The sequence below is a fragment of the Bubalus bubalis genome, chromosome 9 (genome assembly GCF_019923935.1).
Source record: "Bubalus bubalis isolate 160015118507 breed Murrah chromosome 9, NDDB_SH_1, whole genome shotgun sequence".
NCBI classification, from domain to species: Eukaryota; Metazoa; Chordata; class Mammalia; order Artiodactyla; family Bovidae; genus Bubalus; species Bubalus bubalis.
In genome coordinates this window covers 85260906-85321853 of record NC_059165.1, presented here as the reverse complement: position 1 = coordinate 85321853, position 60948 = coordinate 85260906, and the positions used below count along the sequence as shown (strand labels likewise).

At 39.2% G+C, this 60948-nt stretch overlaps 1 long non-coding RNA gene across 1 annotated transcript; it reads left to right on the top strand.

Annotated features, from left to right (window-relative positions):
* The first annotated feature begins 233 nt into the window (after positions 1-233).
* On the top strand, positions 234-39079 carry LOC123335120. The gene is made up of 2 exons (XR_006553465.2): positions 234-3037; positions 37795-39079. It is a non-coding gene; the product is annotated as an uncharacterized LOC123335120 (long non-coding RNA).
* Positions 39080-60948: the final 21869 nt, after the last annotated feature.

Sequence of the window (60948 nt, the reverse complement as noted above, 5' to 3'; positions counted from 1 at the left end):
AGCTACAGAGCTAATTTGGTGGCTATGGGAATTCAGCATTCATTGATTTAAGCAAATAGTAAGCACCTACTATGTGCTTACTATGATACTACTATGATGCTGAAGCTGAAACTCCAATACTTTGGCCACCTGATGTGAAGAACTGACCCACTGGAAAAGACCCTGATGCTGGGAAAGATTGAAGGCAGGAGGAGAAGGGGACCACCCACAGAGGATGAAATGGTTGGATGGCATCATTGACTCAATGGATGTGAGTTTGAGCAAGCTCTGGGAGTCGGTGTTGGACAGGAAAGCCTGGCGTGCTGCAGTCCACAGGCGTCGCAAAGAGTCTGAGCGAGTGAGCTGAACTGAAGTAGGGGGTAGGATATATGTGTAAGATGGAGGTACCAAATTTTTCATAGGATGGCCCCGGTGAGAAGGTGACATTTGTGGAAATGAATGATGCAAACATTTGAGAAGAGTGTTCCAGGCAGAGGAGAAGCAAAGGTCGGAAGGTGAGAACATGCCCAAAATGTTGATGGAATTGCATGTAGGTGGATGTGGCTGAAGCTGTTTAAGGGTTAAGGAGAATCAAAGGAGATTTAAATCAGAATTTAGGGATTGGGGTGAAGACCAAATTGTATAGCACCTCTTTGACTTTTACTTTGAGTGGAATGGTATGTTAGTTTGGGCTGCCTTTTCACCATGTCTTCAGTGAAGACATAGGAAGAGAAAGAGAACTCTGGTGTTGCTTTTTCTATAGGGCACCATTTCTATCTGATCAGAGCTCCACCCTTATGACGCATTTTAATATTAATCACCTCCTTAACGCAGTATCTTCAATATGGTCACATGTGGGTGGCACTAGTCGTTAAAAAACCCACCTGCCAATGCAGGAGATGTAAGAGAGTTGAGTTTGATCCCTGGGTCAGGAAGATCCCCTGGAGGAGGAAATGGCAACCCACTCCAATATTCTTGCTTGGAGAATCCCATGGACAGAGGAGCCTGGTGGGTTACAGTCCATAGGGGTCGCAGAGTTGGACACGACAGAGTGACTGAGCAGTAGGCAAATGTTAGGAGATATTGCTACAATCCAGAAAGTTATATTGTGGGTTTTGGCTACTGTGTGGAGCAGTGGAAATGTGAGGAAAGTGGTCAGACTGTGTGGAGGCAATAGAATATGCTGATGGATATGGAATATTGAAGAGAGTTCAAGACTTTTGGCCTGAGCAACTAGAAAAATGGTGTTGCAATTTTCTGAGATGAAGAAGATGGTGAATGTAGCAGACTTGAGTTGGAGGAATATCAGAAGTTCAATATAACATGTCTGTTGAAGGAAACAAAGAAATGTATAGTAATAATAAATAGTAGCCACTCATATAAACGTGATTGCAAACCGAGAAGTTTTGGGACAGAGAGGAATATGGTATAATGAGAATGCAAAAGAGAGGGACCAAATTTAGGTAGGAGTGACTGTTCAGTGAGGTCTGAAGGATAATTAGAATAAAATTTTAACTGTCATGGGGGTTTCAGAAAACGGAAATATCATGAGCAAAAGCCTTCTTGGAAAGAATATGACGACTTTGGTTAAAGCACAGGGATTGAGGAACAAGTGTGATAAAAGAGGTCTATTCCAAAAGACCTATAAAACCTATAAACTGGGTTTCCAGGGAGACTGAGGGGGCAAATGATCAGGTTTATATTCACTAAAAGTCTCTAGTTACATTGCAGGCAGAAGATTCGAGAGGAGTAAGAGTAAGTATGGAAAGACAGGATACAATTTCAGTAATCTAGGCACGAGATGATAGTAATTATAGTAGCTAATATTTAGAGAATTTATGTCCTATACACTATGCTAAGCTCTACACTTATAATCTTATTCAATCCTTAAAACAACACAAGAAGAATATCATAGTATTATCCCTATTTTTACAGATGAAGAACTTGGTTAAGGAGGAGTCTAAGAAATTTGCCTGAGGTCTCTCAGTCAAGATTTAAATTCAGGGAAATTTCTCAACTAGTCAAGCTATAGGAGTATGGATTATGGGGGTTGCAGAAAAACGAGGAAGGGGAAATTTTTGAGAAATATGGTACTTAAGAAATAATGCAGAGGACTTGGAAATGGATTGAAGGAATGAGGAAAAATAGAGGGTAGCTTGAGTTTTCAAACTATTTCACCTGGAATTAGATGGCAGTGACATTAGGAAGAACATTCTAAAGCTAGGTTTGGAGATGAACTTGAGAAATCTGGTCTGGGGCATTTTGGGCTTTGAGATATCCAAGTGGAAAATTAAGGAAGTGTTTGGCCACACTGGTCTTTTGCTCAAAAAAGTTTTTACAAGAGTATAAATGTGAAGAGTTTTCTGCAAATAGATGATAATAACTGACAATGTGGGCATAAAGACAGTCACTCAGGGAGAGGGTATATAGCAACACTGTGTAATAGAATGTCGGAAATATTCTATTTCAGTGTTGCCCAATACAATGAGCCACTTGTGGTTTTTGAGCCCTTGAAATGCCTAGAGCAACTAAAGAATTGAATTTTTTGTTTTATTAACTTTAGTTTATTAAATAGTCCCATGGCCTAGTGCCTTCCATATAAAACAGCATAGATATAGAGTTTAAAAGAAGGCCCAAGGCCCAGACTTGTGTGATTCCAACATTTGATGACTAACTTAAACGAGAAGTGGCCTAAGACATGAGAAGAAAACCAGATTTTCAAAGTAGGATCAGCTGTGTTAAATGGGCCACGAGGTGGAGAACGGTTAAAGGTGAATATACATTGAATTTAGTGACGTGTTAGCCAACATGATGAGGGGGTAATGAGAGAGGGAGCAAGGGCTCCGGGAGATAGAATCAAAGTATGCATGTGAAACACGTAGAGACATTGTCGGGAGAGGTCTTCTGTACTTTGCTGTTCACAAACGTTTGTCAGATATACTGGTTGTCAATTTAGAGACTAACTTTGAGAACAGACGCGTTGTAAGGGCCATGATGGAGGAGTAACTCAGGCATTTTGCTCATCTTCCCCTTTCACCAGGAAGTCAGTCCGGCCAAGGTATGTATAAACATCTTTAGAACTATATATTGAATGTACTTAGAATTTTAGGACTAGAAGGGACTTAGGATGTTGTTCCAAGCCTCTTATTTCACAACTGCTAAAATGTCCTGGAAGGAGATAAAAATTATGTTAGACCTACAACTCTTCTTATCTTACAGCGACAGAAGATATAAGGTATAAATCCATGTAGAGCTTTTAAAGTCACCGTTTTATTTATCTTTTATCCTTTTTTTTTTTTTACAGTGAGTTTTAGTTAGCTGTGTTCACATTTTGCCTGGTTATGATTTCCCTTTTTTACTAGCTAGCAATCAACATACAGAGTAGGTCAATGGTATTTTTCTTGAGAAATAAAGTGATTATTATGGGAAAAGACTTCCTAGAGAAGCTTGTGTATGCTGTGTTACAATTTTCTTTTCTTATATAAGTCCAATCATATTCTTTTTAAAAAATATAGAATTTTTTTAAAATTGTGTTTATTTTTGGCTGTGCTGTGTTTTCATTGCTGTGTGCGGGCTTTCTCTAGTTGCTGTGAGAGGCGACTTCTCTTCGTTGTGGTGACTGGCCTCTGGTTTCAGTGGCCTGTCTTGCTGCGGAGCACTGGCTCTGGACACATGGGCTTCAGTAGCTGCAGGATGTGTATCAGTAGTTATGGCACACGAGCTTAATTGCCTCAAGGCATGTGCTGCCTTCTCAAAGCAGGGACCTAACCTGTTTCCCCTGCACTGGCATGCAGATTCCTAATCCACTGGACCACCAGGGAAGTCCAAATATGTATTAAGATTTTAAAGGCAGTGATAGAATTAAGCATCAATCAAAATCTGACTGTGCTTTTTATCTCAGTAACATTTAAATTAGTATTTGTAAATTATATCTTTCAAAAAGGGAGCCCAAGATTTTATTGAATTGAAATTTTTTGTTTTTTCTTATCCAAACAGTAAATTCCTGATAAATATATTTAAAATAAACATAATCTGCCTTTTCTCCTTCCTTACGTCCACCTACACATGTGTTTGTCATAAGACTAATCAAGGATATCACCTTCACTCAGATTTTCTGTTGAAAAGCTGTTTGTCTGCAGTGATTTACCTCGAATTCTGCAGGCAGTGAACATTTGCAAAAGAGTACAAGATTGTTATCAAATATTAATATTTCTCAAATAAATACTTTTACAAAATAGACAAGTGATTACAATAATGGTCTCCATAGCCAGACTACCTGGATTTGAGTCTCATCTTCACTAGTTACTAGTCCTGTAGCTAGTAGGATGTCTGTGCCTCAGTTTCTTCATCTGTAAAATATGGGTAATAATGGTACCTAATGCATAGAGTTATGAGGATTATGTGAATGACTATCTAGAAGGTTTTTAGGACAGTGCCTGATACATGGTAAGTCCTAATATATATAAACATTAAATATTTGAAACATATAATGTTTTATTGAAATTTAAAAAATGGTTCCAAGGCTGAACTTTTCAATTGTATCTTTTTTGGAAGATGTGTCCTACTTCAGTTTTTAAATTTTGCTTTTGTTTTGATTTTAAGAGGCTTTTAAATAATTTTTGAGTGACAGGTAAGCTGTCTTTTTCTGTTACAGATTTGGGAAATAGTACATGTAATGCCATCACACTAAAATAGCATTTACCTTTTGGTTTTTGATATTACAAGAAGATTTACTATGTATTTTGTTTTGTAATTTTTAAAACTTACAGTAACATGACCATCTCTCTGGGTATATAATTATCTCGCAACCAATTGATTCCTAATGGCGTCATCATATTACATCATTTGGATTTTCCGTAATTTACTGACTCTATAACCTCTTCTAAATGTTTAGTTTACCTCCTTCCTTTATAAATATAGCAAACAATGCTGCATTAAATATCTTTTTGTGCATTTAACTTTTTTTATAATTGGCTATTTCCTTAGGCTAAATTCCTAGAAGTGCAACTGCAGAATAGGTGTATTTTTAAAACTTTTGGCATACATTGCAAAATTGATTTTCAGGAAGGTTATACAGTTTTATTCTTCTGTTAGCATTGTATTTGCGGAGAAGGCAATGGCACCCCACTCCAGTACTCTTGCCTGGAAAATCCCATGGGTGGAGGAGCCTGGTAGGCTGCAGTCCACGGGGTCGCTAGGAGTCGAACACAACTTTCACTTTTCACTTTCATGCATTGGAGAAGGAAATGGCAACCCACTCCAGTGTTCTTGCTTGGAGAATCCCAGGGACAGGGGAGCCTGGTGGGCTGCCGTCTATGGGGTCGCACAGAGTCGGACACGACTGAAGCGACTTAGCAGCAGCAGCATTGTATTTGAGTGTCTGTCTCCCACCACCCTTGGAAATTCTGAGAAAGATCCTTCTTAATCTTTGTCACTCTCATTGTGCTAAGTTGCTTCAGTTGTGTCCAACTCTGTGACCCCATAGACTGTAGCCTGCCAGGCTCCTCTGTCCGTGGAATTCTCCAGGCAAGAATACTGGAGTAGGTTGCCATGCCCTCCTCCAGTGGATCTTCCCAAGCCAGGAATCGAACCTGCATCTCTCATGTCTTCTGCATTGGCGGGCAGGTTCTTTACCAATAAAGCCACCTGGAAAGCCCTGTCACTCTCATTTGCAAGGCTTAATTTTCAGATCATCAGTTGCTAGTGAGAGTGAACTTTTTAAAACCTACCAGTGATTTACATATCATTATTCCTGAATTGCCCATTGATACCTATAATACACAGCGGCTGTATCCTGGGAGTCTGGCTTCCACTCTGCCTTGTTTTGGTAAGAGCATACAAATGGTTTTTTTTTTTTTTTTTTTTTGGTGGGGGGTGTATGGCCTCTCTGTGCAGTTTTAGAAGGACAGAATATTAGAGGACCTGGACCACTCCAGTCAAACTCTGAGCACATGACCAAGTGTGCCTGTCAGTTTTTTCTAAGAGTTTTGAATTTTGTGTGGTGTGGTGCAAAGTCAGAAAATAAGTCCGCTGCTGTGTCTATTAGCTGCTCATACTTCACTGCCTCCTTAACTATAGACAAGTGCCTGATCTGTGGACAGCCCAAGGCTGGACTGGAGAAAAGCACCAAACAAAGGCCCTTGCCTCTACTTGGGGCTACTTTCCGGAGCACCCTGTGGAGTTGGCTGAGGCTCCAGCTGCATCCGCAGCTTGAGTTGGCTTCTCCCTCTGCCCAGTCTCACCTCATTTCCTTTCAGGTGTTATCTCCTGAAAGCAGTCACCAGGAAACCATTATCTTCCACCTCAAAATATCTCCAGGGAGCTGTCCTTTTATTCCAGTGATGTCCCTCAGAGAAGACTGTATTGTAGTTCCTCTGGAACTACTTCTCTTGTCCTTTCTGCATCCAGTTCTCTTTCCTTTCAGCTTTCCTATGTCTTCCCAGTAATTAACTCTTTTAAGTTAACCAGTGTTGGTTCCCATGGCTTGCAAACAAGAATCAGTATTAATACAACGTTCCTTGCCATTTTCCCAATGTCTTTTACTTACCGATTTTAGGCGTTTTAAAATATCACAGACACATTCCTTAAACTAAATTGGTTCTCTTCAGTTTATCAGTGGCATTGCAGTTTTGTTCAACCTAGTGTTGACGTGCAATTATTTTTAAAATCAGCTGGAGTGAAGTATCTCAATTTTTTCCTCTGTGATTTTTACCTTTTTTATAATGCTTAGAGAGAAACTTGCCATTACCAGACCATGTACATAAAATTAATATGTATATATGTTTCAGGTTAAAGTTTTATGTTTGCTCTCCTTATCACATTTACTTTTGTTTGATATAAGGCCGTGGTTTAATTTATACTGCCTATTTTTTGTTCTTACCAGTTAGCATTGCCAGGTGTGTCTAAAGTGAAACTCATATTCATTTAGTCTGTGCAGGCTCAGTTGTGTCCGACTCTCGCAACACCATGGACTGTAGCCCACCAGGCTCCTCTGTCCATGGAATTCTCGCAGCAAGAATATGGGAGTGGGTTGCCATGCCCTTCTCCAGGGGATCTTCCCAACCCAGGGATTGAACCTTTGTCTCCTACACTGTAGGCAAATGCTTTACCCTGCACCACCACAAATAATTTATTTTGGCTTTTATATTTAAAATCTACTTTAACAGTATCCTCAAATTACAGTGCAGAAATAGGATAAACATTTAGCTTTTACTCAGACAACACTCCAGAAATGTGTCTCAAGATGATCAGGTAGCTTTGCCATTCTTATCAGGAACTGTCATCTCTGGGTCAAAGACAGTTACTTGTTCTCTTGCTTTTTTCTATTCAGTGTAAAGAGGGAACAAGAGAGTGGAAAACAAGCAACTTCCTTACACACACACACACACACACCACACACACACACACACTAACACACACATACTCACATGCTTGCATCTTATTGGCCAAAATTTAGACACTTGCCTCTGTACAGCAGGTTAGAAAATGTCACCATTTACTGGGCAATCGATGTGGTCAGCTAAAAACCCATGGAGCTGGAACTCCCTGTGATGATGAGTCCTGCCAGTGGGTAGAAATCTGCATTTTGTAGGCTTGTAAAACATCCCATTAGAATAGTAATTATGTTGAACATGGAACTAAAAAATGTACCAACAAATATTAAGTGAAAATGAAATACACCACTAACATTTTGTGGGGGGTTCCCCATACAAAATGGTGGTGTATGTGAGACTCTGTGTGTGTGTGTGTGTGTATGTGTATGTGTGTGTGTGTGTAGCATAGCAATTCAAAGCTTATCTTCCTCTTACTTCACCATCACCCATCACCACCAACAGGTGTTTGGATGTGGAGCTTAAGTAGAAAAGAGATTTTCTTTTAGTTAGATGACTTTAAGCCTCTTGACATGCCTCATATACTTCTTTTGTTCAGCTGTCAGATTCCTTTTTTGCAGGGTAGGTAGATATGAACAATGACAATAGGAAGAATATATTAATAGTATTATTTAAGAGGACTTGACATTTGTGTAGTAAATTCTTCAAGAAATACTATATTCTTGAAAAGTAATGGTCTGTATAGATAGGAATAACTATTAAAGATCTAACAATGAAGAATAGTCTGAAGTTCCATCTTCTCATCTATTTTAAATATACTCGGTACTGGGGCTGATTTTTACTATGATGGTTTGGACACAGTTTGATATCCTGTTTCTCTGTACTTTATTCTGGAGTTATAAATGCCCAAATCTTAGACTTCATCCTGCAAGCCCAAAAAATGACTCCTTGGAAACTAGCATAAAATACCCTTTGGTATCATAGATAGAATATTGGTTTGTGTAAACTGTGATTTAGACGCAGAATGGTACCAGGTGCTTTGTTTAATTTTTGTAGTTTTTATTATGACATGTAACATAGATATCGGAGAGGGCAATGGCACCCCACTCCAGTACTCTTGCCTGGAAAATCCCATGGATGGAGGAGCCTGGTAGGCGGCAGTCCATGGGGTCGCGAAGACGGACACGACTGAGCAACTTCACTTTCACTTTTCACTTTCATGCATTGGAGAAGGAAATGGCAGCCCACTCCAGTGTTCTTGCCTGGAGAATCCCAGGACGGGGGTGCCTCGTGGGCTGCCGTCAATGGGGTCGCACAGAGTCAGACACGACTGAAGTGACTTAGCAGTAGCAGCAACATAGATACAAAGCAAATATCTGTACAAATCACAGCCTAGGTCACATAACACTGTCAGGTCTCCAGAAGCCCCCAAGTGTGCCCCTTCCAGCTTACAACCCTTTTGTCCCACTCCCAGATAGTTTGTGATAGTCATGCCTTGGTTTTCCTATCTGTGTATACACCCTAAGCATAGTATAAATGGACTCATACTACGTGTTTCTTTTGTATCTCGCTCCCTTTCATCCTTTGTTTGTACAGTTGATCCATGCTGATGGGTTGTGGTGCATTTATTTTCACAGCATTATAGCTTTGCCTTAAGTGACTGTATCACAACTGATGTAGCCATTCCACTGGTAATGACTATTTTGGTGGTTTCTAGGTCAGTTTCTGTTTTTGCTATTGGGAACATTTTTCTAGTGAACATCTTAGTCCATGTGTTTTGGTGAATATGTGTATATATTTCTGTAGAGTCTGTATTTAGGAGACTATTGCTCATTCAAAGGGTGTGTCCTTCATCTCCAATAGATGGTGACAAATGATACATGGCAAAGTGTTTCCCAAGTGCTTGTACAAAGAATGGTATTATTTTTAAGATTCTTTACCAAATCTTCAAATCTTTGCTCAACGAAAACAAGCTGATTATGGTATTGTATTTTACTATAAAATAAATTTTAAAATACCATCTAGAACCCATCCTTTCTCAGCCATGATTTTGAAAGGTATCTCAATATGGATAATATGTTATATAAAATATTTATTATATTATAAATTATCTAGTATTACTATACAAAATATATAATTTATCAATGATAAATTCATGTAATGTATAATATAATGTATAAATAAATATCAAATATACTATATACTATAGCATAAGTATATGATATAGGTTCATATGCATGGTAAAATAAAAGTTTAAATTAAGCAAAAGTCATAAAATGAAAAAGTCTCTACCAATTCCTCTCCCTAAAGTTCTGCCAAACTGACTGCCTAATTAACAGTTTCTTTTGTATGCTTCCTGGGAAAATGTTTGAATATATTTCCTCTTATACATACAGAGGATAATGCATATGGTATTCTTTGTTTTTGTTCACTTTATTTAATAGCATGCATGATTCCATTCTTTTAACAGCATGTATTATATAATTCTTAATTTGCAGTACTAAATAATGTTGAACTGATGGGTATATAATAATTTATTTAACCAGGCAGACTAATTGATGGGTATTTAGGTCATGTGCAGGGTTTTTTTTTTCCTTTTGGCCATGCGGTGTGGCATGAGGAATCTTAGTTCCCTGACCAGTGATTGAACTGGAGTCCCCTGAGCTGAACGCAGAGTGTTAACCTCTGGACCACCAGGGAAGTCCCCAGGTTTTTGTTATTACCAGTGATGGATCAGTAAACATATGGGAACATATGCCTTGTAATCTTTGAGAGTTTGCTCACTGGATGAAATCCTAGCTGTAGACTTACACTTCACAGTGTACAAGCATTATAAATTCTGATAGATGTTGCAAAATTGCCTTCCAAAAGTTGTATCAATTTACATGTCCATCACCTGTTATTTCCCAGCCTTGTGCATTAGCAGAATAATTTATGCTTGCTTTTCTGGTCTTTGAAAGCATAATTTGTTTTGGTGTGCATTTACTTAATTATGAGTGAAGTTAAGCACATGATTCTATTTGTTTTTCTTTCAACTGCCTGTTAATATCCTTTGCCTGTTTTTGTATTAGATAGCTGCATTTTTTTTTTTTCTCTTAGTATTGCTGAGCACAAGTTCCTGTGCCCAATACCCTGTGAGGCCAAAAAATAGAAACGTTGTCATTTGGAGTAGAGAAAGGATTATTAAGTACTCCTTTCCTGATTTGGAACCAATCTGTTGTTCCATGCAGAGTTCTAACGGTTGCTTCTTGACCTGCATACAGATTTCTCAGGAGGCAGGTCAGGTGGTCTGGTATTCCCATCTCTTGAGGAATTTTCCACACTTTGTTGTGATCCACACAAAGGCTTTGGCATAGTCAGTAAAGCAGAAGTAGATGTTTTTCTGGAACTCTCTCATTTTTTCGATGATCCAATGGATGTTGGCAATTGATCTCTGGTTCCTCTGTTGCTGCTAAGTCACTTCAGTCGTGTCTGACTCTGTGCGACCCCATAGACAGCAGCCCACCAGGATCCTCCATCCCTGGGATTCTCCAGGCAAGAATACTGGAGTGGGTTGCCATTTCCTTCTACCTTTTCTAAATCCAGCTTGAACATCTAGAAGTTCATGGGTCATGTACTGTTGAAGCCTGGCTTGGAGAATTTTGAGCATTACTTTACTAGTGTGTGAGATGAGCTATGATCAGTGCATTCTCTTGGCAAAACTTGATTAGCCTTTGCCCTGCTTCATTCTGTACTCCAGGGCCAAATTTGCCTGTTACTCCAGGTGTTTCTTGACTTCCTACTTTTGCATTCCAGTCCCCTATAACGAAAAGGACATCTTTTTAGGGTGTTAGTTCCAGAAGGTCATAGAACCTTCTTCTGTGAAGAAGCTTCATAGAACTGTTCAACTTTAGCTTCTTCAGTGTTACTGGTTGGGGCATAGACTTGGATCACCATGATATTGAATGGTTTGCCTTGGAAATGAACAGAGATCATTCTGTCGTTTTTGAGATTGCGTCCAAGTACTGGATTTTAGACTATTTTGCTGACTATTATGGCTACTCCATTTCTTCTAATGGATTCTTGCCCAGAGTAGTAGATATAATGGTCATCTGAGTTAAATTCACCCATTCCAGTCCATTTTAGTTCACTGATTCCTAAAATGTCGACGTTCACTCTTGCCATCTCCTGTTTGACCACTTCCAATTTGCCTTGATTCGTGGACCTAACATTCCAGGTTCCTATGCAATATTGCTCTTTACAGCATTGGGCCTTGCTTCTATCACTAGTCACATTCACAACTGGGTGTTGTTTTTGCTTTGGCTCCATCTCTTCATCCTTTCTGGAGTTATTTCTCCACTGATCTCCAGTAGCATATTGGGCACCTACAAACCTGGGGTGTTCATCTTTCAGTGCCATATCTTTTTGCCTTTTCATGCAGTTCATAGGGTTCTCAAGGCAAGAATACTGAAGTGGTTTGCCATTCCCTTCTTCAATGGATCACATTTTGTCAGAACTCTCCACCATGACCCGTCTGTCTTGGGTGACCCTACACGGCATGGCTCATAGTTTCATTGAGTCAGACAAGCCTGTGGTCCATGTGATAAGTTTGATTAGTTTTCTGTGATTGTGGTTTTCAGTCTGTCTGCCCTCTGATGGAGAAGGATAAGAGGCTTATGGAAGCTTCCTGGTGGGAGAGACTGACTGAGGGGGAAACTGGGTCTTGTTCTGATGCTCAGAAAATCTTTAATCCAATTTTCTGTCAATGGGTGGGGCTGTGTTCCCTCCCTGTTATTTGCTTGGGGCCAAACTATGGTGGAGGTAATGAAGATAATGGCTACCTCCTTCAAAAGGTCCCATGCATGTACTGCTATATTCAGTGCTCCCAGCCCTGCCGTGGGCCACCCACACCTCCACTGGAGACTCCTGGACACTCCCAGGCAAGTCTGAGTCAGTCTCTTGTGGGGTCACTGCGCCTTTCTCCTGGGTCCTGGTGCACACAAGGCTCTGTTTGTGCCCTCCAAGAGTCTATTTCCCAGTCCTGTGTAAGTTCTGGCAGGTCTGTGGTGGGGTTAATGGCGACCTCCTCAAAAAGGGCTTATGCCATACTCAAGTCTGCTGCACCCAGAGCCCCTGGCCCGCTGGCGGTCCACTGCTGACCCGTACCTCCACAGGAGACACTCAAACGCAGTTCTGTCTCAGTCTCTGTGGGGTCTCTGGGTCCTGGTGTGCACAAGGTTTGTTTGAGCCCTCTGAGCATCTCTGGTGGGAATGGAGTCTGATTCTAAACGTGAATTTGCCCCTCCTATCATCTTGCTGGGGCTTCTCCTTTGACCTTGGATGTGGGGTATCTCCTCACGGCAGCTCCAGCACAGCGCAGCTGCCACTGAAGCTTCCATTGAAACCTAGCTTGAAGGATTTTGAGCATGACCTTGCTAGCATGTGAAATGAGTGCAATTGTGTGGTAGTTTGAGCATTCTTTGGCATTGCCTTTCTTTGGGATTGGAATGAAAACTGACCTTTTCCAGTCCTGTGGCCACTGCTGAGTTTTCCAAATTTGCTGGGATATTGAGTACAGCACTTTCACAGCATCATCTTAGAATTTGAAGTAACTCAGCTGGAATTCCATCACCTCCACTAGGTTTGTTCATAGTGATGCTTCCTAAGACCCACTTGACTTCGCATTCCAGGATGTCTGGCTCTAGGTGGTTATCTGGGTCATCAAAATCTTTTCTGTATAGTTCTTCTCTGTATTCTTGCCACCTCTTCTTAGTATCTTCTGCTTCTTAGGTCCATACCATTTCTGTCCTTTATAGAGCCCATCTTTGTAGTAAATGTTCCCTTGGTATCTCTAATTTTCTTGAAGAGATCTCTAGTCCTTCTCATTTTATTGTTTTCTTCTATTTCTTTGTTATTGTTCCCTTAGGAAGGCTTTGTAGCCTCTCCTTGCTATTCTTTGGAACTTTGCTTTCAGATGAGTATGTCTTTCTTTTTCTCCTTTGCCTTTCACTTCACTTCTCTCCTCAGCTATTGTAAGGCCTCCTCAGACAACCATTTTGCCTTTGTGCATTTTTCTTGGGGGTGGTTTTGCTCACCACCTCCTAGACAATGTTATAAATCTCTCTATCAGATCTAATCCCTTGAATCTATTTGTAACTTTCAATGTATAATCGTAAGGGATTTGATTTAGCTCGTATCTGAACAGCCTAGTGGTTTTCTCTACTTTCTCTAAGTCTGAATTTTGCAGTAAGGAATTCATGATCTGAGCCATAGTCAGTTCAGATCTTTTTTCCTACAAATGAGAAAAAGTGGAACAAGGAAAGGCTTTTGTGTCTAGGCAGTCCCCATATGATCATGCTTGATGTCATTAGTGATTTGTAAAACTAATTATGTTAAAGAAATTACCTTTTTTGTCTATTATGTATTACAAATATTTTCCTATTCTTAAAGGCCCTAGGGTTTTCAGGATGGTCAAGGAGCCCTGGCTTCCACTTAGGTCACAAGTGTATTAGCCCCTGACAGCAGTCAGCCTATCCTTTGAAACTTTGAAGTCAGGTATTGACTTCCCCTCTCTAGCTATAAGAGTCCTAGATGGCATCTTCGGCAATGAAAATCTGTTGTGTAGTGTAGCCAAGGGTAGTTATCTTAGCTAGACCTTCTGGTTAACTTACTGCAGCTTCTGTTAATACACTTGCAGTTGTTGCTTCACCTTGCATTTGATGTTATGGAGACAGCTTCTAAGTTTCAATCCCGTGAACCAACCTCTGCTAGCTTCAAACTTTTTTTCTGCAACAGCTTGCTCACCTTTTTCAGCCTTTATGGATTTGAAGAGAGTTAGATTAGGATTAGATTAGCTCTGGATTAGGCTTTGGCTCAAGGGAATGTTATTATGACTGATTGGATCTTCTATCCAGAGCACTAAAACTTTCTACAGTCAGCAATAAGGCTGTTCTACTTCACACACAAAAAGACTTTAAAACCATGATTGGAAGTCAGGAGAGGGGAGTCATCTATTCCATGACTTCAAAAAATGGTTCTGATATTGCAAAAATGTTAACTGCATATTATATTTGGGGGGGCAGTTTTGGTTTCAAGCAATAGACTGTCAACTCAAACTGGCATGAAATAGCTTAAGCTAATTCTATAGAACATCTAATATAAACTCTAATGATGCATCCAGGGGCTTATTATCAGTCACCTACCCCTGAATCAGAAGTGGAGTCTGGCTGCTTGCTTTTCAAAAGGCAATAAAGAGGCAAGGTTGGTGGAAAGGAAAGTTTTCTTTATTTTGGAACCCAGCAACTTGCAGGGAGGGTAGACTCCTGTCCAAAGGCGGACTCCTCACCACTGGCAAGCAGCAGGCAAGAGCTTTTATAGACAGAGGGAGGGGTCTATTGCAGAAACAGCATGGTCAACCCTGATGGTCATCTTTTCTTTTGGCTATGCCATGCTGTATATTGGATTTTAGTTCCCCGACCAGGGATCCAACCCATGCCCTCTGCATTAGGAGTGTGGAATCTTTACTGGACCACCAGGGAAGTCCCTGACACTCATCTTAAAATTAGTCATCAGTGGTCTGACCCCTGTCATGTTGATTGTTTTAAGTACAATTAATCTTTAGTTCCAAAGTCAGTTTTTTCCCATGTCCTTGAGGCCAGTTCCTGGAATTGTGGCAGCTAATATCATGGCTAGTCTGGTCATCATGTAGTTAATATCTTCCACTTGGTGAGGGTTTTAGTATCCACAAAACAGCTCACAGGATATGGCTCAGAATATTTGTAGCTCTTGAGAAGGAACTAAAGATCATTAACTATGCTTAATGACTGTGCTGTGCTATGCTTAGTTGCTCAGTCGTGTCCAACTCTTTGTGACCCCGTGGACTGTACCTGGCCAGGCTCCTCTGTCCATGGAGATTCTCCAGGCAAGAATACTGGAGTGGGTTGCCATGCCCTCCTCCAGGGGATCTTTCCAATCTAGGGATCGAACCGAGGTCTCCTGCATTGCAGGCATATTCTTTACCATCTGAGCCACCAGGGAAACCCCAAAATACTGGAGTGAGTGGCCTAACCCTTTTTCCAGGGGAACTTCTCAACTCAGGAATGGAACCAGAAACTCCTGCATTGTAGGATGGTTCTTTAGCTGAGCTACCTGGGAAGCCCATGCTTAATAACTAAACTATTATAATTGAATCCTCCTGAACTGTTTCCCTCTGTCTCTTCATTTTCTCACTTCTCTGATTAAACTTACTCATTGGTTAAAGTTTGTCCACAGACAAAAGGCAGATGGAGGACATGGGAAGCAAGGACCTTGGGGTCCTTGCTCATTTTCACAACCAGCCAACAGCATAATAAGTAAATATTTACTAAAAGAAAATCAAAGTGCTTTCTCCACCTCTCTATTTTTTTCTCTTTGTATGTTAGCGTCACTTCTCTTCTATTAGTGAATGATTACTTCCATGCAGTAATAAAGATGGTATGAGTCATTCCTGATGTTGTCCTTACGGCTATAGTCACAGAAGAGGATTTCTGAAAGGGTTCAGAGTGTACCACCCTAAAATATGCCACTCTGGCATGTGGATTATTTTGAGCTGAAGGCAATTGAGAAAAAACAGACACATGGCTCCTGGTCTATACCACAAAGGGCAGAACAATTCTTAGTCATTGGACATGGGACATAACTCTAGACTCCAATCAGCCTTGGGATGGCACCAGAGGAACCTACATAACATTCCTTACCAACTGGCCCGTATCTTCCATTAGTGTTGCCCAAATCTTGGTTCTCTCTGCACCAGTGTTGAACAGAAATATGGAGACCATTACGGAGGAGAAGGAAAGAGTGGCCTTATTACTTTGCCAGTCAAAGGGGAAACACAGTAGGCTAGGGCCTCAAGAACTCTGCCCCCGTCCCTGGTGAGTAGAGAAAGGTTATAACAGACAGGAGTATGGCAGTAAGACTCTCTGCAAAGTTTCGTAAGGGTGGTGTTGCTGACAATATTAGGGTGTGTGCAGGGTCTTAGGTGGTCCAGTTTCCTCATTTTGATGAGCCTCTCTGGTTCTTTAGTCTTTTGGTTTTGTTGCTGTTCCTCCTTTGATTAGCAACTGTACTGCCATTTGGAACTGAGAGAGGGTCATGGAGGTTTAGAAATGGGGGACAAAAAGGCTGCTGCGCCCAGGAGTCCCACAGGGCCCTGCTTGGCAGCATTAGTTTCCTCCTAACATTAATACTTTCCTTTCAACAGTTTGCTCCCTTTAGAAGCTGAAAACCCTTTCCTTTGTCCTGTCATTTCTCTACAAAAAAATTTTTTTTCTTCTATTAAGGAGATATATAAGCCCCACTTTTAAACACCCCTCTGAGGTCATTTTTTCATCACTGAACTCTCCTGGAAGTATGTGCAATGCATGTGTTCACTTCTGTTTGTTTTTCTCTTGTTAATCTCTCTTTTGCCAGTTAAACTCCAGCCATTACACCTAAGGTGAGTAGAGGAAAAACACCTTTCCCTTGTTTTTGTTGTTCAGTCTCTAGGCTGAGTTTGACTCTGAGACCCCATGGACTGCAGAACACCAGGCTTCCCTGTTCTTCACTGTCTCCCAGAGAGTTTGCTCAAACTCATGTTCATTGAGTTGGTAATGGCATCAAACCATCCATCTTCTCCTCTGTCACCCCTTACTCTTCCTGCCATTGATCTTTCCCAGCATCAGGGTCTTTTCCAATCAGCTGGCTCTTCGAATCAGGTGGCCAAAGTATTGGAGCTTCAGTTTCAGGGTTGATTTCCTTTAGGATTGACTGGTTTGATTTCCTTGCAGTCCAAGGACTCTCAAGAGTCTTCTCCAGCACCATAGTTCAAAAGCATCAACTCTTCAGTGCTCAGCCTTTTCTGTGGTCCACCTCTCACATCTGTACATGACTACAGGAAAAACCATAGCTTTGACTATATGGATCTTTGTAAGCAAAGTGATGTCTCTGCTTTTTAATACTATGTCCAGTTTGTCATAGCTTTTCTTCCAAGGAGCAAATGTTTTAATTTCATGACTGCAGTCACCCTCTGCAGTGATTTTAGAGCCCAAGAAAATAAAATCTGCCATTGTTTCCATTTTCCCCCATCCATTTTCCATGAATTGATGGGATTGGAAGCCATAATCTTAGTTTTTTGAATGTTGAGTTTTAAGGCAGGTTTTTCACTTCTCTTTCATTTTCATCAAGATGCTCTTTGCTGCTTCTTCACTTTCTGCCATTTAAGTCAGCTTTTTTACTCTCCTCTTTCACCTTCATCAAGAGGCACTTTAGTTCTTCACTTTCTGCCATTTGAGTGGTGTCATCTGCATATCTGAGGTTGTTGATATTTCTCTTTACAAGCTTGATTCCAGCTTGTTATTCATCTAGCCCAGCATTTTGCACGATGTAATCTGCATAGTAGTTAAGTAAGCAGTGTGACTTAGAAAAGGCAGAGGAACCAGAGATCAAATTGCCAACATCTGTTGGATCATAGAAAAAGCAAGAGAATTCCAGAAAAAAAATCTACTTCTGCTTTATTGACTATGCCAAAGCTTTTGACTGTATGGATAACAACAAACTGTGGAAAATTCTTCAAGAGATGGGAATACCAGACCACCTGACCTGCCTCCTGAGAAATCTGCATGCAGGTCAGGAAGCAACAGTTAGAACTCAACATGGAACAACAGACTTCTTCCAGATTGGGAAAGGAATATGTCAAGGCTGTATATTGTCACCTTGTTTAACTAACTTATATGCATAGTACATCATACAAAATGGCAGGCTGGATGAAGCACAAGCTGGAATCAAGATTGCTGGGAGAAATATCAATAACCTCAGATATGCAGGTGACATCACTTTTATGGCAGAAAGTGAAGAGGAACTAAAGAGCCTCTTAATGAAAGTGAAAGAGGAGAGTGAAAAAGCTGGCTTAGAACTCAACATTCAAAAAGCTAAGATTGTGGCATCTGGTCCCATCACATCCTGGTAGATAGATGGAGAAACAATGGAAATGGTGAGAGACTTTATTTTCTTGGTCTCCAAAATCACTGCAGATGGTGACTGCAACTATGAAATTAAAAGATGTTTGCTCCTTGAGAGAAAAGCTATGAGAAACCTAGACAGCATATGAAAAAGCAGAGACATTACTTTGCCAACAAAGGTCTGTCTAGTCAAAGCTATAGTTTTTCCAGTAGTCATGTATGGATGTGAGAGTTAGACCATAAAGAAAGCTGAGTGCTGAAGAATTGATGCTTTTGAACTGTGGTGCTGGAGAAAACTCTTGAGAGTCCCTTGGACTGCAAGGATATCAAACTAGTCAATACTAAAGGAAATCAATCCTAAATATTCATTGGAAGGACTGATGCTGAAGTTGAAGCTCCAAAACTTTGGCCACCTGATGAGACGAACTGACTCATTGGAAAAGACCCTGATGCTGGGAAAGATTGAAGGCAGGAAGAGAAAGGGATGACAGAGGATGAGGTGGTTTCATGGCATCACCAACTCAATGGACATGAGTTTGAGTAAACTCCAGGAGTTGGTGATGGACAGGGAGGCCTGGCATGCTGCAGTCCATGGGGTTGCAAAGAGTAAGACATAACTGAGTGACTGAACTGAACTGAATGAAGCAGGGTGGCAATATACAGCCTTGACATATACTCCCTTTCCAATTTTGACGTTTCCCACCTACTGACATTAACTTTTTATGGAGGTCTCCGCCATGGTCTGGATCACTTTGAACTGGGTTGTATGCAGATCACTAGGACTGCTGGAGGTGGATAGGGGTAAAGTCAAACTTGCTAGGACCTCATATCAGAGGAGACTATCATTCCCCAAAGGGATGGATGCTGACAAACACACTGAACAACTGCATCATGAAATCTTTTGCATCACAACTGTCTTGGTCTTACTGACCTAAAACAAACTGCCAGTTACTTCTCCAGCAAGAAGGGCTTTATTTGGGATCAACAAAAGAATTTCAATTTGAGGTCTATGACCTTGGTATGCTTTAGTAAGTCCACAAGTACAAGGAGAGAGGAATTCTTCTAAGCGGAGAAAGAAAGTTGGAAGGGTTATTGTGAACAAAGGGTCTACTGGAGGAACTGAGAGTTGAAAGTATAGTGATTTTTTAATGGCTGAGTTGTGACAGTCTCTCATTGGCTGGGCTCCTGCCAGGCAGGAAGAGTTGGTCTCTGCTGGCTTCCTAGGGCATGAGAGCTCCCTCTTCTGGCCTCCTGACTATTTTAATTATGTTTCTATTTATTAATTTTCACAGTCTACAGTAGTGCTTTTCAATTCATGCTGAAGGTTAGAATTGCTTGTTGAGTTTTTTAAAAATAGCTATGCAGATACTCTGAAGTGAAGTGTTGGTTGCTCAGTCATGTCCAACTCTTTGCGATCCCAAGGACTTTAGCCAGCCAGGCTACCAATTCAATCAGAATTTCTTGGGTAAGAGGTGGTGATGGAGAGGAGCGAGGCAGTGATGTTGTTTTTTAAGCTCTTCAGATGATTGTAATGTGCTTTTCAGTGTAAAATTACTAGATTATTGTGTAAATCATTGAGGTAACATTCAAGGCAGAAAAATAGCAAAAGTACTTACACATCTGTAGTCTCCTGTGAGTACTATAGTTACTTGATATAAAAATTACTTTAAAAACTCATAGGTCATCATAACCTGTGATCCCAATAAGATTTAAAGAAAAAGAAGATTTCCGTTTAGTTCCCACTCCTTGTGTGCCCAGTTGCAGGCAAGAACACTGGAGCATGCTGCTGTTTCCTCCTCCAGGGGATCTTCCTGACCCAGGGAATGAACCTGCATCTCCTTTGTCTCCGGCACTGCATGCAGATTCTTTACCTGCTGAACCACCGAAGAAGCCTTTGGCACTCCTTTAGCCAGAGGTAAATATTAGACATTTATAAGTATAAGCTCTAAATCCACTTGATGAGGTTAGGTTAGCTACATTAGCACTGAAAAGCAGTCAACTGGTTCACATTCTGCTTTACACCTACAGGAAGTGGAATCATTAGCATCTCCTAGAGGAGGAATTGGCTCATGCCATTTTATCAGCAATAGAGGTGATAAGTTTTGCTCTGAATGGAATTCTCTGAAGATATAAAAGGTTCCATACTATCCCATCTGGTTCGATGCTATCTCGTTCAAAAGCCAAAGCTACCTTTCTGGAAATACAAAGGATCAGAGTTGTATTAATTCATTCAGGACTGTTATATGATAGGCTTATAAATTCAATTTAAAAAGAATAGCAATAATTTCTGAGTTCTAATATCATATTGGTAGACAGAGTCTAATATACTCATAGAAGCTAATATTGTGTTAATCCAACATGTCTTACGCTTACCCTTTCTAGCTGGTATAAATAATCATCCTCTCTTTTAATGATAGAATAACTATACTTTCATAATCATAAGCAGCAGCATGGCATATTGGAAAGTAGCTTTTAGGATCAGATATATGTGGAATTAAATTCTGCTATTTATCAACTGTATGATCTTGGGCAAGTTAACTTCCTAGTGCCTTAGTATTCTCAGTAGTACAGTAACAATAGGCTCCATCTCGCCCTGTTGTTGTTCAGTCTCAGTGGTCTCCAACTCTTTGTGACCCTGTGGATGGCAGCACGCCAGGATTCTCTGTCCTTTACTATCTCCTGGAGTTTGCTCAGACTCATGTCCACTGAGTTGGTGATGCCATCCAACCATCTCATCCTCTATTGCCCCTTCCTCCTCTTGCCCTCAATCTTTCCCAGCATCAGTCTTTTCCAATAAGTCAGTTCTTTGCATCAGGTGGCCAAAGTATTGGAGCTTCAGCTTCAGCATCAGTCCTTCCAATGAATATTCAGGACTGATTTCCTTTAGGATGGACTGGTTTGATCTCCTTGCCGACCAAGGGACTCTCAAGAGTCTTCTCCAACACCACAGTTCAAAAGCATCAATCCTTCGATGCTGTTGTAAACATTAGAAATGACAACTACGTCCTTCTTCCATTTTGCTTCAGGATTTAAAAAAATTATACAGATAAAAATAAGTAATTTTTTAAATAAAAAAGTAAAAATTACAGATAAGGAGTTTAGTCTTTGATGACCATACCCTTTCCCACCTTGCTAATGGTCACTGGAAATACCAGTGTAGTGCATAATGAGGGACTGAATATATGAATGAACAAGAGCCAGACCATGTATATCAACAGAACACTGACACACACTCTCTAGCACCCAGGCTGGTAAGTCAAACCACAAGCTCAGCAAGTTTGGTCAATGACTGCCAGTTTCCAACTCAGGACCAACCAGAGAGAGTAAAACATGCTCCCTAAACCAATCACTTAAGATACCCCTGCTTCTAGCTAGCCAGTCTCTAGCTTTCCATGCCAACAATTTCCAATCACAGAATACCCAAAGCCTTCCTGTTTCCCACTATAGCACTTCTTTTTACCACTCCCCTGCCTGTCTTTCAGCCTCTGCCAAACATTAGTGATGGTGCCTGACTCCCTCAATATAGCAAGCCCTGCATAAATATCCTTAGTAAGATTACTCTCATTTGTTTACTTCCACAGTAGTTTTCCAGTCTTTTTATTATGCCTTTACAGATGGATATTCATATGTATCCTTGGGAAATATATACCACTTTATAGATTTTTAAAATTGAACTATGGTTCATTTACAATGTTGTGTCAATCTCTGTCACACAGCAAAGTGACTCAGTTATGCACACACCCACACACACATATTTACATGTGTGTGTGTGTGTATATATATATATATTCTTTTTTATATTCCTTTCCATTATGGTTTATCCCAGGAGATTGGATACAGCTCTCTGTGTTAAAGAGTAGGACCTTGTTTATCCATTCTAAATGTAATAGTTTGCATCTACCAACCCCAAACTGTCAGTCCATCCCTCCCTTTCCTCCCAGCCCCCTTGGCAACCACAAGTCTGATCTCTATGTCTGTGAGTGCGTTTTGTAGACAGGTTCATTTGTGCCATATTTTAGATTCCACGTGTAAGTGATGTCAAATGGCATTTGTATTTCTCTTTCTGACTTACTTTACTTAGTATGATAATCTCTAACTGCATCCATGTTGCTGAAAATGCATTATTTTGTTCTTTTCATGGCTGAATAATATTCCATGGTGTATATGTGCCACATTTTCTTTATCCATTCATCTGTTGATGGGCTTTTAGTTTGCCATGTTTTGGCTATTGTGAATAGCACTGCTGTGAAAATAGGAATGCATGTATCTTTTCAAGTTAAAGTTTTGTCTGGATACATGCCCAGGAGTGGGATTGCTGGATCATATGGTAACTCTATTTTTAGTTTTCTGAGGAACCCCATACTGTTTTCCATAGTGGCTGTACCAACTTACATTCCAACCAACAGTGTAGGAGGGTTCCCTTTTCTCCACATCTTTAACATTTGCTATTTTAAGACATTTTGACTGGTGTAAGGTGGTACCGGAGAAGGCAATGGAACCCCACTCCAGTACTCTTGCCTGGAAAATCCCGTGGGCGGAGGAGCCTGGTGGGCTGCAGTCCATGGAGTCGCGAAGAGTCGGGCATGACTGAGCGACTTCACTTTCCCTTTTCACTTTCGTGCATTGGAGAAGGCAATGGCAACCCACTCCAGTGTTCTTGCCTGGAGAATCCCAGGGACAGGGGAGCCTGGTGGGCTGCTGTCTATGGGAGCGCACAGAGTCGGACACAACTGAGGCGACTTAGCAGCAGCAGCAGCAAGGTGGTACAGTTGCAGTTTTGATTTGCATTTCTCTACTAACTAGTGTTGTTGAGCATCTTTTCATGTGCCTATTGGCCATCTATATGTCTTCTTTGGATGCTTTATGGATTTTTAAAAACAGAAACTGTGTCATATTGTACATAGTGTTTTGTTACTTGATTTTTTTTTTCTTAAAAATATCCTGGAACTCTATCCATGTTCATCCCAATTGTTTTCACTGGAGGAAGGTAGTAATATTTATTCTGGCTTGTTGTAACATAGCTCTGTGGTGCTACCTGCTTCAGTGTTTTGCAGGCTACTTGCTTATCTGTGTCCATCGCAGGAACTTTCTTTCTGCCTTTGCACCTCTGAGATAATAGCATTGAAACATATACATTACCATATGTAAAATAAATAGATAAGGGGAATTTGCTGTATGATGCAGGGCTTCCTACTTCCTTTTGATTCCCATCCCCAGGTTTGTTATTGTTTAGTCACTAAGTATTTGCAACTCTGTGGACTATAGCCTGCCAGGTTTCTCTCTCTGTGGGTTTTTCCAGGCAAGAATATACTGGAGTGGCTTGCCATTTCCTTTTCCAGGGGATCTTCCTAACCCTGGGACATCCCCAGGACATCCTCCTTTAATCTTCATTCTCTGAGCCACTGTTTATCCTCTGTGATCAGGCTAGCTGCCTTTCTTTGTGGCTGTTAGTAATGGCTACCCTGGGGCAGATTCCTCATTTTGGCAAAGTTGGGGCATGTCTAGGGCCTCACAGACATTGGTCTCTGACTGCTCTAGGTCCTGTGTATTGTCCGTTCAACTCCCTCCTTGTAACGTATGACCAATGGAGTCTTGCTCTTGCTAGATTTTTTCACCTTGAGTCAGTTTTCCAATTGTATGTAAGGAATTTCTTCCTGTGAATTAAGCATACCAATTTTAGAAACTTGTGAAGGAAGTAAAATTAAGATAATTGCTTTATGTACTTTGTTTTTACCACACAGTTTGAGTACATATGCAGTCATCCAAATAATGTCCCTCCTGGTAAATACTGAAACATTCAGAATTAAGACATCAATGGTAGGGTCTTGGAAGAATTGTTTTTAAGTTTTGACTGTTTAGGCTGGTAGAGCCTTTGGACCCAATATGAATAATTAAATGAAATGATAACTAGCATATGTTCTCTGAAGCAATAATCTTGTATTTAAAATCTTGATTCCTTTAGTTCAGTGAACTTCAACAAGTTTCCTAATTTCCCTGAGCCTTAAGTTTTCTGATGTCTACGATGAAGATGAAATTACTTACATTGCAGGATTTGTCAGAGGAAAATGTTTCCTCTACCCTCCTGGGTTTGATAATTGGGGACATGTGAATTAGAGTGACAAAAGTCAGATTACTAAGGGAAAAGACAGCTTTTAATCAGCTATGTACATGGGAGCATAAGGAAAAACGAGATTTCCCCAACAATTAATAAGGATGGGGAGGGGAAGAAGAGGCTTTATGGGAACAAATGGGCTTTTAGGGGGACAAATGGAAAGTAAGGAAATTTGTGATAAAGTTTGCTGATGTGGATGCAGGTGGTCTTCTCCATCTTTTTTTCTGGGCAGTAAAGCTCCCCATGGACAGGGGATTTATGGCTACCTCTCTTCCAGAAACTTCTGCCTTTATTTCAATAAGAGAAGCTCTGAACAGGCTTCTTTCTGTATCTGTTAAATCTCAAATGTCTTGAGTTTAAAATTATCGTCTTACCAACTCCATGGGTCTGAATAGGTCTCAATAGGTTGCTGTGAGAATAACTGAGGTTAATCTGCTGAAGCTCTTTGCACAGCACTCCAAAAATATTTGCTGTTATTATTGACATTTGAAGATTAGTCTTTCTGTCTTGACGACAGCAGCAGATGTGAAATTATGGGAAGACAGAACCATTGAATAGGTCTCAGATAGTTTGCTTACTTCCTGGATAAGCATTTCTTATATAGATGTTTAGTTACGGATTCATTCATTTGTGCTCGTATTCGATTAAACTTGCAACCTACCTTTTCCAAATCAATTTCTTCTTGAGTGTTAAACTTGCCTTGGAATTAATTGCAATTGTTCTAAATAATTGGATAACTCAAAAACATCTGCTAAAATCTGTCCCTATCTTTCCTACCTTCTACCTGGTTTCCCATGGATGTTCTGGGATGTCACTCAAGGTGGAGTTTTTTGAGGGTTTTGTTTTTGACCTGTATCTTTCTCATTTCATTTGGCTTTTTGGTCCTCAGAGGAGAAACAGAAAAATGTTATCTTTGTTTTTGTAATCTTCTCATGTCATCGATTGTTTATAAATGCTTAGCATTTATAGCACCCCATGTGTTAGTTGGAAAAATGCATCTTAGAATGCATAGTATAGAATCATCTCTTTGCCATTTGATAATGTTATGAAGTTTCACACAAGGTCTCTGGAACAAAGATTCTCGTTAAGTTTAGGATAGGTTAGAAGATTTGGATATTAGGTTGTATTGCTTGAAGGAGGTATGTAATTTCTCCTCAGATTGGCTTGAAACATATAAATTGCAAATATTCTCTTCTGCTACCTAAATTCACCAAATAAATATTTGGTTCACTTTGCTTGGGAAAGCATTATGACGATAGAAATATGTTAGGTGTTCTCTATACAAATGCAATAGAGTATAAACAGGCTTATTAACTTACTTATAAATTGATAATTGCTATTTTATTTGTCAATAAAAGTTTTATTTATCATTATATTAAACAGTTGGTATAAGTATACCACAATTCCCTTGTGGCTCGCAATTCCCTTGTGAATATACACAATTCCCTTGTGGCTTAGCTGGTAAAGAATCTGCCTGCAATGTAGGAGACCTGGGTTTGATCCCTGGGTTGGGAAGATCCTCTGGAGAAGGAATAGGCTACCCACTCCAGTATTCTGGCCTGGAGAATTCCATGGACGTATAGTCTATGGGATCGCAAAGAGTCGGACACAAGTAAGAAAATTTCACTTCATTTCACTTCATAAGTATATTAATTAGAATTATTTACTAGTTTCTAAAAATAAATATTGTCTCTTATTTATGTAAATGCATTTAAATTAACTATAGTTAGTCATTTGACATGAAAGTATTATTTAGTTTTGTGTTCGTGGTTGTCAAGGAGAAAGTATTTAATGCCATTCCCTGAAGGCTAGTAAGTTTACAATTTGTTGGACCACCAGGGGGAGTGAATTCTAGAGTTAAGAGCCCCTCAGTGAGTCTATGCGTGTGTGCTCAGTCACCCAGTCGTGCTTGACTCTTTGCACCCTGTGAACTGAACCTGCCAGGCTCCTCTGTCTGTGGGATTCTCCAGGCAAGAAGACTGGATTGCCTTGCCATTTCCTCCTCTAGGGCATCTTCCCGACCCAGGGATCAAACCTGTGTTTCCTATATTTCCTGCATTGGCGGGCAGGTTCTTTACCACTAGTGCTACCTGGAAAGCCCTACATCCATTTAGTTGACTAAACAGCCTGACAAAATTCATAAGTAAAAAGCTAATTTGGCAGTGCTGGGAAATTTCATTATAAACAAATACGTTCAGCCTTTTCACTTAAATAAATCATTAACTTCTTTTAAAATCAACTATGTTTGCATTTGATTAGATCTTTTCATACTAGAAAATTAGAATTTTGTTTATGAAATGTCAGAATAAATTCAACTTTAGACTCAGTCTTTGTGGTTGTGGAATTTTTTTTTTTAATTTATTAGCAACTGTTACAAAGCAAGGGATTTAAAAAGTTCTCTTTCTTAAGTTTTCTTTCTCCTAATAAAGAGGGTAAGCCTTAAAATGTCACTTAAAAAATTGCCAATCCAAACCAGAATGTTACTTACAATAAAAAGACAATAGTTCAGGTCAATAACCATACTTATTTGGGTCAATCAGGATAGGAAGCACTAATTTTTCTAAATTACCAAGATAATTGAGGAGTTTTACATGAATTAGACTGAATTTTCCCCAGTGATTTACAATACAATTCAAATAACTTGGTAACTCTAACTCCCTAATTTTAAGATATTTTGAAAAAGTCAACTTAAAACAGAAGTGTTGAAAACTACTACTCTAATTGAAAACGACTACTAATTAGTGATTGAAGCTATTTTGCATATAATTTTCCATCTTGATGGGATCTTAAAATATTGATTACTCTTAGTTTCTTATATTATGCTATTGACCATTCATCCCATATCATATTATTTTCTCCAGCTAACCAATGGGTAGTCTGAAAACCTGTCCTGTTAACTGAACAATTTGGCCCTCTTGGGACTGGGATAAAACAGATTATTCAGAAGGCAGAGAAGTTAGGAAGAGGCCTTACTTCTCAGTGACTGATGATCCACCATCTTGGTACAGAGGATTTGATGTAAAAACTGTTCAACATGGATTCTAGGTAAAGCAGCCAGCTGACCTTGGGAGACAAACCAGAAATACCATCTGCATGGTTTGTCCCTAAATAATGGGCTTCCCTTTTGACCTGCCATTTTTACGGGAAGAAGTGATACCAAACCTCAGTAAAGGAGCCTGGCACAGGCTGGACACGATTCTTATTTCTCTTGGGGGTATTGGAGCAGAATGAGAACCAGGACCAAGGCAGAATCTCAGCTAAACAAACCAGTGCCAGGGACGTAGGACCAAGGTTGGATTCTGTTATCAGAAGCATCAGGTAGTCACACAGAACTAATTCTAATGGTACCATTATCCATCCCCTCCTGGCCTCCTGTGTCAGACCTATTTTTTTTTTTTTTGAAGTCTCGACTCAAAGGATATCCTCTATCCTTTCATACAAAATCTTGACTGCGTAGTAAAACTAATATCAATAACCTCAGCAAAAGTATAGAAAAACTATTATCAGAAAAGAAGCTAGTTTCATTTCCTTAAGGTCAAAAAGAATTTGGTTTTACAAACACGGGACTCATCGTCACTTTAAAAAAAAATACTTATCTAAAAAATATGTATTTTTTAAATACTTATGTATTTATTTGGCTGTGTCTGGTCTTAGCCTCAGCACACAGGATCTTTGTTAAGTCATGAGGGATCCCTCGTTACAGCACTCAGGCTCAGTAGTTGTGGCACAGGCTTAGTTGCTCTGCAGCCTGTGGGATCTTAGTTCCCCAATCAGGGGTCAAACCTGCACCCCCTGCACTGCAAGGCAGATTCTCAATCGCTGGACCACCAGGCAAGTCCCTCATCTCCACCTTTTGGAAGAGACTGGAAATACTTATTTTCTCTCCTGAGGGTACAAAGAGGATTTCTTTTCTCCATAGATGTATCAGAATCTTCCTTTTAATACTAGAGTAGAAGAGAAAATATTCCATATAAAAAAAGACTAATTGTTCATATCCAGCCTACGAATAACTGCTGGAAAGCAAATTTTTCTGAAGTCAAGTACTATGTAATTCCCAAACAAAAGGAAAATAATAGGCTTTGTTTTCAATCTTCTTGCATAAATATTAAAATGATAATTTTACCAGTATATTCACCTTTTATCCTATGTGAAAATGAGTCCCTGATATGATAAATCAATCTTTGTCTTATTCCTCCTGTTGAGGTGATATGAAGGAGTGTTGAGACAATGACACCATCCCCACATGTTCTTCAATAGATACTACTCTTCCGATTTTCAACAACTAGCTAAGTGTAGATTTTTCTTGCCTGTGCCACCAAATTCCATTCCTAATTAAAATCCAAAACTTACCATCTTTTGGTGAATATAGAGAAACTCTGTTTAAAGTTCCTGAATATCCCTTTATGATCAGAAGGTGTTAATGTGACTCAGCCTTCTAAATGTCTCACTTAACAGCAGACACTCTGGGGAAATGAGCTTATTAATATGTTTTGTTTTGGTTTAGTTTTTAATGAGACTCAGGAACTGCCCCTGAACAATTTTATTAGTGATAGTATGTGTCAGCCCTTGGGGTAGATACCATGGAGAGTAGGACATAATCCTGGTGACTGGAAAACATGGAGTCTACTCAAACAGAGATTCCTGCATTTGCATTTTTTTAACCTTCACTTTGTTCCCATGAGAGCATTTTAAACAGGACTCTAACACGGAAGCACTAGAGATATCTGTAACAGGTTAGCAGTTTTATATTTGAGTGGTAAGATTATAGGTACTGTACTGTTTCTGTGTTTTTTGTTTGTTTATTTTGCAGAGAGTATATGTAATTTTTTATAAGTAGAGCAGTAAACACTAGTTTTTGAAGTGATGAATATGATGTTATATAATATTCCCCCTTATCCATGGGAGGCATGGCCAATATGTTCCAAGACCCCCTGTGGAAGATACCAGGCTACTTTTCTATACATACATACATGTGATAAACTTTAATTTATAAATTAGGCAAAGTGAGAGAATATCTGAATTGTCAGCATTGTCTTGCTCTTTGGGGACCATCATTAAGTAAAATGAGAGTTAGGGTGAAGGGTGAAGATCGCTCAGTCATGTCCGACTCTTTGCGACCCCATGGACTGTAGCCTACCAGGCTCCTCTGTTCATGGGATTTTCCAGGCAATAGTACTGGAGTGGATTGCCATTTCCTTCTCCAGGGAACTTCCTGACCCAGGGATTGAACCCGGGTCTCCCACATTGTAGACAGACACTTAACCGTCTGAGCCACCAGGGAAGTCCAACATGAGAGTTACTAGAACACAAACCCTGTGAGACTGCTACCCAGAAAGTCTCTAAGTGACTACACTTAGAGTGGGATGTGCTACACAAAGGGATGATCCACATCCCAGATGCAGTGAAGAAGGATAGCTTGAGATTTCATCATGCCGCTTTGAATGGCACATGATTTAAAATGTATACATTATTTATTTCTGGAATTTACCATTTATTATTTTCAGGCAATGGTTGCCTGCAGGTAACTGGAACTGTGAGAAGCAAAGTGGTGGATAAGAGGGGGACTGCTGTAGTGCTTTTTTACAATAGCGTGCTCAATGAATATTGTTAAGTGAATGTATGCTTTTTTCAAATTCTTGAACTTTTCTCCCTTAAAAACGTTAAGGATTTTATTTCAGGTCCAAAGAACTCCCCAGACTTCCTCTAGGAGAGGTATTCTGCTAACTTTTATCTTCAACATTTGAAAACCAAGTAACTAAAGACATTGATAAATGCTGTGGATGTTATATTATACTCAGAGGATAAAGAAGGTGAATTTGTTTTCTCACTGGAACATTTTATGAATCAACACTATTGATGTATAGGAATAGGCATAGTTCGAGATCATTATAACTTGGTCTTATACACCACTGCTGAAGTCTTCCAACTCATCTTGATGGAATAGATTAGAGCATGCAAAAAATCTCGCTCTAAGCTGTAGAATGTAAAAATAAGATGTTACAAAAACTAACCTTAAATTACTAGGTTAGTTGGCTGGACTGTGAGGGTTAATGAGTCCAGTGTTTCAGCTTTAGATAGCCTTCTTTAGCCAGTGGCTATGTTGCTAAACTAGCCAGACTTCCTACCTAAATGTGCAATGATCTTAAGAAAACCAGATAATAGGAACATAGTAACATTGTTAAAAAAAACAATCCAAAATACTAACTTTAAAAACAGTGTTATGTGTGTGTGAAAGTGCTTTGGCATCAATACTGGGGCTAAAGCCTGGATGGAGTGGTAGTAGTTGTTGGTAAATGGATATATGCCATTGAGACAGAGTTCTGTTGAAGAGACAAGAGACACACACAGCAAATTAAATGATAAGATACATCATACGTCTTTTATAAGCCACTCAGTCCCCTTTGTGCCACGTCTTATAGGTGCAACTGGACAAAACTCATGTAAGCTAAAAACATTTATTTATTGCTTCCTGCCCAGAGCTTCTCAAAGGCCAGTAGAAGTGCGGTCTCATGCATGTGCAATCAGGAAGTGCAGAGGAGGCATCGCCAGTAAAGCCAGCTTTAATCAATGGGGGACAGGATCTTATAAGTAAATATTTCCTCCTTTCATCTCCCAGGTGGATTTTCAGAGATGCATTTCATAAGGCTCATTAGAAGATCTTGGTGAGACCTGACATCAGTTACCCAGAGTGGTGGCCAATTCAGTAAGGAATCTTTGGACCAGCCTTCCCTCCTTTACTGTCCCACTCCGTCAGCCTCTAAATCATGCTTCTTGGTATCACTGCCCATGTAAGCTACCAATATGCAAGCCTATCTTAGCTCTTCTGAGAGATACCAAGTAGGGAGAAACCAATGTCATAAGGCCATAGCCTAAGAAAGGTAACCGCAAAGTGAAATGGAGAGATGGATTTCAGAGACTCTGTGAAAGAACTGTTAGATCTCGGTAATGAAATAATGAAGAATGAGAATAGTCAGCTTAGACAGCAAGATGATGGGTTCTATTCTAGACGAGGCCATAACATAATAGTAACACCCAGCTGGCAACAGGGACTAAAATTGAGGAACTGAAATCTTGAGAGTGAAAATGAAGTCGCTCAGTCGTATCCAACTCTTTGCGACCCCATGGACTGTAGCCTACCAAGCTCCTCTGTCCATGGGATTTTCCAGGCAATAGCACTGGAGTGGATTGCCATTTCCTTCTCCATTGAGAGTGAAAGAATGCTCTAAGAAAAGACTGGAGAGATGACCAATGGCTATAGACTGAATTTCAGATAATGATCAGATTTCAGGGGTCAAGAGGAAAAAGAAAAAACTAACGAAAAATAGAAACATAGGAAAATCAATGTTTAGGGTTATAAATGATGGGAGAGAACATGGAGTTCAATTCTACCATCAGATCAGGGACCAGACTGAAGATGCTCAAGAAGAAAATAGGTAACATACAGTTAAGAGAGGGAGACAGTGATGGACATGGCTTACTGCACAGACAATATAGGTAGAGATAGTTCATTCCTGATATGCAGCAAGCTTGCTATGGGTAAACTGAAGGAGCGATATTAGAATCTTGCAGATCCAAGTAAATTTTTTTCAGAATTTAATAAATGGATAAAAGGGAGTAGAGAGAACTTATACAAAATCTGAGCTTATTTTATTTCTATATAAACTTTGTTGAAATTAGTCACTAATTACATTAAAATCTGAGATTTATCTTGCTCTCACACTTTTGTGCCTTTTCAGTCTTAAGAAACACTCATTTGAGGAAAAGAAGCATACTCATAAGCACTTTCTCTAAGATGTTGGTCTACAGAATGGCATTATTGAAAAGTACCTCTCTTCCAGAAAATATTGGAAGAATTCCACTTGAATAAATATTGCATAACTCACTGCCTACTTTTACATACCCATATTTGTGTTAAGCTAATCCTAGTTTCCAAAAAAAGGATTTTGTACTGTTGAATAGCATTTCTGAAATACTGCCAACCACGTCTTGTGATTGAAGTTCTTTGGTATAAAACAGGTTAGAAAGGGTGAGATGCCATGCAGGTATTTAGAGAGAGTTTGATTGTGATGTTTTGTATTTGAATAAATCATGGTTTAGTTTAATCTGTTTCTGCAAAAATATTTTTAATATGCAATCTGATCATTTTCTCCTTTTCCACTGAAGTTTTTCTTTTTGGTCCTTTTCTACTATCTGCTTTAAATATAAATGACAGTTTATCACTGTATGCTTAGATTTTTGCTTACTTCATCCCTCTAGGGTATGTTTATTATCTGTTGGATTTATACTCTGAATTAAGTTATTACTGTATGAGTGAGATTAGAGACAGTGGCTAGTTGCCCGCAGAGAATGACTGAGCCTTACAAACCACATATTGCTTATCCAACTAGTTGTTATAAACCTCTTGCTTATCTTTACACTATAATTATGGCAATCAAGCTGTAATGTACTTGGAGGAGGTTTTTTTTTTTTTTCTCTTGTTTCACATTCTCATGATCATAGTGTTATCTCATTTCTGATATTAACCTATTCCTGAGCTCTCACTCTTTTTAAACTTTTATAGCTTTTAGTTTTACTTGTGGACTGACAAACTTCCCACATATTATTTTAATTCTTCTTTTGGTATAAAATTTTCTTTGTTCTTAATGCACAAGAAATGCAAGTTCCTTACCAATAATGAGATTTTTAAAAAGGAGGGGAGATAAAAATTTTGCAATTCTACCATAGAGAACCTCTACTGACAGTTTATACAATGCCATAATTTCTTGTATGCCTATATCTGAATACTTAAAAAAATGTGACTAATTAGGACATAACCCCCTCAAACTTACATTTTTCATTAGCATGTATCATAAACACATAATTTTATCCTAATATTACCCTAAAATATGATTTATATATATTGGGTACATTCTGTTCAGTTCAGTCGCTCAGTCGTGTCCGACTCTTTGCGACCCCATGAATCACAGCACACCAGACCTCCCTGTCCATCACCAACTCCCGGAGTTCACTCAAACTCATGTCCATCAAGTCAGTGATGCCATCCAGCCATCTCATCCTCTGGCGTCCCCTTTTCCTCCAGCCCCCAATCCCTCCCAGCATCAGAGTCTTTTCCAATGAGTCAACTTTTCACATGAGGTGGCCAAAGTACTGGAGTTTAAGCTTTAGCATCAGTCCTTCCAATGAACACCCAGGAATGATCTCCTTTAGAATGGACTGGTTGGATCTCCTTGCAGTCCAAGGGACTCTCCAAGAGTCTTCTCCAACACCACAGTTCAAAAGCATCAATTCTTCAGCACTCAGCTTTCTTCACAGTCCAACTCTCACATCCATACATGACCACTGGAAAAACCACAGCCTTGACTAGACAGACCTTTGTTGACAAAATAATATCTCTGCTTTTCAATATGCTATCTAGGTTGGTCATAACTTTCCTTCCAAGGAGTAAGCAGTCTTTTAATTTCATGGCTGCAATCATCATCTGCAGTGATTTTGGAGCCCCCCAAAATAAAGTCTGACACTGTTTCCACTGTTTCCCCATCTATTTCCCATGAAGTGATGGGACCAGATGCCATGATCTTAGTTTTCTGAATTTTGAGCTTTAAGCCAACTTTTTCACTCTCCTCTTTCACTTTCATCAAGAGGTACTAATCTGTTTCTGTTAAATATTTAATGTTTTCAATGCTGTGATAAACAGCTGTGAGGTTAAATCTTTCCTGATTTCCTTAATTAATCCTTAGAATATATCACTACAATATTTCCATATTAGACCTCTTATTTTCAAGTACTGGAAACCCACCTCATTTGAACAAAAAAGAGAAATGTATTAGAAAAACATCAGGGGTATCTTGAGGAGCTAGGCACAAGGAAACAGAGCTGGGAACGTTCTCTGGGCTCCTATGTATACTTGTCTCTGTATTTCAGATTCATTACCTCCGTCTCAGCCAGCAGTCTTCCTCTGCTTCGTGCTACATGGATAAAAACACGACACAGACAGCAGCGAGGTTATATGTCACAGATTCAGCCATTCTCAAAAAAACTAAATCAATCCCATCCCTTTCTCATTCTCCCCACCTTATTCACCATTCCAGATTTCAAGGATAAGCAGATGTTCACCTCAGTACTATCAGCTTGGGTCAAAGGATGTATTTTGTTGAACATAGTTGCCAGGAGTCACCGAACAGCCATATAAATGGTGGGGAGGAAAAGTGGGGCTGGGGAGACAATCTATATTACCATCACATTCTCACCACTCATCATACTCACTTTTTTATTTGGAGATATTCATGGTAATAAAGTGGCATTGTTAGACCAGGAGAAGAAAGTAAATTCTCTTTTTCTTTCTTTAATAAGAATATCTTTCTCTAAGTCTGAGCTCATTTAATCTGACGCTGGACAGCAACACCTCCACATGCTTTTCAGCTAAACATCTACAAAAGGGATAGCGTCCTCTACATTCTAGTTTGACTCAAATGCAAAATTACCTACTGTCAAAATCGTAATAAGAATAAGAAAATTCTAGTTTGGGATTAACAGATACATGCTGCTATATATAAAATAGATAAACAACACGGATCTACTGCATAGTATAGGGAACTATATTCAGTATCTTCTAATAACCTGCACACACATGTATATTCAGTAGTATATGGATAACTGGATCACTTTGCTGTGCACCTGAGACTAACACAACATTATAAATCAACTATACTTCGATTTTTTAAAAAAAAGATCAAAAAATTCTACAATGGAAAAACATTCTTAAAATTTGTCAACTCTTTTAGGTCTGAATGTTAAATCATGCTTCTTACATAATGAATTTTGTGGATATTATAAGAAAAGTACATCTAGTATTTAAGAATAGAACATTAAAATTTGAAGAGAAAAACCATGACCAACTTAAAGTAAATGTAAATTTTCTATGGACTTTGATTATACAATCAGAAAACATGTTTCCACGGGAGAGTGAAATCTTCCAGTTGAGCACATTGAAATCTTTTGGGGAGGAAGGAAATGATAGGATAGAAGGCCCTGGGCAAACAGAATTTTACCAGTTGTATGTTTTCTAGAAAGGCCTATAATAATATATATGTCCAGGTTCGATGCACGATACTGGATGCTTGGGGCTGGTGCACTGGGACGACCCAGAGGGATGGAATGGGGAGGGAGGAGGGAGGAGGGTTCAGGATGGGGAACACATGTATACCTGTGGTGGATTCATTTTGATATTTGGCAAATCTAATACAGTTATGTAAGTTTAAAAATAAAATAAAATTAAAAAAAAAAAATAATATATATGTCTTGGATCTCTACATTTTGTCAGTTGTTTTAGTCTCTACTTTATCTATGGCTGAGTAAGAAATTACTCCCAAAGTTTAGTGGCTGAAAACAGCAAGCGCTTATTATCCCATACAGTTCCTGACAGTCAGGAATCTAGGGGGAGCTTAGCTGGGTGGTTCTGGCTCAGGGTCCCTTGTGAAGCTGCACTTGCGCTGTCAGCAGAGGCTGCAGTCTTCTGAAGGCTTGGCTTAACAGGGGGATCTGCTTCTAAGCTCACTCATGTGGCCATTAGCAGGAGGCCTCGCTACAAGGTCCTCTCTGTAAGGGATGCTCATGACACAGCAGTTCATGTTCTCAAAGCAAATTACCTGAGAGCAAGAGCGTTGGTAGAGGGGGACGTAGAAGCTACACTGTCTTTTGTGACTTAGCCTTGGAAATGACAAACCATTACTTCTGCCATATGCTATTGGTCATACGAAACAATTCTAATGTAATATAAGGGAGGGGTGGAATTATATGAGTACCAGGAAGTGAGGATCACTGAGGATCATCTTGTAGGCTGCCTGTCACATACACCATTCTCAGATCTTTAAAACTGCCCTCATAAATTGACTTATATTTACATTTCTAGATCTGATTCCCCTCTGTTTTTTTCTTGGTATTCACAGTAGTGGTACAAATAAATTGGTCAGTTGTAATTTTATGGTTTGTACATGGAGACTTTCTTCAAATAGTCCTAAAGCTTAGAGCTTTGGTTTCTTACATTTTTACCAATGATATAAATTCTGAATTAAGCATATTATACTTATTTTAAAAAACAGGTTGATTAAATGTCTCTATTTAGGCTATTATTCTAATAGCTATTTATTAGACTATTAATTCAACAAATAATTATTGAAGTCAGAGCACTGGAGTTTTTTTTATTATTATTCTGTCACCCTATGTTCTTGCTTCCTCTTTTAAAACAGTTTATTGAGATATATTTCACATATCATCCAATTCACTCAATTAAAACATAAAGTCCTCTCCTTTTTTTTTTTGGCAGAGCAGCTTGCAAGATTGTAGTTCCCACACCAGGGATTGAACCCAAGCCTGGGGCAGTGGGAGCTCAGAGTCCTAACCACTGGACCACCAAGGAATCTCCCAAAGTCCCCTACTTCTAAACCATACTTTTTAGAACAAGTGGCTTGACAATATCTAAAATTGGGCAGTCTAAAATATTTGGCCACCATCTACATACTTATATTTTTGAGAACAAATGGCTTGACAGTATCTAAAACTCGGCAGTCTAAGATATTTGGCTACCATCTACATACTTAAACAAGAAGGTCCACCTGTAAGACTCTGTGGACACATGATCTTCTACTACAGCAAACAGTTAGAACAGAGGTCTTATGTATCCTTCCTGTGACCGTGCTGCAGAACTCTGGAGATGGGGAGGGGTGTTAACTGTGCAGCGAACAGGACCAAACAAGTGACCTCAGTGGCCTGAAGACCTGTTTACCAGGACAAGTCCTCCAATCACAGCTCTATCATTTCAGCCGAAGAACAGGCAAACAAACCAAGTCCCAAGTGACTATAAAAGACTATGCTTACCAGATTATCAGCACACACCCAAATGCTGCTGCTCCAGATAACCTGATCTTAATGAATGGAAATTATGTCCTAACTAATGATATTTCAAAAAGTAAGACAAGTTTTCACATGCTCTTCAAAAACTGTCACATAAGCACAAGACAATGTAGGTGTTGATCTGAACTGAAATGTAGCATATCATCTTTTGTTTCCCTCCTCTGGAATAATTTTTATTAAATTAATTTATATTAAATTATTATTAAATTATATTATATTTAATTTATTAAATTAATAATAATAATTATTAAAACAATTTTACAACTTGTACATGTACATTACTGAAAAAAAGAGAAAATACTCAAAAGCAAAAGTACAAAAAGAATTTTTTTTTTTTTACAAAAAGAATTTGTAAACACCCTTAATGCTATTATCCAGAGATAGCCTGTGCTGCTTTGCTGTATATTCTTTCAAAACAACAAATTTTAGGGCACATATATTTATGTGATTTTAACTGCCAGCTTTAACAATCTAGGCTTGAATTAATATCTAATACTCTGATTATTTCTAGTAGTTGCGCACTTGGCCTGCTCTGATCTCCAGGAGGAACCCACCACAGTTTTCCTGCCCTGCTCTGGCTCCCCTGAGTCCATGTCCACTGACTATAATGGCCCTGAAGGAGCCTCACCATCACCATTGCTAATGGTACCCTTGCCTCTGTGAAGGAACCTTCCATCTCACAGTGCTTAGAAGGCTGCCAACTGTCTCATGGACCTCAAAGTAGCACTGACATGCACCATGACTCTAGAGGAAACAGCCCCTTCAGCTTCTCAGAGCTCAGCTCCAAAGCTCCTGTCAGCAAGACTGCAAACAATTATCCTCATCTGTAAGAACAAGTGACATTTTTAGGACAATGAGATCTCAAGCCAAATATATAAAACAAAACAGTTCTCTCAAACAGAGTAATACCTGTCATACCCTTAGCACTGTAAGCATGTAAGCTAACACTTAGCTTTCCTGTGTAGGCAGCCTCCTGTGTGAACCTCTATGGACCAAAACATTCAAGCTTGAGGGGCTCACCATCTCAAACACCTTCTATGCTGATGTGGGATCAGTTTAACACTTACATAGCTAAATGGCCTATTTAGGATTATAAGATCAAAGAAACAGTCTGCCCTAAAAGTAGATTCAGTACTGTAAAACAAACAGGTGATAAAACCCAGCTCACCTCATTGATAGTTTTATAAGGTTTTCATCTCCACCCAGGTTTCAGTTGGCCAGATTTCATAAAGGCATGAGTTCAAGGTTCTTGTTCCTTGATCAGCAATCTCAGCTCCTATGACAGTTCCTCTGAGGAGGGTGGGTGTATGTGTGTGGGTGGCAGTGGTGGGGTTATTTTCATGCTTTGAGCATATCATATGCATACTTTTAAATTGTTGCGATGAGAATATATTAGCATATTGGTTACATAATTTAGAAAAAGTACTGCCAATATCACCACCAACAAAACAAAAGTAGAAACCTGGCCACAAATACATTGAAGAATTCACAGTGGAGCTCATGGTGTATCTGTTTCGAGCGCACTGTTATGCAATCGTGGTGGCAGCATTTGTTGTTGGTCCAATGGCAGCTTGGTCCAATAGAAAGACTAGTTCAGGAGTCAGTGAACAACTCTGTGATCCTAGAGCATATCATTCAATCCCCTGGTTTCCTATCCATCCTGTGTTATATGGAGTGCTCACATCTCCTGGAACTCGACCATTCTAGAGCATGTAGGACACTTGAATGCTCTGGTTATAAGAAATGTCACTTTTTTCTTTCTCCAAATAAATTTAATCTTTTTGATTTCTCTTTTACTATGTTGAGGGGAAAATTCAATGTCAATTTTTCTTTTTTTTAGATTTCCTTTCCCCTTCTAGAGGATTCTGCCTGAGTCCCATGGACACTATGCAGTCCATACATCTAGTGGTAAACCCTTGGTCTTTGACACCAAGCACTTGATCATGTTTATTGTCCAATTCCACAAGGTCTAGAATAAGAGGCACCTCAGCTTCTTTTAACCTAGTTTGACCACGAGGATCCTTTAGCAACCCTCTGAGATAGTTCTCTCAAAATGTATTGCCACCTCTCCTATGACAGTCTCTCCTATACCGGTCACTTGTCTGCTATCAGCTCTGTTCCTGCTGCTATTCTTTGCTCATTTAATATTTTAGAGAGCTGAAAGTCTGCAGGTTACACTTCCCAGGGTCCCTTGCCAGTAGGCTTCTGACCAGGGTTGCCATTGGGAGGCACTGACAGGATACTGGGATTCAGGAAGTGAGGAAAAGGAAATCATTTTGTGATTTCCAGTTTCTGACAGAGTCTCAGGCAGCGATGATGGCAATTAATGCAGTGACAGTGTTGCCAAATTTCCATTCCTGGTTGGGGTGGCACGTCAGCAGCAGATCCAGAGCGGACTGCAACAGAGTCTCTATCAGCATGGCGACAGGTACAGGCTTTGAGCCCCAACCCAGGAGTGCTGGCAGTTGCTAGTCTTTGGGTACCACCCTTCTTGCTCGTCATCCTCCAGCTCCCTCCTTCCCTATTTTCTCCCTTTTATTACTTTTATAACCAATTGGATTAAATTTCCTCTAACTGGAATAGCTAACTTGGGTTTTATTTTCTTGAGAAGCCCCATCTTACCCCTACCGAGTATCCTTGAGCCACCCTATTGCATGATATGGCTACCTCTGGTGGGACTCTGGGCAAGAGTGAGATGCTGTCCCTGCTAGTCTCAGATCCTATCGAACCCCAGTTAGTTAAAATTACCTGGGTTGTAAATGACAGGAGCTCCACTGAGGAAAAAAGATTAATTGGAAAATTTATTGTAAATGTGAGCCATGGAATCTTAGTGCTGTGATGTGTCTATGCCTCCAAAACCATGGATGGAAGCATTGTAGGTAACTATCAGTCAGCTAATGTTCCACAGCAAGCAAAGACTTAGTGGTTTCTAATAATCATTTCTTATTTTTCATGAAGTCTATGGGTTGGTTGGGTTGTTCTCTTCATTTAGGCTGGGCTTGCATGATCCCAGCTGGGTTTCTTCATGTCTGTTTGGTCAGTTCGTGCATCCCATAGGGACTGGCCTCGTAGAATGACCTTGGATGGGATACCATGGCTGTGCTCCTTATCCTTCCAGCAAGCTAGCCAAGCATGTTCTCAGGGAGTGGATGGATCAAAGAGAAAAAGTGTAAACATGAAAGGCTTCTTGTAATCTAGGCTTGAAACTAGCACTCTGTTACTTTCTCCAAGTCACAAGGCCAGCCCAGATTCAAGAGATGAGATAGTAAGCTCTGCCTTTTGATGGGAAGAGCTGTAAAGTCATACCGGGAAGGGAGTGGCGTACAGGAAGGAGAGGTAAGAATTGGAGTTGGTTTTGCAATCAACCCACTATAGTAACCCCAGGAAATCATCTCTGCTTTTCTGTAAAGGTTTACTTTATTTTTCATTCCCGTATCAGTTTTTTCTCTTACCTGGTCCATATGGTAGATGACTGTTGTTACCACCTTCCTTGTTTTGTGTTCACTATTCAAGAAGATAACCAGGCTAAAACTGGAACCTCAATCAACACTATACATCCTGGAAAAGATCACGGTGGCTCATCTTGAGTCAGGTTTCACTCACTGTTCAGTAAATTTTAGTTTAGAAGACAGAGTCAGTTGGTGCTTCCACTATAGCCATATGGATGGAAGGAGAGCAGATAGTAGTTATCATATAAGAAAGCAGCAACCTAAATTTTATTTAAATGAGCCACAAAACATAAATGGTCCAAATACGTCTTCAGTTTTATTTTTAAGAGAAATATCTTTTTGCAGGTATGACTTATGTCATAAACAAAGGAGGAAGACAAGTAGACAGGTTTGTTTGGAGATCAAGAGCATAGGTTCTAGAGTAAGATTGCCTGGGTAGATATTTCCCATCTGCCATATCCTGGCTGTGTGATAATTCTTAACCTCCTTGTGATCCACTTATCTTAAAAGTTATACTGGAAAGAAAATGTTCCTGCCTTATAAATTATGATAAGAACTTAATTAGAGAATGTATACTGTACTTACAACAGTGTCCACACTAGTAAATGCTTAATAAATGCTAGCTATTGACACTGTTATTACTACTAAAGAAAAAGTATTGAACATTGAGGATAAAAATTCAGCAGTATAGCAATTGCTATTAACCCTCTGTGTCAGGTACATTTGTTAGGTGCTGTTAGAGATGCCTCGTTTGAAATTAACTTATATTCATCACAGGGCATCCTCACTGGAAATTCCAGATTTGTGTTTACCATTCTGATGATCAGTCATCTTTTCAAGGCTGTCTTTCTGGTTTTTGTGTTTGCTTATCAAAGACACAGAGAGTTAAGTCAAAACTCTTTGACTTTACAGAATCAAAGGTCAAAATGTCAGTGATGAAACTCTGAACCCATCAGAAGGATGGGCACCAATGACTCTGATTGAGGCTATAGTAAGTCAGAAAAGCAAGTAGTAGTTTTGAAGAAAAAAAGTAATCTTCATCTAATTTTCCCTCAATACATACATAGAGCCCAGAAATCTAGAAGTGTTAGTGCTCATCTATCTAATAGCCCAGGCAAAAAGGAAAAGAAAAACATTTAAATATTGAAAGATTTAATATAGATAATATAAATCATACTATGTAGAGCGCAAGTATAGAGGAATTTAGGAGACATCAAATCCAAACCTTATTTCAGTAAAAATAGGAAGAGCTATTTTTCTCTTTTAATTTTTATTTCTTTATTTTTCTTTTAATTTTTAGTGTAACATAATTTTTTGAAGATTAGATTGCAAGCAATGAACTCAGTTAAAAAGTATGTGTAAGATGTTATGAAAATGTATGAAAATAGCTTCTGTTTTATTTACCACACCTACATTCTTCGTGCATATTCACATAGGAAGCAGCTAAGACTGAAAGCAACCAACTCTTTTATAATCTTATCAAAAATAGAAGCTAATAGTTGTAATGACTCACTTGTTTCCTTCTGTTTTCAACCCTTATCTTGAGACCACAGATTGCATTACAGTTTGTAAGTAATTGTACATCTTTTGTGAAGCACCTTGAAGTGTTCTGGCATGACAATGACCTGGCTGTGTTTTAGAATTCCCAAAGCTAAATTTTATGACTGAGTCCTGTCCCTTTAAAGTAACACTTCAAATTATTTTGAGAAATTGCAGCAAGACACAAGATCAGAGCTGAGCTCTTACTAAATAAAATAAATCGATTTATATGAAATTTCTTTAGAGTGAAAACTAAGTAAGTATTTTCTTCACTCCTAAAATATACATTAGCATATGTCATTGTAAATTCTAGGTAACATGATGTTTAGAGATTTTTTTTTTCTTCTCTATTGTCCTTGATTCTAATTTTAATTTGTTCTGCAGAATTACATTTGAAGAGTTTGAAAACTATGAATAATGTTAGTTTGGTTGAAAGTCCAATTGATATTAAAGAAATTCCTATGACAGAAACTAGGTACAACTCAAAGTTAAAATGTGTGGTGTGGAGTGTGAAAGAGACTATTTGTTATTCCCCTAAGTCCATTTTTCATTTATTCCCTATTAATAAAGCCTCTGGTTATGTGCCATTAGGGCACATGACTGCCCCAAATCAAGGCTGCATTTCTTACCCTCCCTTTGCAGCTGGATATGGCCATGGAATCTAGTTCCGAACAACAAGACCTAAGAGGCCGTTATGTGTGACTACTAATGGACTTTCGTGTGAGCGAGGAATAGACCACTATTACCCATATCCCACCACCACTTGCGCTCATTGGATAAAAAGATAGTGGGAGATGACAGTTAAGACAGTTCTTTGTCATTAGGTATAAAATTACCTTGTGCTAAGTCACTTCAGTTGTGTCCAACTCTGTGCAACCCTATGGATTGCAGCCTGCCAGGCTCTTCTGTTCATGGAATTCTTCAAGCAAGAATACTAGAGTGGGTTGCCCTCCCCCAGGGGATCTTCCTGACCCAGGGATCAAACCCATGGCTCATATCCCCTGCATTGACAGGCAGGTTCTTTACCACTAGCGCCACATGGGAAGTCCCTAAGAAGGAGCTATGCGTCCGTCTGTAATCAGAAGAACAGTCTGGAGCCTTCACCAGCATACAACTGCAATAGAAACAATGTCTTTATAAGCCATCCTTGACAGTACAAAACATTTGTTTGTGCTGGTAATTACCTTTCTAGTGGAGATTATCAAGTATTATAGTCCTCACAAATAGTTCTACCTCTGTTGAAGGTGGAAAATGAAAATTGGGCTCAAGTCATAGAAAGAGAGATTTACACTATAAAAAATTTTAAGGAAGAACTTAAAGAGTGAAAAAAAAAATCCAAGTAAAAGATCTTAATTCTGTTCATATTTGAAATAGGATAAACAGTTTTATTTTGTTTTCTAGTCTCTTTCTGCTATAGACTTATATGGTTCCCCTAAATATTGCATTTGCTTTTTTTTCTTTTGCCACATAATGTGGCATGTGGGAATCTTAGTTCCCCTACCAGGGATTGAATCTGTGACCTCTGTAATGGCAGCATGAATTCTTAACCACTGGACCACCAAGGAAGTTCTACTTCATCTAAATAAAGTTATAGAAGCCCTTTACAGAAAAAAGTATAGTATCTTTTATTCTTTTTCTCTGTCTAGTAGGCATCATGTGAAAAAACTATATTTGACTACAGATGTGAATAATTTTAGAGAAACTAAAACAAACAAAAACCTACTAGCTTACATTTTTGTTTTTGTCGTGGATATCTTAGGTAGTCAGGTAAATATATATTTAATTATCAAAGCATCCAGTTACACTATCATTTCTAAGCCATTTTACAGGTCATGAATAGGACAAAGATGTTCTCATTACGTACTGTTATTTTGTTTAGAGCAAGTAAGATTGGCTATAATTATAGTTTTCTTTATCAAATTTAGAAGGCTGTCAACCATAACACACACTTATTCTACCAGTCATTTCAGTCAAGTCTGAAAGCCACAGGGCAAATATCACTGTATTAGCTGTCATATACACCCCGGGGGACAAATACGCCTAGACAAATTCTTCATTCTCTGGGATGTGAGTAAAGAAACAAATGTGAGAAAATCTGTGCTTCCTTATGCTGATGCAAATTCTTGGCTGTTGGTCATCTTTTTAACCTAAAAAAAAAAAAAAAATGATGAATTTATGCTACTTCTCTTACAATAACAGCAAATCTGATCCTAATTTTTCTGTTGTTGCTTGAAAAAGTCTCTCAGAATAGCCATATTTCTTTAAATACAGCTGATTTATGGGGAGTTAAATCTACAGTTTTCCTCTGTTTTACAAATACATTGCCAAGATATGGTAACCATACCAGTATATGCTTCCTCTTTCCTGTCTTCTAACTTTGATGATGGTCTGCATATAAGTAGACTATAATCCTGAACTTTGACCAAGGTGAAACATAACATGATCAATGGAGCACTTTTCCCAATACCTTAGCATTATGACATTTATTTATTTTTTAAAATTATTTCTTCTGGTAAAGTGTGATTCAAGGGAAAGGAAGATAGACTAGGTATTAGAAGAACTAGATTCACTTTTTGCCTTGGATCTTGAAGCAGCAAGTGTGAACTTGAGTACCCAGGGTGTTTGTGGGCATCATTACTTCACCTCTACCCTAAAAGGAATTAGACTAAAATATCCCTAAGTTTTTTCTCTGAATTATAATATGCTATAATTATAATATAAAATTATAATATGCTAAAGTCATAATTTGAACAAATGTTTAAAAATACTTACTCATTTACTTGGTATACGCAACTTATGTAAACTTTCCTGGCTCTTGCTTTAAAAACTATAAACCTTAGCAATAATTGAACTTGTGGGCAGTTTTAGTAGGAATTTAAAGTAGATCTTTATTGCTGTTTTAAGAAATACTATCCATGTTTTCTCTCTGAAATGAGTGGGTCATTTAAAATTATTTTATACTTCATGAGAATTTAAATATACAACCTCCAATTACAAGTTATACTTGGAGTAAATTACATAATGAGTCTGCAAATTTATTACTAAAATCAAATTTTTAAATTTTCTTTCTTTAAGCTCTAAACGTATATTTTCTGAATTGACTGATGCTTAAAATTTTGAAGAAGAAATTCGGAATTATAGGAATCTTTATTCAGATTATCAGAAACTACAGAAATAAAACCATTCCAAGGATGAGCCAGATGTCATTATAACTCAAAGTTTGTAGATTAGCCATTCCTATAGTCCCAAGTGTTCTCATCCTGAACCTATTGAGTTACATTCTCAGTATCCACTCCTCTTGTTCCCACTATTAAATCTCTTCTTCCCCCTTCCCTCCTCAACCACCTACTCTGCCTCCATACTATCGATCACTGGTGCTGCTCACTTTGACTTTTCCTCCAGCATCTGTGGACCAGGCTCAGACACATCTCAAGGGAATGCATAATCCCTGGGGCTCATGGGATCAGTGCAGTCTCTCTTGGTTGGTTTTAGCCACAGAGTATTCATTCTTTGTCTTTGGAAGGTGTCAATGTTTGTTTATGTTGTATAATGAATGTAGTTAACACCTGCGGTTTGAAATTAGTACAGATTTCACCTGAAGGGAAGTGTCAGTTCCTCCTTGACCTTCAAATAAGAGCAGTTGTCTGAAAGCAAACCTAAATAAGAATTATGCCTGAGAAAGCTTATAATTCACTGAGTTTACCTCAGCATTTCATTGCCACTTTTAAAAATTCTCAGCTGATTTATATTGACTTGACAATGCTGTGGAGAAAACGCCAAATAATTTGGAAGCTAAAGCACCGTCATCAGCCACTGAGTGAATACAGATAAGGAAAGAAAGAACTGAAATTTAAGACGCACCTGGTTTATATTCAAAATAGAAGTGTTTTAGATTGATTGTCTAACAGCTGTCTTCTCTTTTCTGAGAAAATTATCAAAATGTAGAATCAGTTTCCTGATGTTAGCTGACTGATAAGGACATCGAAAAATGGTAACCTTTTGGTAACCAAAGGTGGTGGAATGTTAAAAATCAAGGGTGTTCTGAGTCATGCTTAGCTTGAAATGATAAGTTGGGCAATGATGAATACTCTAGGATAGACTAAAAATCTTGATGATGTTGAGAAATGAAGACAAGAAAAGAAAGTTAGGTAAGCAGAAAAGCCAAAAGTGTAGACAAAACATTACTCAAAAGCATGCCTTCTGAACCAACGCTGACTAGCTTTTTTCTGTTTATATAATTCCCAGATGTACCTGAAAAGTATATACTTTCCATTGGTAAATGCCATATTTTGTGCGTAACATTCATTCAGAGTTAGAAACATTGTCAAGAGTTACTCATTGGTTCTTTGCCAGGAAGCCAAAGAGAAGTCAATTTTGAGGGCTTTTCTTAAAAATGATATTGAATCCATCCTTAAAGAAGAGAATTTAAAATGTTGAAAAGATGTAGTGTTAACCTGCTAATTCCTAGTCTTGCTTTTAAATTACATTCTCTTTGTTAGTAAATGCCTCTATTTTGAGTCAGATAGATTTTAGCCACAGTGCTGCTGTGTTCTGCTAGTGAATGCAAATTATTTAATAACTTGCCACCAAATTCTTTAGCCAATTCATTATTTGGGATTAATGTGCTAAATGTTCATTCTATTGCTAAGTGGGTTTACTCCAATTTAACTGAGGAATTTTACAGGCAACAGACAAGGTTCATTTCAAGTGATATCTGAAACATCAAAAATCTCAAGTAATAACGAAAACTGTGTTTTAGACATCACTTGAAGGAGTAGCTGACTGGTTGCTTAAATCCTTGGATTTTACAGAATGTTAGTTGAATTGGGACTTTTTGCCTCGGGGTTCTCTCTCCGAGGTTGCTGGAGCTCTGGGACCAAATTTCTTGCTTCACTTTACCTTTGCCATCAACCCTAATGCTCTTCACATCTTCCTTAGTAAACTTTAGGCTCATTCTAAGTCTCTCGATCTCTAACTGTGCACGTCTTCATCTTTACCACATAGTTCCTACAAGTGGGCATAGCATTACCCTAGATTTTCTGTCATGAATTTTCCAACGTCTTTGAATAAAGCTAGTTCTCCTTTAGGATCACGTTCTTATAGCTCTGCTGAGTAATATTCCATTGTAGATATAGATATATACCCATCTTCTTCATTCACTCATCTTTCAATGGACACTTAGTTTGCTTCCATGTCTTGGCTATTGTAAATTGTACTGCTATGAACATTCTGGTGCATGTACCTTTTTGAATTAGAATTTTCATTTTTTCTGGATATATGCCCAGGAATAGCATTGCTGGATCATATGGTAACTCTATTTTTAGTTTTTTAAGGAAACTCCATATTGATTTCCATAGTGGCTATACCAATTTACATTCCTTCCAACAGTGTAGGAGGGTTCCCTTTTCTCTACACCCTCTCCAGCATTTTTAATTTGTAAACTTTTGATGCTGGCCATTCTGACCAGTGTGAAGTAATACATTATTATAGTTTTGACTTGCATTTCTCTAATAATTAGCAATTTTGAACATCTTTTCTTGTGCCTGTTGGTCATCTATTTCAGACCTTCTTCTTCACCACCTGTTCCTTGGTAAGATATCTCTGTTAAATGTTATAAGGACACTGTGGGCGGGATCCTCTGCAAAGCCAGTTGTATCGTTAAAAAGATTATAGGTTACCTTTACAGCCAGAACAAAGTATGAAAGGCATGCAAGATCCAATCTGGAATAAACATTTAGAAAGGTTTGGCTCAGAGGTTAAAGCATCTGCCCGCAATGTGGGAGACCTGGGTTCAATCCCTGGGTTGGGAAGATCCCCTGGAGAAGGAAATGGCAACCCACTCCAGTATTCTTGCCTGGAGAATCCCATGGAGGGAGGAGCCTGGTGGGCTACAGGCCATGGGGTTACAAAAGTCGGAGACGATTGAGCGACTTCACTTTCACTTTCACAGTATCTCAGGATTTAGTAAAGAGAATAATGGAATCATATCAAAGCATGAAGGAAGTTAATTGCAACCAGGATGAGGATACAGAATTCTACCTACCTCAGTTTGAGGATTAAAGTTGATTTGGTGAGTAGCATTATATCTACTACTGCTGGCAGGAATCCCTCAGAAGAAATGGAGTAGCCATGATGGTCAACAAAACAGTCTGAAATGCAGTACTTGGATGCAATCTCAAAAACGACAGAATGATCTCTGTTCATTTCCAAGGCAAACCATTCAATATCACAGTAATCCAAGTCTATGCCCCAACCAGTAATGCTGAAGAAGCTGAAGTTGAACGGTTCTATGAAGACCTACAAGACCTTTTAGAACTAACACCCCAAAAAGATGTCCTTTTCATTATAGGGGACTGGAATGCAAAAGTAGGAAGTCAAGAAACTCCTGGAGTGACAGGCAAATTTGGCCTTGGAATACAGAATGAAGCAGGGCAAAGACTAATAGAGTTTTGCCAAGAAAATGCACTGATCATAACAAACACCCTCTTCCAACAACACAAGAGAAGACTCTACACATGGACATCACCAGATGGTCAACACTGAAATCAGATTGATTATATTCTTTGCAACCAAAGATGGAGACGCTCTATACAGTCAGCAAAAACAAGACCAGGAGCTGACTGTGGCTCAGATCATGAACTCCTTATTGCCAAATTCAGACTTAAATTGAAGAAAGTAGGGAAAACCACTAGATCATACAGGTATGATCTAAATCAAATCCCTTATGATTATACAGTGGAAGTGAGAAATAGATTTAAGGGCCTAGATCTGATAGATACAGTGCCTGATGAACTATGGAATGAAGTTCATGACATTGTACAGGAGACAGGGATCAAGACCATCCCCATGGAAAAGAAATGCAAAAAAGCAAAATGGCTGTCTGGGGAGGCCTTACAAATAGCTGTGATAAAAAGAGAAGCTAAAACCAAAGGAGAAAAGGAAAGATATAAACATCTGAATGCAGAGTTCCAAGGAATAGCAAGAAGAGATAAGAAAGCCTTCTTCAGCGATCAGTGCAAAGAAATAGAGGAAAACAACAGAATGGGAAAGACTAGAGATCTCTTCAAGAAAATTAGAGATACCAAGGGAACATTTCATGCAAAGATAGGCTCGATAAAGGACAGAAATGGTATGGACCTAACAGAAGCAGAAGATATTAAGAAGAGATGGCAAGAATACACAGAAGAACTGTGCAAAAAAGATCTTCACGACCCAGATAATCACAATGGTGTGATCACTCACCTAGAGCCAGACATCCTGGAATGTGAAGTCAAGCAGGCCTTAGAAAGCATCACTATGAACAAAGCTAGTGGAGGTGATAGCATTCCAGTTGAGCTATTTCAAATCCTGAAAGATGATGCTGTGAAAGAGCTGCACTCAATATGCCAGCAAATTTGGAAAACTCAGTAGTGGCCACAGGACTGGAAAAGGTCAGTTTTCATTCCAATCTCAAAGAAAGGCAATGCCAAAGAATGCTCAAACTACCGCACAATTGCACTCATCTCACACACTAGTAAAGTAATGCTCAAAATTCTCCAAGCCAGGCTTCAGCAATATGTGAACCGTGAACTTCCTGATGTTCAAGCTGGTTTTAGAAAAGGCAGAGGACCCAGAGATCAAATTGCCAACATCCGCTGGATCATGGAAAAAGCAAGAGAGTTCCAGAAAAGCATCTATTTCTGCTTTATTGACTATGCCAAAGCCTTTGACTGTGTGGATCACAATAAACTGTGGAAAATTCTGAAAGAGATGGGAATACCAGACCACCTGATCTGCCTCTTGAGAAATTTGTATGCAAGTTAGGAAGCAACAGTTAGAACTGGACCTGGAACAACAGACTGGTTCCAAATAGGAAAAGGAGTACAGTCAAGGCTGTATATTGTCACCCTGCTTATTTAACTTCTATGCAGAGTACATCATGAGAAACGCTGGGCTGGAAGAAGCACAAGCTGGAATCAAGATTGCCAGGAGAAATATCAATAACCTAAGATATGCAGATGACACCACCCTTATGGCAGAAAGTGAAGAGGAACTCAAAAGCCTCTTGATGCAAGTGAAAGAGGAGAGTGAAAATGTTGGCTTAAAGCTCATCATTCAGAAAATGAAGATCATGGCATCTGGTCCTATCACTTCATGGGAAATAGATGGGGAAACAGTGGAAACAGTGTCAGGCTTTATTTTTCTGGGCTCCGAAATCACTGCAGATGGTGACTGCAGCCATGAAATTAAAAGACGCTTACTCCTTGGAAGGAAAGTTATGACCAACCTAGATAGCATATTCAAAAGCAGAGACATTACGTTGCCAACAAAGGTCTGTCTAGTCAAGGCTATGGTTTTTCCTGTGGTCATGTATGGATGTGAGAGTTGGACTGTGAAGAAGGCTGAGCGCCAAAGAATTGATGCTTTTGAACTGTGGTGTTGGAGAAGACTCTTGAGAGTCCCTTGGACTGCAAGGAGATCCAACCAGTCCATTCTGAAGGAGATCAGCCCTGGGATTTCTTTGGAAGGAATGATGCTAAAGCTGAAACTCCAATAATTTGGCCACCTCATGTGAAGAGTTGACTCATTGGAAAAGACTCTGATGCTGGGAGGGATTGGGGGCAGGAGGAGAAGGGGATGACAGAGGATGAGATGGCTGGATGGCATCACTGACTCTAAGGACGTGAGTCTGAGTGAACTCCGGGAGTTGGTGATGGACAGGGAGGCATGGTGTGCTGTGATTCATGGGGTCGTAAAGAGTCGGACATGACTGAGCGACTGAACTGAACTGAACTGATCTGATGGGCTTTCCTGGTGGCTCAGACGGTAAAGCGTCTGTCTACAATGAGGGAGACCTAGGTTCGATCCCTGGGTGGGGAAGATCCTCTGGAGAAGGAAATGGCAACCCACTCCAGTATTCTTGCCTGGAAAATCCCATGGATGGAAGAACCTGGTAGGCTACAGTCTGTGGGGTCTCAAAGAGTCGGACATGACTGAGCGACTTCACCACCACCACCACCATGGGCTTATTAAAACACAATTTATATAAAAAGGTGTAGTCCATTTGTGGTTTCAGCAAAATCACAGATACGAAGATCTCAAGTCCCACTTTCTAGGTTTAAATTTCTGATCTATAAGTAACTGGGGCTTCCCTGGTGGCTCAGAGGTTAAAGCGTCTGCCCGCAATGCGGGAGACCTGGGTTCAATCCCTGGGTCAGGAAGATCCCCTGGAGAAGGAAATGGCAACTCACTCCAGTATTCTTGCCTGGAGAATCCCATGGATGGAGGAGCCTGGTGGGCCCAAGCCCATGGGGTAGCAAAGAGTCGGACATGACTAAGCAACTTCAATTGAATTCAATTCTTAGAACTTTGATTTAATCCCTTTAATGACTGAGGTGATAAATATTCATTAATTAAGTAAATGTCTTGATATTCAGGGAGGTTTTAAACTTAAACATGAATACAATGAAATAAATCAAGGTAAGATAGTCTTACGTTTATATTAGAACATGTTATACAGTAAATAGGAAAATGTATATATTTGTTACCTAATCTGAGAGATTACATGTGTGACTTCCATGTGAAATATGCATTGGTTTAGACATGAGATGTAAGTGGAAAAGCATAATAAAATTTGAATAATTTAAAAAATCAGTTTTGCAATGTCAAAGGACAATAGGACAATTGTGACTCTTGTTTTTTGCAGACATAATTTATTAGATATATGAGTTATGTAAGAGCTGAGGAAGATCTTTCTTGTTATGGTTATAAGTGTTTCTGCTCAGGTATCTGAAATGCTTATCAAAAAATAAAATTTATTAAATATATAATTTAAAATGTGAGATAAAATGTAATTAACTATTTAACAGATTTTAAGTATTTAAAGTACTTAAGCAGATTTTATGTGATTTTAAACTGTTCAACATGAATTAGTTGAACATTAAACAAAAGAACATATAAAACTGTTTTTTCTCATTTATATAACAATTAGTAGATTTTTAAGTGGTAGATTTGGATGTTGATCTCAAAGACTTAAGAAAACATTGAGTTAAAAAAGTTTTGAACGTTAATTTGAAACCTAAATAGCCCTTTCTGAACGCAAACTAAAACACCCATCATAAAACTTAACATCGTACATTTTCCTTTCCCTGATTTGTTTTTCTGCTGTCAGAGTATCGTAAATAGCTTTCTGCTCTGCCCCAAATACTTTTTATTCCAAGGCCAGTTGAAGTTCTGCGTCTTCAGAATATCTTCCTTAAAATCCAGCTATCAAGGAATTTCCCTGATGTTGGGTTACATACCTACTTGTAACCCAATCTCCATCAAATGAGGATGCTTTATCGTGCTCACTTATCCTGGGATGGGTGAGAAATATGTCACATTATGGGGTTTTTTTTCATTTGAAGTATAGTTAATGGACTATACTGTGCCTGCAGTCCATAGGGTTGCAGAGAGTCAGACACAACTGGGCAACTGAACAGCAACAACAATGGTTAATTTACAACGTTGTTTTAGATGCAAGTGTACAGCAAAGTAATTTGGTTTTATATATGTAATATGTATGTACATATATTCTTTTTCAGATCCTTTTCCTTATAGATTATTATATTGAATATCATTCCCTATTTTATAGAGTAGGTCCTTGATGTTTACCTATTTTATATATAGTAGCACAACTCATTATGTTGAGCCTCATTTTTGCCATGGCTCCTTGGACAGTCTTTAGAATCCACACTGGGACTCTCATATTAACATTCTGAGTCTCAGTTTCCTCTTCTGTAAAACAAGGGTACTGAAGTTAGACTGGGGCCAGGGAAATCTCAGAAGATTCTTTTAAGCTCAAAACATACTTTGACATAACATAGTTATTCGATATTTCCCTTCTCCATTCTAATGTGGATTTTATGGAGCCCAAGTTCATTCTTACTTGACTCTAGTGACTACAACTAAGGTATAGAAGCAGAGAAGTGGGGAAGAAATTTTTATTTTCTTTTGATTTCAGGCAAATCCACTTTCTTTTAATCCATCTGACAAGGATCATATCTTAGATCTTAAAATACTTTTATTAAGATAGCATTGAAAGAATTCAAGTCATGATCTTCAATATTAAAACACCCTTGTTTAAAATATGTCTTTGTGGTTGGCTTATCTGCTATTTTAAAAGCACTATGATGCTTAACTATTCCAGCTGCTAAATAGGACAGGTGTGGAATGATCCTCAGAACAGTTGTCTAAAAATAGAACTTGAGCCTGGAATATCTTCTCTGGCATAACTGTAAGCAATAATCACTATAATTAATGTAAATGAACACCATTTTATTCATGAATTTTAATGTAACACAGAAAGATTTCATTGTTCACAAAAATTGGGTTAACTCTTTGAGATTAGAAGCTAGAGTCTTACGATTTAGGGAGAACTGTTTAGCCTCCTCCAAAAAGGATAAGGCACAAAATATTGCATGCCAGAGGATGTCCATTTGGTATTTTTCCTATGAACTTCTTAATGTAAACAGCATAATAAGATTAACTTTCTTGGACTTCAAGACATGTGTGTGCTAAGTCACATCAGTCATGTCCGACTCTTTGTGACCCCGTGGACTATGGCCCGCTGGCTCCTCTGTCCGTAGAATTCTCCAGGCAAGAATACTGGAGAGGGTTATCATGCCCTTCTCCAGAGGAAATGTCTGACTCAGGGATCAAACCAGTGTCTCCTGTGTCTCCTGCATCGGCAGGTGGGTTCTTTACGACTAGCACCACCTGGGAAGCCCCATGTAAACATACTTCACTATTATAACAACCTGAATGTATCTATTTAACCAATCCCTTCTTTGTGGACACTTAGGTTGCATCCAGTCTTTAGTTTATTATCAACCATTGTGCATTTTAACAAACACTGCAACTTTACAAACACTGAATACTTACTGTATATAAAGCCCTATTGTAAAGATTATTAGAAAAACTAGAAGTGTTTTTTTGCCATCAAGGAACTCACAACCTAATAAGTACAGTTGGCTAACAGTTCATCACCTCTATGTAAGAATCCAGCCAGCATCACTCCTACCCAGAAATGCTTTTTCCTGCCTTGATATCACCACTTTGTTTAAAAATTCCTAGTCTGTCTTTTTGTTTGTTGTTTAGTCATTAAGTTGTGTCTGACTCTTGTGATGCCATGGACTGTAGCCCACCTAGCTCCTCTGTTTTTCTGTTTACATAGATACAGAAACCACCCTGCTCTTTTTTTTTTGGTCCCTTTCTATCTCTTCTTTATATTTGGTACTCTAGGAAAGGTAAAACTTTACCTCTACCTGTCTTGGATTTCCAGGTGGAAATCTTTAACTAAAAGATGGATTCACAAGAGAAAACTATTTTGATGTGTGCAGCCCACATCATGGGGGAGAAACCTAAACCAAAAATAACTCTATACATCAGTGTCTCTTTTGCTGTCTCGTATACAAGGTTATTGTTACCATCTTTCTAAATTCCATATATATGCATTAGTATACTGTATTGATGTATAGAACAGTCTTTTGGACTCTGTGGGAGAGGAAGAGGGTGGGATGATTTGGGAGAATGGCATTGAAATACGTATAATATCATATATGGAACGAGTCACCAGTCCAGGTTCGATGCACGATACTGGATGCTTGGGGCTGGTGCACTGGGACGACCCAGATGGATGGTATGGGGAGGGAGGAGGGAGGAGGGTTCAGGATGGGGAACACATGTATACCTGTGGCGGATTCATTTCGATATTTGGCAAAACCAATACAATATAAAGTTTAAAAATAAAATAAAATAATAAAAAAAATCTCGAAAGAAAAAAAAAAACTCTAAATGGTGGCTTAGAATTCCGGCTTATACAGCATCTTCAACCAAGAATAAGACACTGTAGAGTAATGACAGAAGAAAGAGAAGTAGTTTTAGGCTTCCAAGGGCACAGACTGCGGGAAGGTAAATGTGTGGGAGCAGACTTATAGAACAAGGTTTGTTTGCAGATTCCTCTGGTGCCTTCTCTGGGCTACTAAAAAATGTCTTCTTTCCTCCTGGTACAGGGAGGGCACCTTTATCTCCTGTTTTCAAGAAGGGAGAATCAAAGTGTCTGTCTTACATCTGCAATTTCTAAGTGCCTTTAATTCAAAATAGTCAACATGCCAAAATGGAATATTTTGGGGTGACGCATCCTGGTTTCCTTCAGTACCACAGTGTTTGCACACCAGTGAAAGGATTGTGGAGGATCTGTGAGCTTCACCATCCTTGGCGCTATAGACCAAGAAGAGAAAAAAAATTGGAGGTATAAATACCATTGCAATATTTAGTTAGCACGTGAACTGCAGACATAGCTATGATTAAAAACACTGTAGGCCAAATGCAGGTAAATATAATATAATAATTAATAACTCAATAGGCTATTGATAATATTTCAAATTTGCACAATAGTTTATTTGTAATGTATGGATGTGAGAGTTGGACTATAAAGAAAGCTGAGCGCTGAAGAATTGATGTTTTTGAATTGCGGTGTTGGAGAAGATTCTTGAGAGTCCCTTGGACTGCAAGGAGATCCAAGCAGTCCATTCTGAAGGAGATCAGCCCTGAGTGTTTACCGGAAGGACTGCTGTTGAAGCTGAAACTCCAATACTTTGGCCATCTGATGTGAAGAACTGACTCATTTGAAAAGACCCTGATGCTGGGAAAGATTGAGGCGGAAGGAGAAGCGGACGACAGAGGATGAGATGGTTGGATGGCATCACCGACTCAATGGACATGAGTTTGGGTAAACTCTGGGAGTTGGTGCTGGACAGTGAGGCCTGACGTGCTGCAGTCCATGGGGTTGCAAAGAGTTGGACAAGACTGAGAGACTAAACTGAACTGAACCAGGGATAGAACCCATGCCTCCTACAGTGGAAGTGTGGAGTCCTAACCACGGGACCACCAGGGAATAATTCCCTATAGCTATAATTTTCCTGAACTAAAGTTAAAATGAACTTTAAGGTTTTAAAATTATAGAATTTTAGTACTAGAGGAGATTGACAGTTTCATCAACTGGTTCTAAAAGTTCTATGGGTCTTGGATCCACTTAATAGTCTGATAAAAGCTACATTTTCTCTCCTTAGAAAGATAAAATCCATGGTATAATTTTGGTATGCTGAATTAAATCCATGTCCCTCTAGAACAGTGCTTTTTTTATTTTTAAATAACTTTGCTGAGATATAATTTAAATACTATAACATTTACCCATTCAGCATGCAATTTAATTTAATGTATTTACAGAGTTGTACAACCTTCACCACAACCTAATTTTAGAACCTTTCCATCACCCTAAAGGGACCCTTTCCATCAGTCCCTTTACAGTTATTCCCCATTATTATCCCCAGCCCTCAGCAACTACTATGATAATTTCTGTCTCTCTAGGGAAAATATTGAATTTTTTCCACTTCTATCCTTAATAAGAAGTATGTTTGACATCCAGCTCATAGATGTACATGAAGGCACAACAAAATTTGTATGAACAATACTCTTATTCTTTTCAATATACTCTGATATATTCCACTCTATTATAAAAATTAATTTTATGACCCACTAGTAAATCCTGACCCCACTCCCCAGCTTAAAAGACTCTGTCCTAGTGGGTCTACCCTAAGAAAACATAAAGCCAAACTAAACCTTGAAGCATACAGCTTCCTTATTTAACAGCTGAAGAAACAGGCCCAGAAATGGGACTTGCTCAAGACACAATTAGGATTAGAATTAATTTCTCTTTTGTCTTAGGGTATTACACTACTTGTTCTACTTCCAATTTCTGTGACCTGAGGGCAAAAAGTTGCTAAATGGCCAGAAGAAAAACTAATTCACGAGTTATAGTTTGGGACAGGAGAAAAGAAAAACTAGGTTCATCCACGGAGGATGGGGAAGCATGGATGGAGGAACAAGTGTAAGGCTGCTCAGGACCACAAGAGGAAAGCCCGCCTGTTGCAAGGTGACCAAAAGCTTGCCCTGGAGGCCACAGCCTGGGGCTAATTGCCCTGCATCTTGTTCAGGTTATTAGAGTTGAAGTCAAGCAGCCTTTTCCTTTGAGATGTCTCCTGTGGCTCCATTGCCCAAGAGGTTCTGGCATGAGCAAGGGTGTTTATAATCTTTAGCAGTGACTCTGCAGCCCAAGCAGAAGCACCTTCATTTGCTTCCTGTAGCACCTGTGGCCTGCCACCCCATCTGCATTCAGGGCACGTGCCTATAAGTGCATCGTCATTCTTGTTTGCTTTGCTGCAAGTGGAAATGTTAGTGGAAATGCTGCATATGCAGTGTGATGCCTGTGGAACCTATTACCTGTCGTTCATATTTTGGGTAACAAGTAGCAAATTGGAGGGTGATATTTGGTGTCAGTGTTAAGAATTCAGATGTTGAGCAATTAATCACCAAGATAATTGATGATAACCATGAAGAAAGGTACAGAGCCCCTTGAGATACCTGACTAGGCCTGATGACAGAATCCAATATTTTATCATTCTATTTTCAAGATGAGAGTCCTTTACATTTGTAAAGGGGCCCAAGACACCTTCTCTTGAGCTCTACACATGGCTGTGAAATACGCTGGGTAATTTTCAGGGCAGTTATCAGCCTCTTTGGTAGGCAGATGTATGATTAAACATTTCTTCAACCAAGCCAGTTATGGAGAGGAGTCATAAAGAATGAAGATTCTATTTCAGATTCCAGTGCTAGAACTTCTTAGAACTCCTTAGCTCCAGGAATGCAGCTCAGGGTAAACTAGAGATTGTGTGTATATTTTTGTGGGCAGGAAGAACCAGATACACAGGAACTAAATGCAATCTGGCTTGAGCAGAGTGTGAAGGAATTTTGGGAAAGAAAAAACTCCTGGATACAAGGTTTTTAGAGAGAACTGAGAAAACCCGGCAATACATCTAGTAAGATAGAAGAGAATGAAAACCTGAGTCAGAAGAATTAAAAGTAGAGACATGTGAGAAGAGAATGCAAAAATCTACCTCAAGGTGAGGCAAGCATGGTACTTCATGATATGTGAGCGTCTGCACATCAAGAAGTGGATGACAATCTGGAACATCTTGGAAAGAAGGAGTATGCATACTCCTGAGAATAATGATGAATCAGTGCTTGGCTCTTGAGAAATGAGAGCAGAAGAATGTGACCTGGATGAGAGGAAACAAAAGAAAAGAATATGGGACAAAGAATGGAATACTAACCTGGGAAGAATTATGATTCATTCAGGAGGGCCTTAACTCTTCGGTAAAAATTAACCTTTAGAGTGAAAAATAGATGTTGTGATTCCTTGAATGTGGCTCTCTGCAGATTTGATGTGGCTTGTCTTTCCTGCAACAGTTGGTATGGAAGTCTAAAAAGAGTTATTGAGCCTATTTATTGGAAAAGGAATGGGTTTGGAAGCATATTTGGTCAAAAAGTTTCTAGAAAAAAAATCGATGGACTTTAGGTATAGGAAAATTTTCATTCACCCTTTCCAGTTAAGTTTTGTGACTTCAGGTGATTGAGGAGAATTTAAAAGGTAAAGACTAGCTATGGGATCTCGGAGAAGGCAATGGCACCCTACTCCAGTACTCTTGCCTGGAAAATCCCATGGATGGAGGAGCCTGGTGGGCCGCAGTCCATGGGGTCGCTAAGAGTCGGACAAGACTCAGCGACTTCACTTTCACTTTTTACTTTCTTGCATTGGAGAAGGAAATGGCAACCCACTCCAGTGTTCTTGCCTGGAGAATCCCAGGGACGGGGGAGCCTGGTGGGCTGCCGTCTATGGGGTCGCACAGAGTCGGATACGACTGAAGCGACTTAGCAGCAGCAGCAGCAGCAGCTATGGGATCTAAGGATGGGATTTACTTCTCTACAGCCTGGTTGCAAATAATAGCAGGATATACTTTTGGCCATAGGTAGGGAACATCTTATTAGAATAAAGAAGCAGGCATTTGCCTAGTCTAGAGTTCTGTGAACTAAATATGCAGGAGATGGAGAGAAGATGAAGAGACAGCACCCAGCCCTCTGGGGAATCACTGGTTGATGTTGAAAGAAGATGGTGGGACCTTCTCGGGTTTTGACAAGTGACAGTTGGCAGGGCGCCAGAAATAACCCTTAGGGCATTAGACATCCATCCCTTGTGTGATTTGAGTCTAGATGGCAACAATGTGAACAAAGCGAGCCTAAGACCATACTCAGCAAGTATGAGTTCAGATGCAGCAGTGTACTATGCCAAAGCATCAAGTGGAAAAGTGCAGTGGCAGAGGGGAAGGGAGCAGAGATGATGTGTGAAAAGAAGCTATGTATCTGGGAGGGAGCCCTTTTACCTGCTCCTGTAAGCAAACTGCAAAATAGGAGAGAGGATGAAGAAAAACTGTTTCTCCTTGCTCTTCAAGTAGAATTGAGTCCATGTGGGGAGATGGATATAATGAATAATGCATTCCTGCTGCAGATCCTAAAATTGTCGCAGAGAAAACATATGGTGGTGATGGGGGTTTCAGCTAGCCAGTCATCTGCCTGGATCTTTCTCTAAAGTTAACCAAGATCTTTTCTGGTCTTATTGCGAATTATATTCACCAGAAAGCCATTTCTGTAAGTCAGCTGTACCATTTCTCATCCAGTGTGGATGATCTAATGGCTTCAGGCCGTTTAAACAGTATTTTCAAATCTGGAGGGCCACAAGAGTAACACCTGGCTGTAGCTCTACCAAAATCTAAATAAAATGTATGCCTGTTAGTCAATTGACTAAAATAATAAAGATCATCTGAAATGTTATTTTCCCTCTTTAGTAACTGTTCTCCAGTTTGTCATTCAGATAGCTTCTGGAGTCTGTGCCCTCCTCCCTGCTCCCATTCCCTTCCCATGGAGAAAGACTTTTGATTTCCATTCAACATTCCATGATATGCAGAGAAGGTACTGCAAGAAAGGAAAATGTATGTACAACACGTGGCTTTTCAAAATAGTGTATTAATAAGGTGAGGAAGTAAGAGGCCAGTTTGGCTTCGTTGACTATAGCATTGATTCAGTGAGGGAAGTAGTGGGAAATAACTGTGGGGAGAGGGTTGGCAGGCAGATTGTGAAAGCCTTGGGTGCCAGCTTACGTTGTTTGAATCTTATATTCAAAGTATTGGAAGTCTGGAAATGCTTGAGTGGCAAGTATCAAGATGAGAGTGATTTTTAGGAGTATGAATTGGGTTGCCATGGCTACGGTAAATAGCTAAGGGGGTTGGGAAGATACTAACAGCAGGGAAAGCAACAGAATAATATAATAGTGCAAGTTTGAGCTGAAGGAGGCCTGAACTAGACTGATGATAGTGGTGGTGAAAAAGAAAAGAGAGATTATGCAAAAGAATTTTCAGGGTTTGGTAAGGGAGAAAGAGGAAAGTCAGATTCTGCTGGAATTCAGAGTTCAGGTGGCCAGGATAATGAAAGAGAAGAAGAAAAATGAAATTATTGACATATGATGTCCTGGTGCTGGCAGGAAATCCAACTGTGGAAGTACAGGAAGTAATCTGAGATAAGAGAATGCAGACAAGGTCAGAAGTTGGAGGTAGAAATACAGATATTAAAGTCATTTTCACAGAGTTAATAGCTGGAGCTACAAGAATATGAGTTCTAACTAAAACATTCATGCTGTTAGAACTATTTTTGCTAAATATTTTTCCTCCAGAAAATATGGCTTAAGGTAGGTTTTTCATGCCTTTGTC